The sequence below is a fragment of the Choloepus didactylus genome, chromosome 6 (assembly GCF_015220235.1).
Source record: "Choloepus didactylus isolate mChoDid1 chromosome 6, mChoDid1.pri, whole genome shotgun sequence".
NCBI lineage: Eukaryota > Metazoa > Chordata > Mammalia > Pilosa > Megalonychidae > Choloepus > Choloepus didactylus.
This window is the reverse complement of record NC_051312.1, coordinates 5,771,728-5,841,718: the sequence shown is the minus strand read 5'-3', so window position 1 is coordinate 5,841,718 and position 69,991 is coordinate 5,771,728. Positions and strand designations below refer to the sequence as shown.

Sequence of the window (69,991 nt, the reverse complement as noted above, 5' to 3'; positions counted from 1 at the left end):
CAACTTGACTTTAAGTGGCCGGCTGGTTGCCCAAGGAATGGGACCTTGTTGAAGTTTCGCTGTTGGTCTCAGTGGATGACAAGTTGAGCACCCAGCGTGGGTCTTGGCGAGGTCCGCTGTGATAAGAGGGAGGCCCTGCTGTTAGCCGCATTCGATAACCTCCGTCTCTACCACCCTAACAACTCTTCATGGGCCCAACGTGCTCGTATTAGGGTGGCTGAAGAAAGACGGGCTGTCACCCACAGGACAGGCCAGCCACTCACCTGGTTGTCCAGAACCTGCTCTGCGGCCGATGCCCTCTGGTGGCCACACACCTCTGCCCACTCCCACAGGTCCAGCCGCGTGCCTCTTCTCCAGACTAACTCGTCCCTGATCTTCTGATTCTGTCCTGTCAAGGGCTCTGTGTGTATTCGTACTTTATTACTTCTCTCTCTGCACGAAATTGAGGACCAACTGTGCTACCTGGAGATGATTTCCCACCCCACTCTTTTCCCAGGCTATGCCTAAGTGGGGTTCTAATGTAAAAGCGTCAACGGATCGTGACTCTTTGATCCATTCGTTGCAGAGAATACCCTCATAGCATCCTCGATGCCAGTGGAGGCAGAACGCCTGCATCAGAGGTAGGTGCCCTGGGGAGCTAGGACCCGTTCATGCCATTTACTCACGCCTTCTAGACCTGCTTAAACCTGCTTCTCAGATGCACCATGCCCTTCCTGTACCGTATCATTGCTGTGCGGGCTGGAATGTACGGCATGGGGAGCTCCAGCTAGCTACTCACGATGGGCGGCTCCAGGGACAGGGTCATTTGGCATTGCATCACCGGGTACTTGACCGCTACTGCAGTCCAACAGCATGCCAGGAGCGGGTTTCCAAATAGCTGACGTGAAAAGTGTGGCATTCCTCTAGAAGTCCGCAGGTTCCTGTTAAGTCTCCTAGGCAGGGTTTCTGCATCAGCCACCCAGGGAGACCCTAAGCACCACCATGTCTGCTGGACCATGTGTCCTGAGTGGCAGAGAAGCTTCCCAGCAGCCTGGACCTGCTGCAGAGCCCTCATGCCCTGGGATCCACTTGAAACTGAAAGCCTTTTGCATCACTCAACAAGTTGGTTAAAGCAGTGTTGCCAACTATAGTGTATGTTGCCTTCAAAATCTAAAGACACCCACTAAGTGTTGCACTCTTTCTTAGTAGAAGGAGAGACAAGATGGGCAACAAATTGTGCTTTACCTTAGAGTGGCTGTCCCAGCATGCTACAGACACTGCCACAAATGGCTATAAAATTGGGGGAAAATACAAAGCAACTGATTTCAGACATGGGGCAACAGGCAGCAAAGACTGAGATCCCTGAGAGAAGGAAAACTCATGGGGCAAGCCCCCTAATTGCCCTGGCTCTCTGCCTAGGGAGGGTTCCTGGCTGTGGGACAAGGAGCCGGAGCAGAAGCCGGGTCCGGCTGCCCTGCTGAGCTGGAGAGGCAAGCACGGCTGTCGGACTCACTGGAATCGGCGGGTCGGGGCAGCTGGGAGTGGGGAGCTGTACGAAGCAAGGGCACCTCAGGACCTGGTGTGGAGTTTACCCGGAGGTCCTTGGCCAAGGGCGGGGCTGTGCAAATGCAGGGAGTGACAATGAAGACACCCCCAGAAAGCAGTTCCTGTGGGGTCGGGAGGTCAAGCGGTGCTGAGACATTGGCATGCCAGCCTGGCATTGCCAGGGCATCTGCTCGACTTTTCCTGCCCAGTGGCTCTTTCTCCACAGGTCAGGGAACCTGGGAAGGGGTCCAGCCACCTCTGCAGTGGACCCACTCCAATGACACAGTAACAGACCAGCGAAGCGACCAAGGGTGACTCCTTGGAGCCGCTGGTCCACTATGAGGTGGACTCGGGCAGGGAGTCCATTCGTCACCCGGCCCCCATCGGCCCCCGCCACAACCAGAGGACAATGGGGAGAGTTTCGGGGTCTCATGATCTCAGACCTGCATCCTTGAAAGCTTATCCCCCCCTTTCCCCAGTGCACATTTCCCCTGGTAAATAGCCAACATGCCGCTTTGGGAAAGGGTCAGGGACAGAATTGCTGCATAAGTTTGCAGTGGCACCACAGGAGCCTCCTCAAGGGGACCCAGCTTCCCATTTAGTGACTGGCTTCTGGGTCTGTGAACTGAGTGTGTCCCACTCCCATGTAGGTGTCCCTTTGCACTGATCAGCCAGGTCCTGCTCTTTTCACTGTCTAAATTATTTCCTCTTGGAGTAGGGATGTGTATCTCCACCTGGGCTATCCTGAGCCCCAACCTCGGTTATAAGCCTGGAGGTATTGAGGGGTGGAAGGGACCCATATAGAGGGGACTAGTGTATAAGGCATCTGTATCAGGTGAGCTTTTGTGGAATCTCCCGGCAAAGCAGACATCTCTCCTTTGTCAAGGGCAAGGAGATTGCTTCTGCTGATGTGATGAATCTGGGGCTCAGGATTTCCAGGCTCATTCACCTAAAATGTTCCCATCCTGTTTCTCAGAACCTTGCTCACTTCCTAGCGTGACCCTGAACTGGAAAAAGGCAATCTGTCGAGGCTGTGCATTCAATCTCCTTTGCAGCTCTGCCACTCTTCAGATTAGATCCCAGCATGATTTTCAGTACGGTCTGCCAGAGTCTACAGGAAATGACATCTCTAAGAGCTGCCTCTGGCTTCCACAGAGAGACTTGAATCGGCTACTCTGAGCCTATCACTTCCTCTTCCAAGGTTTCAAGTGTCATTTAACAAAAGGCATCCCACTACATACTTTTCAAGTACCACAGCCTCTGCATGACCCAAAGCCTCACCTTCCACATGTATTTGTTCCTAGTTAATATGGGTGAGAGCCTTGGTAGCTGTGTGCCAGTGACAATCACCACCCCATTCACCACCAGGAATGGGGTCCTCATTGCTGTCTGATTAAGAAGTGGTCCAGCTCCAAAATCAGCTCTGCTTTCAGAGACAACTCTTGTACCAACTCTTTTCTTCAGAGACGTCCAGAAAGCAAAGCCTGAAACAAAGTCTTGACTACAATGGCTTTATTGGGAAATGAGAACCAGTGAGCAGGAATGAAAGGAAGGAAAGGGGAAATGAATCAGGGAAGAAGGGAAATAACACATCAGTTCAAGGTGTGTTATTCAGCTGGCTTCCAAGCACCTGCCCCTTTAAATCCATAAACATTTGCCAATTGAATGGATAGCAGTCATACTCTACCCATGAAATGGTGAACTCAGGCAATTGCTTGGCTTTTAAATCCAGGACCAAACTTCAGGCAGATAATGAGGTGAGAGAGTTTGGGATCCTGAATTATTCTCAGCCTCTCCTAAGTTCCCCAACTTTGAGGAAGCTGAGCCCGTGTCAGCATGGCACTGGTTTTACTATCGGATTACATACACAGCCATCCCTCCATAGCACTAAAAACCTTCTTTAAGTAAGGATGGGAAATTAACATCAGACAACATGTTGCCCATGTTATAAATAAAATTACTAAGCTCTAAGGCCATAAAAGCATCCGCTGGAAGTTCTGAAATTCAAACAGCCTCATTCTCCCTAGAAGGAAAATCTGGAGACCATCAGCCCCACACGGACCCTAAATTACCTGAAGAATAATTTGGGTGGGGAAGGTGAGGTGAGGAGTGGTGTAAATCAGTGACTGACTTGAATCTGAAAACACACGAGCCTATGAGAACTACAGTCTGACCTTGAGAGCTAGGGAGATTTCTTTTTCCAAATGGTTGTTTTCTAGAGACTAAACTCTGGGGAATTTTTTTTTCCTGTATTCTGTGGGATTTTCCTCTTTCACTGAACAATTTGCTGAAAATGTACATTTTGATAAGGAAAATATTTGGACATCTGGGGCAGGAGGGAAGTTGTGAATTCCCTCCCCACCATCCCAGAAGGGAATGGAAAGAGTGAGGAGCAGGCTGCATATCCGTGCTCTGTGAGCAAAGCGGCTCCTCTTGGCTCGGCCCGATCTTGCTGACAGGCTCCCAGGCACCAACAGAAAGGGCCTGTCAGCGGCCAGGACATGGCCAAATGGGACCAAATGTCCAGAGCCCCACAAGCAACACTTCTGGGAGGTGGGACGGGGTGCTTCTTGCTGTTTTGGGAAAAGAGACAGAACCACAGTGTAAAAATCAAATCCAATCCATGCTCCAGCCTGGGAGGATCATGAAGACATCATGTTGAGGGAAATGAGTCAGACACAAAAGGACACATATCATGCAAGTCCACTCATATGAAATACCTAGAATAAGCAAATTCATAGAGACGGAAAGTAGAGTACAGGTCACTGAGGGCTGGGGGAAGCGGGATGGGGAGTGTGCCAGTTTGGATGTATTATGTCCCCGGAAACACCATGTTCTTTGATGCAATCTTGTGGGGGCAGACTTATTAGTGTTGATTAGGTTGTGACTCAATCAACTGGGCGAGACTTCTGATTGGATAATTTCCATGGAGTTGTTACCCCACCCATTCAGGGTGTGTCTTAACTGAATCAGTGGAGTCTTATAAAAGTGTTCACAGACAGAAGGAGGAGCTGCAGCTGAGAGACACATTTTGAAGATGGCCGTTGAAAGCTGACACTGACATTTTGGAGAACGCCATTTTGAAACACAACCTGGGAGCAAGCAGACGCCAGCCACATGCCTTCCCAGCTAACAGAGGTTTTCTGGAAGCTACTAGCCTTCCTTTGGTAAAGATATACTTGTGCTAATGCCTTAATTTGGACATTTGCATGGCCATAAGACTGTAACTTTGTAACCAAACAAACCCCTCTATAAAACCCAATCCATTTCTGATATTTTGCATAATGGCATCATTAGCAAACCAGAACAGGGAGTGTTTGCTTAATGGGTGCAGAGTTCCTATTTGGGGTGATAGAAAAGTTTTGGTAATGGATGGTGGTGATAGGAACACACTGTTGTAAATGTGATGGTACAGGGACAAAGGAAGGGACCTGGGCCCAAGAAACTGGGTCTGAATTCCGGCTCTGTCCCTTCGGAGGTATGCCACATCGCCTTCACTTCCAGTAGGACAGGGCTGAGGCCCTTTCCACTACGAAAGAAAAACGAGACATTGGCCATGTCCTCCATACATCATGCACACACACGCAAACACACATGCACTCACAGCCGTCTGGGTGTCAACCTGTTATTTCACAGCTCAGCTTTGCAATCCTCATTCAGTTGGAGTGAAAGGATAACCATGACATGGACCTGTTGGTAGTCTAGTAAATTCCATGGACCCCTTCTTAGAATAATATTTACAACTACAAGAAATACAATGCACAGAATTACAAAGGAGACAAATTACACTGAAATGCATTGACCAAATATTTTGTAAATTGTGATTCAGAAACTGTACCGTTTTACCGATGCGGTAAGTAGACGCAGCAGCTGGGCTGCCCACTACTGTGATTTTGAAGAACGGGGAGCTTGAGCAATATTTCTAGATGCCTGTGGCAGTGGCAACATGATCTGAAAGTCTCCATGGTGTCTACTGGGGGCAAAACCACCCAACTTGCTGCTACGACTGTGGTCTATCACCTGCCTTCGAAACACAAAGTTGCAGTGAAATGCAGGTGAAAATCGCCATGGAAGTTTTCCCATCTGAGTTCTCGGACTGCTGGGCAGGATAGCCTGGCCCCCGGAGAGCGGGCACAGCTCTGGCCGTGTTGCACAGCGGATTCCTGCCACCACATTGGCAGCCTGGGGTGCCCGGCCACCGTCACCAGCCCTGCACCTGCCTCTGTGCCCAGGCTGAATCCCTTCACCAGCAAATTGGAACGGAAAGGAGCACCCACTGCACGTGGCTTTGCTGTAAAAGACCAGGGCCGTGTCCAGCGCCAGGAAAACGGCAGCATGTGATGGAATCAGGTGCCACTGAGTCAGCGGGGCCACCAAAGGCGGTCTCTCCGTACAGAAACAGCACCTCGCCCCCAGTGAATCCACCAGTGCACGAGGAGGTCCAGCTTTAGCTGTTTAAAGGAGAGGGACTGTGCAGCGGGCACCAGTGGGGTAGGGGCGGAGGCAGCCACCCCCGGCTCAGGGGCTCCCACCAGAGTGCCTGCCTCGGGCTCTGCCTGTCCCTTAAAATGCATGCCCTGCGTGAACAGCGTCAGCCTCCAAGTTTCCGAGGTCTGCTCTAAGGGACCCTGTGTGGGCAGCTGAGACGACAGGGATTTATTGTCTCCCAGGTCTGGAGGCCAGAAGTTTGAAATCGGGGCTCCCTCTGAACCCCATGGGTGAGGCTCCTTCCTACTTCCTGCAGCTTTGGGGGGGGCTCCCAGCCATCCTTGGCGTGGCCTGGCTTGTGGCTATGTCACTCTCAGTCTCTGCCTCCACCACCATATGGCCTTCTCCCCCATGCGTCCGTCTTTCTGTCTTCTCCAGTCATTGACTTCAGGGCTCACCCTAACCCAGCATGCCCTCATCTTAACTGAATACATCTGCTAGGATCCTAATTTTCAAAGAAGGCCATATTTGCAGATATTGGGGCTTAGGGTGTGGGCATAGCTTTTGGGGGACACAGCTCACCCACTATAGCATCTCTACAGCATCCAGGAACAAAAACGCAAGCTCCCTGGCTTGGCCGTTCTCCATCCTGGCCCTGCCTGCTTGTTGCAGTCTGTCTCCCTGTTCCCCTCTCCCTCCTCCCTGGGGAGCTGTTTCCCATCCTGCAGGTTCCAGTCCCCCTCCTGGGACATCTGCCCCACACCCCCACAATCCTGACACCCCATCATCCTCTCCTCCATGCCGCCACCTCTGCCTCTCATGCACCCCAAATGTCGCCCATAGTTTCTCGATGGTTTGGGTACAGGGTTGGGTCCCCACCAGGCAGGAAGCTCCTGGCGGCAGGAGGGTGGCACCCAGCCCGGCCCAGTGTGGACCCGCAAAGATGCTCAGTAGCTCTTGGGAGAGTACCTGATGCAGGGAGGCTGACAGAGGGCTTGGGAAATGAGGGAAACAGGTGGGGACATGGGGACACCGAGCAAGGTGGGAGAGAGCAGCTGATACCCCTGCCCTCAGGGGTCTCGGCTAGGGACCTCAAGAATGGACCTTCCCACCTTCAACAGTTCGAAGCCACAAAAAGCATAAGGCACTGCCCCCCTACGGGGGACATGACTCCCAGGATGTGAGTCTCCCGGCAACGTGGGAGATGACTCCAGGGGCTGAGACTGAACCCAACACTGTGGACTGAGAACATCTTCTTGACCAAAAGGGGGAAGAGAAATAGAACAAAATAAAGTTCCAGTGGCTGAGAGATTTCAAATGGAGTCGAGAGGTCACTCTGGAGGGCTTTCTTATGTGCTATATAGATATCCCTCTTTAGTTTTTAGTGTATTGGTATAGCTAGAAGGAAATACCTGAAACTTGAACTGCAGCCTGGTAGCCTTGATTCTTGAAGACAACTGTATAACTATATAGCTCACACTGTGTGACCGTGTGATTGTGAAAACCTTGTGGCTCACACTCCCTTTATCCAGTGTATGGACAGATGAGTAGAAAAATGGGAACAAAAATTAACGAATAATAGGGGGGATGGGGGGATGGGATGTTTTGGGTGTACTTCTTTGCTTGTAATTTATTCTTGTTTTTATTCTTTTTAGAGTAATGAAAATGTTCAAAAATCGATTTTGGTAATGAAGTATAACTGTGAGAGTACTGTAAATGATTATACACTGTGGATGATTGTAGGGTATGTGAATATATCACAATAAAACTGAATTGGAAAAACAAAACAAAAACATAAGATATGATGCAAAAGAAATTTTGTGTATCCACGACCCTCTCCCCGACCGCACACCCACTCCATCAACGAAAACAATTGCCATTTTTACTGCACCTGTTCCAAATGGCAGGGCCAGGGCCCCCAGCAGGCCTGGCTGCTTTGCCAGAGCAAATGGAAACTTTTGCAGAGATGGGATGCTGTGGTCTATTGACCAAAACAAGCCCATTTGCAAACTGGCAGGCAGGATTGGCCCCGTGAAGATAGAAGGCTTGATGTGGGAACTTTTAAAAATATCCCTTAAACGTTTTTATGGAGAGCAAAAACAAGAGAGTGAAAAACTAATTAATAAAAATTTTACTGAATTAAGTTAAAAACAATGGTAGTATTTTACAACAACCACTTCCATTGAGGTTTTTTTTAAAACAGATTTTTATGAGCTGTGTTTTCTTTTTTCTTTTTTTTCTTAAACCTTGCTCAGTGAAAAACTTCCTAAATCACTGTTAACCACGTTATTTTTCAATGGCTGAACCATGAGTTTTTCCCTGCACCTGGGGAGGCTCAATCTCCCAACTTACAGATGGGCTGGCCAGTTTCCCAAAGGGTGGTTTCTGCAATTTGACTCAAAGATTCATTAACGTGAGTCGGATGCAGCCATTTAATGATAACCAAATTCCCAAGGAATCTGGAAGGTCTAAACGAAGAGCTAACATAGTTAGCCCCAAATAATTGTTCCTTGGCCCATCTCCTCATCTCTCCCTGACCCTTAAATCAAAGACAAGGAAATACAATGAGGAAAAAAGACCCATTTGCAGCACTGAGATGTTTGAGAAAAAGAGAATTTTGTGGAGGACTCAATGAAAGATGACAAATACATTGCAAATAAAACAAGGATTGCTATGAACAGACAAGAGGGTAGAGAATACAAGAGTCAGGCTTTTCAGATCTCATACAGAAAACATTCGGTAAATATTGCAAACCACGTACATACTGGCGCCAGCAGAAAGAGCTTACTAACCCGGTCAGTGCAGGGGCATGGCTACTGCCCAAGCAGCCCCCAAACCCTGGGGGCCTCAGCTGCCCACAGGACCCCCTAGAAGCAGACAGACCCAGAAACTGCTGGTCCTTGGCCAGGCACTGTCCCACCTCCGGCCCCCAACCCCCATCCCCCTGGGGTCCAGGGAATTGCAAAAGGAAAAGTGCAGCCAAGTTAGAGCCCTCCTGCCGGGGGTGGGCTGAGGAGGATGAGGGGGACCCAAGAGATCAGACCCCGTCATGAACCCACGCACACAGAGTGTAAGCTCGGAGCAGCCAGTGTCATCTCGCCACCCACAGCGGGGAATGCCTGCTCGTGCCCTTGTGGCCATGAGAACACCCTCTGCCCACCGCAGCACCCCCTTCTTCAGCGTATCCCTGGGACCCCTCCCTCAGCACGTCCCTGGGAACCCCCAGCACTCCCTGGGTCCCCTAACACTCCATGGAAGAAACCCCAGCACTTTTCAGGATCCCCCAGCACGTCCCTGGGATCCCTCAGTACATCCCTGGGAGCCCCAGGACATCCCCAGCTCTCCCTCTCTCAGTCCCAGCCCGTCGAGGGCAGAGCTGAAATGAAGCTGCAGCAGCGGGCGAGAAGGACGTTAGCCCAGGAGGGCTCAGCAGCTGTGGGGCTTTAACAGGCAGGAGCCAAGGCCCCAGAGCAGAGCTCCCGGGACCACCCCTCTACCCGAGTCCCTGACCCGGCCCCACTTCAGCATGCCAACGATGGACACGGCTAGCCTTAGACCCCCCACCCCCAGGCTCCCCATCCCACCCTGCCATTCAGGTGCCGCCTTGTCAGAGGACCTAGTTCTGTGCTGCAGGGGAACAGGGCAAGGTCTTTCGTACCTGCAGGAGCCCCCAGCCCTCACCCACAGATGTGGTCTCCGTCTTGTCCACTGGTGCAGCCACCTCTGCTTTGGCCTCTGATTCCAAGCCCAGTGCAAGCCCTAGAGCCTCCTCCCACCCCAGAGCAACCTCAAGTCTTCTCTAAAGCAGGAGTGTCTTAGCCCTTCCCTGGGGGTCTGCAGCCTCAAGGTCTTGCTCACCCTATGGAAGGAGAAGCAGGGAAGGGACAGAATAGCTCTCATTCCTTTGGATTCTTCGACAACCGCGAGAACGCAGATTGTTATCCCAACGCACTGTCCTTCCACATCCGTTTATCAACACCAGGAATGGAAAGATAGTTGGAAAGATAGCTTGTTTTGTTTTGTTTTGTCACAATGGTAAGTCAATACATATGTTATCATAGGTTAGCAGAAATAATATCACTTGGGTGACTATTGAGGATCGGGCTCAGAAAAAGAGAAATGGAATTCATGGACCTGGATGAAACGTCGCCATCGCCAAGAAACAACGGTCCCACGTTCTGGAAGAGGTTTCCAGCATGCGGGGCCCGAGGGAGCCCAGGTGGGAAAACACAGCAGTCGGCCACGCCTGCGGCCACATCACGGCCCCCAAACGGGTCAGCCAAGAATGCCTGAGCCAGGAAGGGTGGCCCAGGCAGTCACCCCCAAACCTCCAGGCAGGGGGTGATGGACAGGCAGTGTGTGACCGAGTCGTCTGACCCTCCCCAGCGGCCCCAGGCTGAATCCGGGGCGTGCAGAGATGCTTGGGGTCCTCAACCCACCGGGAGAGGGTCCCAGTCTGGGAGGGAGAGGAGGGAAGGGGACAGAACTCAGGGAGAGAATAAGCAGTAAAGGCCAGGCAAGAAGGCACCCCCAGCCCTCGCTTCTTAACACTCGCCCCCACAACGCTCACACTCACATGCTCACACTTGCACACTCACCCACTCGCACCAGCAGCCTGCTGCTCTCCCCTGGCCAGTGGGGGACTGTGCCAGCACCTTCCCCCTCCCCGCCCCCCAGCCGGGTCCCCTCACCCCAGTCCTTCCCAGTTAAAACTCACGTTTGCAGGATCCCATCCTCATGCCTTCAGCAGAGGTGGCCAAGACGGGCGGTTAATCAGGTGATGGGTGGGTTAACTAACCAGCCCTTGTTGGTGGGCCCCTGGCCAGCAGCTTATCCCTCTTGGCAACTTCACCAGGTTAAAATGCACATGTCAGTAGAAAACCATAAAGAAGTGACTGCACACCAAACTAACTTAAAGCACTCTTTTTAAGAGAATGCCTATGTCAGACTGTATATATATTACATAACACATACATATATAATATATATTCTAATAACATGTTTTGGTTTGCTAAAGCTGCCGGAATGCAATATACCAAAAGTAGATCAGCTTGTAAATTAGTAAACAGGGATTTCCTAATTTACGAATTTGCAATTCTAAGGCCATGAAAATGTCCCAGTTAAGGACATTTTCTCTGAAGGAGATACCTTCTCTGAAGAAAGGTCGCTGGCATCCAGGGTCCCTTTGGCAGATAGCAAGGCACACGGCCGGCGTCTGCTGGTCCTTTGCTCCCGGGTTTCGTTGCTTTCAGCTCCTGGCTCCAGTGGCCTCCCCTCTGAGCCTCTGTGGGTTCTCTCTTAGCTCCTCTGCGGCTTTTCTTTCTCAGCTCTCCTGAATTTTCTGCCTTTTATCCTCTCATAAAGGACTCCAGTAGCAGATTAAGATCCTGGACCAGCTGGGTGACATCTCAATTGGAAAAACCTAACCAGAAGGTCCCATCCACAGTAGTTCTGCACCCCCAGGGATGGATTAAAAGAACACGGCCTTTTCTGGGGACATAACAGCTTCAAACAAGCACAACATGAGATATATCACATTGCATTAGATTCCTCTTTTTTAATAAGAGTAATAAAAAGCAGCAGCATTTCCTCTGGAAACAGTTCTGGCTGCATCCTGTCCTTCCTGATGGGTTATATTTAAATTTTCATGCGATTTTATGAAAATAAATAATGTACAAATATAAACATACATTAATATTTATATTTTCGTATGATTTTGTGGAAATAAAATATAAATATAAAACTATTTTTTATAAATATAAAGAATAGAAACTTTCCTCCAAACAATCTTCAGAGGAAACGCTGCTGCTTTTTATTACTATGAATGAGAAAGAGAAGCACACTGAGCCAAATCACAAAAAAAAATTAGAAAAGGGACCAAAGAATAGTTTAAGTCAAATAAAAGAGTAATAAACCAAACAAAGAATTATTGCCTTTAAAAAAATTGTTCCATTGTTGCCCTCCTTCGGGCACTAATTCCTTTGTACTTAATCTCATCGAATCCTCCCAATTTCCCTGTCAGTTACGTTTTAGCACTGTTGTCACTATTCACCGGCAGACATTTTAGTAGTCATCAGTATTCACCGGCGGAAAGGGGCACCAGAGGGCTGTCACTTGTTCACGGTCACTGAGGCAGTCATGAAGAGGACAGGCAGGACTCGAACTCAGAACCCACTGCCCCTCCACTGGCCCCGTCAATCAAGAGCAGTCACATGGACAGACGGAGAGAATTTGGAGTAAGACAGGACATATAGCCACCGGCTGAAAACAATATTATTAAAATCCTTGGGCAGATATTTCTCCTAGCTTTCTGCTTATAAATCTGATGACTGAGACAAAGCATATGACTACTTACCAAAAAAATTAACTAATCTCCCCCAGCGTGAAATATGTCTGCCATTTAGTCAATAACAAAGGAAGAAAGAGGAAAAGCTATCAGAGGTGTCCAGAGACAAGAGCCTTGACCAAATCATGGAATCCTTCCATTAAATCAGCTATTACAAAAATACATAAAAGTGGAGCATAGTATAGAGTTACGGAACAAATAAAAGAGTTTCAAATCAAACCAAAAAGAACAATGAAAACTTACAGGGTAAAAGTGTATAAGGTAAACATAGACTCAAAAATCCAAACAAAATCCAACTAGAGTCCAGAGTTGAGTTAGTAACGTCCCAAGGTTAGTTTCTTTGACAAATGTGGCATGGGGACTGTGAGAAATTAACAGTAAGAAAAACTGGGTGGTAGGTATTTAGGAACTCTCAGAACTATCAAAAATTATTCCAAAATAAAACGTTTTTCAAAAGTTCCAAATACAAGCAGAGACTCTTAGCAATTAAAAAAAAAAAAAAAAAAGTGTCCATAGCAACCAAGGAGGGTTTACTCCAATAATACAATGGCATTAAAGCTGAAAAATGATTAGCCTAATTTATCATATCAGCAAGAGAAATTATAAAAGGTCATCGAATTATCTCAGTAGATATCAAGAGGCATTTGTGGAAAAAAAAAATCACTATCTAAAAATTGGTAAGACAGGTTTCATTCCAAACACAGTAATGATTGTGGGTTTAAAACCAAAATTCAGTATTACTTAATGCTGAAGTTCTAGAAAGTCTGAATTACCCTGGAGTGCTTGCCCTGCCCAGTTCCCACTGTTATTTAATGCAAAGGTAGAAATATTGGAGAATGTTGTCTAATAAGAAAATGAAAGGATATAAACATAGGAATAGAAGAAATAAAAATATCAATTTTGCTGTAGTTGTGATTATAAACCTAGGAAAGCAACCAACAGTGAGTTATTTCAGGAAGGTATAGCACTTAAGAAAAAAATGTTTAATCAGCTGTGATTAATAGAAATATGCAACTAGAGGATGCAAGTAAAATAAAAGATTTCAGTAGCACGAGGTGAAAATCAAATAACTGAGTATCTGCAAAGCTTATTTAAAGACAATTATAAAACCCTAACAGGAGCAATAAAGGAAGACATAAATGAAAACGCAGATCTTTACCCTGCTTCTCTTAGGGACAGAAATAGGATGAAGATAGAGAGTCAGCTCTACCAGCTGGGAAGAGCCAATGGTTAAATATTCAGAAATTTGGGGAGCCATTTGTCAAGGCACAGGCAGCTTTGGAATCCTAAACTGGCCATGCTGGGAGTATTTACACCTCAGAAATCAGCAAATGTCATGAAGCAGGACTTTCCTGTCCAGCCATCTGGTTTTCCTGCACACCATCAAATTTCATAAAGGTCCAAAGGTCCTTGGTACTTTTAGGGATGTGATTTTGATAGTGGCATTTCAAAATTCCTCTCGAAATAAGAAGAAAGCACCATAGAGGGAAAAAATGTGTGTGCACCCATGTGTGAGCATACCTGTGTGTTCACGTACACGTGTGCACGTTTGTGTTGAAGAAATGAGAATCCACTCACCTCATTAGCCTTTAGGACAGTACCACAATTACCAAAGCATATGGTTTAGGATTTTAAGGACGAAAAGCCAGCTGGGAACAAATTCACGTATGACACACTTATAAAATAATGGGGCGGATAATCAGGTGAAGTGTTGCAGAGCACGATGCTTTCCCTCTCTGGCTTCAGGGTTCCCCCTGTTAAATGGGAACAATAATAAGGAAAAAAAAATCACTGTCTAAAAATTTGCCAGACAAGTGGGAAAAGCTCAGCAACTGTTACACGCTGCAGCCATCGTCATGGGATTTCAGTACAAGGAGGAGCTGCATTCCAGAAAATTCTAGACTAGTTACAAAATTAAGCATAAACTTTCAAAATACTGTTATAGTAATAGTAGTCACTATAATTTAATTTTCCTACAAGATTTTTCTTATGTTTTAAAAAAAAATTTAACTGGTTGCCTATGGACATTTAAAGAAGTCTGAAAAGATCTACAAAAAATATTAGCAGTGGGTTGGTGGCAAGATTGCCTGTCCTTATTTTTTTGTTTACTTCCTCTTGCTTATTTTTATTTTCTTTAATAAACGTGCATTACTTGTATGATGAGGAGACAAGCTTTTAAGTTTCAAATCTTATTTTAATTAGTTGGAAGAAAATAGAATAGTGCTTTTGCCCCATCTGGGTGAAGGAAACAAATTCTGGCTAAAGAAATGGAGAAACCTCATCTGAGACAATATGGAGGGATTTGAATATGTTTTTTAAAAAAATTAAGCCTCTAATAAAATCATATGTGTGATAAAATATGAAAAGAGCAGCAAAGTTGAGAAAACATGTACTAAACATAAGTAGGGAGCTCACTATCCACATCTCCGAAGTATCACTATAAAATGTAGAAGATCAATATCCAGTCTCAAGTATAATAAATGATCAGAAGAGAAGAAAGTACAATTTTTATCTCCCACCCCCAAAAATTCAGGTAACAAGTCAACACATGGAAAAATGCAAAGCCTCAGTTACAATTTAAAAGATAAAACTGAAAATTCCAAAGAGTCATTGCCCCTTGTAAATCCAAGTGAAAGAAACAAAATGCTGCCACCCCTTTGAGTGGAGCTGAGGTACTGTTTGCCAGAACTGGGTTCCATCTACGTGGGTTTTTTTGTTTGGTTTGGTTTGGTTGTGTTTGTTTTTTAGAAAAGTTGCGGGTTTACAGAACAATCGTGCATAAATATCTTTGTTTCTGGGGGGTGTTCTTGATAGTCCTTTTTGTCTCGCTGAGGAAAATAAAAACTATTTGTACTCTTTTATACGGCTTTGGAAAATTTGTCCCCGGAAGGTGTTTTCCAAGAAACCCAGTATTTGGAACGCTTTCAAAGGATATCAATAGAGAGTGCATGAAAAAGTTTTCTGCTCACCAACAAGCATTCTTCTTTACTGCAGGACTTTTCAGAGCCTTGGACATGAGACGTGTGTTGGGAATCTCTGAGAGAGTGAAACATGTATCCCACTCATTTGACTTCAGAATGTTTTTTAGGGTAACTATATTAACATCCCCCAGAACTTGGGACTGCTGAAAACCAGGCTGAGAATAAGAAAAATATTTTGTATTAAAGACGCCGTTTATAACCGTGAAAACTTTGTAAGAGCCTAGATTTCCCGGAGCAGAGGAAAGCTCTCCGATTCAGTTGTATTTAGTGGAAACCTTTTCTGAGTGCAAGCTCCTCTCTCTGGCAAGTTAGATAAGCAGGCTCTTCAGGCGTCTTTATTGCAGTCATTGAGGAAAGAGTTGATACCCTGAGAGGAAAGGGCTGTGAGACCCTACTTCCGAGGTTTGCTGCTGTTCAGTGGTCTCTTTAATTGGGAAAACTCACTGGACTCCATTATCAACTAGTCCAGAGATATTATCAAAAATCACATGTTCTGCTGAGGACAAACCGGAAAGTATACTTGGGGCTAGATGCTCGAGTATCTTTGTCAACCTTTAGAAAGAGGAAGAACCCGGAGCTTGGCTCCCCATCACTGGTGTCAGCTCAGCCAACTGAACCCTGATTAGATCTCAGTTAAACTTGGGACCAGAAATTTGCACTGTATAAACTCATTCATGTTTTATTTGTTTTTATACTCTGCTGGCTTGTTGGCTGTCAGTTTCCTAGGAAGCATTCCAACTTGAGACCACCGTAAGGAGAAGCCCAGGCTAGCCCACTGGATGCTGGGACTGGGTGGAGCAGAGAAAAGCTGTCCCAGCCGAGGCCCCCAATAGCCTACCAATGGCCAGACAGGTGAGCGGGGCCATCTTAGCAGCCAAGCTGCCAACTGACCGTAGAGATGCACCAAACCCACCCAGACCAGAAAAAGAACCCACCAAATTGTGAGAGATAATTGTGGGGTCTGTCACCCAGCAAATGTGCAATGCCCCATAACCCATGTCCTGTCAGAACCAGCCACCGGCTCTTCCTTCCAAAACCCACTACTCTTTCTAACTTGTACGTCTGCACAAGTGCTTCCTTAGCCTCGAAGACCGCCCCGTTTCGTCAGGCTGGTATGGGAGCCGGCCTCCAAGATGCCCGAGGGGTTTGGCTTCCGTGGTCATTCACATTCTCCCACATTGCACTAGGATTGGTTCATGTAGCCAACAGTGAGCGGCAGGAGTTAGGACCTGTCACTTTTGAGATCAGGTTATAAAAAAGACTGTGGCTTTCTCTGACAGCCATCTCCCACATTGTGTGAGCATGGAGAAGGAATTAAAGCCTTCTGCGTGAGATTAGAAGCACGTGACTTCAGTCCCGACAGACAACCTGACTGCTGTCTCAGGAGAGGCTGAGCTGGAGTCTGTTCCCAGATTCCTGACCCCCAGAAACTGCGTGAGATGATATGTGCTCATTATTTTATGCTGTCGAGTCTGGGGATAATTTGTTATGCGGACAAGATAGCTGATACACCTATAAACCCCACCCCCAGGCAGATTTGGGATGTTTCTTCCTTCCTGCTCCTAATTTTCACCAGATTAGGGACATGGGGGCTGCGTGGGATGCAGTTCCAAAATCACCTGAGATTTAAGGACTTCTGTGGCCTTCCTGTGCCAGTGGTTCCAGTTTATTCCTGCCTGCTCTGGGGCAGCAGTGGGCCAAGTCAGAGAACAGGAGGTATATCCAAGGGCCACGGGAGGAGTAGACAGTGTAAGAGCTCTGCCGCCAGCCAAGGTGGAGTGGTGGACACAGCTGGCCTGGGTCTCTGCAGTCCCAGGCAGAGAGACCTGGGAGAAGGGAAGTGGTAAACAATCTGGAGACACATCTAAGATTATTTTCTTCATTTTATAGACGGAATCCCCTGGGTTACTCTTAGAGATGCTAACGGCGTAGGTTTATTGGGTGAAAATCTGAGACACGGTCATCGGAGGTGACGCATCGCGGCTTCCCAGGTGGGGGCTGCTGGGTGTGCTGGTGAAACGCCCACCCTTTCCGCCAGGTCCACAGCGCTGTGAACTGTCGTCACTAACGGGGCCAATACATCAGCCCTATCGTGACCTCAGTGTCGGAGCCGTGAGCCATGTCTTAGGCAGAGCTGCTTATGTCCCCAGACTTTCCAACCACCCCGTGGGAGGAGCAGGAGAAAAGAGGAAAGAGAAAGAAAAAGAGGACGGAGAGCAAAGACGAGCCAAGCAGGAGGTGCTCGAACGGCTGGGAGGTCCTGTTTGGAAGCGCAAAGACCTCCCCCAGATATGAGCCCAGAGAGCTGAGAGCCCCCCAATCCAAGACACACACCCCCAACTTGAACACACACTAGGCAAGAAAGTGCACAGACATGTACACAGGTGTTCACCACAGGTAAGCCACAATAGCCAGAAGGTGGAAACAACCCAAGTGTCCGTCAACAGATGGAGAAACATATGTGCTACATCCACACGATGGATTCAACCATAATATTATTCAACCATAATAAGGAATGATTTTCTGATATACGCTACAACATGGAACCCCCTTGGAAACACTAGGCTGAGTGAAAGAAGCCAGACATATCTTGTATTCCATTTCTATGACATATCCAGAATGGGCAAATCCACAGACGAGTGGCTGCCCGGGACTGGTGGGGATAAGGCTGGGAAAGGGGGAGTGACTGACTGCTAACTGGGTGTGACAAAATGTTCTAACATTAAATTGCGGAGATAGTTGCACAAGTCTGTCAATATATGAAAAGTCATTGAATTGTATACTTTAAATGGATGAACTTCATGCTGTGTCAGTTAGAGCTCAATAAAGCTGTGAAAGACAACAAAAAGATGAAGCCTGCAATTTTTAGGTGCTTCTTATGAGTCAGGCCGAGCTTGTGTGAGAGTGTGGGCTCTGATTTCCCCATCTGTAAAATGGATTCCCATTTTGGAGGTGGTTGTAGAGATCAGATACCATCTTAGGCAGGTGGGAGGGCTGGGTTGACTGCACTCTTATCCACCATCAGTATTTGTCATCTTTGCTCTTGGAGCAGCATAGAGATAGAAGGAGGGGGGCTGCTGCTTGCCAGCATGACCTCCTCACTTTCTCTGCCCCCCCCGGCCCTGCCCCCACCCCCACCCCACACTGCAGTGACGCCATCTTCCTTCCCATCCTTATCTCTCATCTCTTCTTTCCAAACAGCCTCTTTTTTACCCGCAGGCTTGCATGGGAGCTCGCTGGTGGGTGGATTCGAGTTTGGCCTCATCAGCCAGTAATCAAAGGGCAGAGCGGAGAGGTGGGGGGAGACTGAGTTGGGGGCAGGGAAACACCAAAGGGGCTCCTGGGTCTCCCTTTGGAAGAGCTGTGAGCTCCCGCCCCACTCCTTCGCCTCAATAACCTCTAGGGACGCCCTCTGACAGCTGAATTCCTGGCGCAGGACGCAGGAAAAGGGACCCGGAGACTTATTTTCTCAATAACTCAAAAAGCAGACGAGGAAGAGTATATTTACCCAGGACAAGACAGCACAACAAAAACCTCAAGGTATTTTTGCCTTTGGCTGGAATTTAATCAACCTGGTATACAGCTCTGATGATCTCATGTGGATCTTATTGGCAGCAAGAGAAGTCATGTATTAAAATGGGGAGATGAGTTGGTTATCACTTAATGAAGATGCTCCATTGCTACACAGTTTTGGGGGTGTGGGATTCTTGGTGGGAAGAATGAAGGGGCTTGGCTAAGAATGAAGGAGGACCCCTGCCTTATACACTATACGAAAATTGATTCAGCACGGATCACAGATCTCAACGTGAGAGACTCCACCATAAAGCTCCTGCAAGATCATGGAGGGAAACATCTTCAAGACCTAGTTTTAGGAGGTTGCTTCTTAGACCTTATACCTAAAGCACAAGCAACGAAAGAAAAAAATAGATAAAAGGGAACTCCTCAAAATCAAAAGCTTCTGTACCTCAAAGGAATTTGTCAAAAACTTGTGAAGAGGCAGCCAACTCAATGGGAGAAAATTTTTAGAAACCATCTATCTGATAAGAGACTGATATCTTGTATATATAAAGAACTCTTACAACTCAATAATAGTACAAATAGCCCAATTACAAAATGGGCAAAAGAGACGAAAAGACATTTCTCCAAAGAGGAAATACAAATGGCTAAAAAACATGAAAAAATTTTTTATCTTTGCTAACTACTCAGGAGATGCAAATCAAGACCACAGTGAGGTATCATCTCACACCAATAAGAATGGCTGCCATTAAACAAACAGGAAACTACAAATGCTGGAGGGGATGTGGAGAAATTGGAACTCTTATTCATTGCTGGTGGGACTGTATAATGGTACAGCCACTCTGGAAGACAATCTGGTGGTTCCTTAGAAAACTAGGTATTGAGTTACCCTACGATCCAGCAATTCACTTCTTGGTATTTACCCAGAGGACCTGAAAGCAGTGACAAGAGCAGATATTTGCACACCAATGTTCCTAGCAGCATTGTTCACAATCACCATGAGATGGAAACAACCTACTGTCCCACATCAGATAAATGGATAAAATGTGGTACATACATATGATGGAATATTACACAGCAGTGAAAAGGAACAAGGTCGTGAAGCATATGACAACATGGATAAACCTTGAGGACATAATGTTAAGTGAAAAAAGTCATACACAAAAGGAAAGACATTGTATGTTACTACTAATGTGAACTCTTATTGTAGAATATAGGGGAACCAAAGATAGATAGCAGTTAGTGAAGAGGGAACAATAATCGAATAAGAGCAGATAAGATACTGGGGGTAATCTTAATGTTGTGAGAATGTTCAGCAATGTCTATGGTTTGTTAATTTTCTTGTGGTATGGTAGGAGCATACTGGAAGCAATTAAGTTAATTCAGGATATTTGTTTTCCCTATTTCTTTGTTTTATTTTTCCCAGAAATGTTTTTTTTATTTTTTGATAAAGTTAATTTAAAAAAAAGAGGAGGCTTGGCTAAGAATGACACTGAGCGCTGGCATGGCACACACAGTGTGCCCACATTTCCCAACATGCACTCGTTTAATCAGTGAGGTCAGTGCTCTCAGCACACCAGGGTGGGCTCTGAGCTCTGTGCATGCCCCCTGTAGGTGCCCAGCGTTTCTTGCTAAGGGTCTACTGTGTGCCAAGTCCTGAGCTGGGGGGTGGGGGGGTGGCAGGACTGTCTTCCCCCACCCCCGGAGCTCATGGCAGGTGAGGGGTCTTCCAAGCCAAGGGCACCATTGTCGCCCTCCCTGGAAACCCCCACTGCAGAGGGGCAAGGGAGATGAAGGCCTGGAGTCCTGGGGGCAGAGGACTTCCCTCCAGGCCACCAGGTCCTGGAGCCCTGTCTCCCCAAGACGGTCCAACTGGAGCTAAATGTTGAAACCCACTTGATGCCTGCTTGACAGTTGGGCCTCATTGCTTCCAGCAGTGTCACCACCTACAACGCCACTTGCGATTGCACACCCCTTCAGCTAAAGCAGAGAGTGGCCCCATCACACAGTGGGGAGCAGACAATCCGGAGACCAGGCAATGGCCCTCTCCACCCAGCAGAGAACAGCCCTTTCATTCCTGCCCTTTGTTCATGCATTGCCACCCAGGCCCGGCATACTTGTGTTGCTTCTTTTCAACCGACTTTTTTATGACTTTTGCGGGGTGAGGAGGCAGCGGCAGGGAAGAAGGAAGATGAACGTGGATAAGCATTTTTAGAAGTACAGCCCATGATTTACATCCATCCATGACTCAGAAGTCGACGAATAAAAGCAAGTTTATAGATTAGAAAGTCATTTGAAAAATCCTTTCTGAATGTAACTGAGATGTCTAATTAATTCCATGCTCAGCACCCATCACGTGGCCACCATGCTGCAAAAGGACAAATCCATGAATGAATAAATTTAGCAGACGCTGTGCTAAATGCTGTGCCTGTGTTACCTTAATGACCCCTGGCCGTGCCTGGGGATGCTATTACACCCCGTTTTACAGATGGGGACAGAGACCCACCTAAGATTACACAGCTGCTGGAGGACACGGGTCTGGGTGGGACAGCCTGGTGCTGTTTCATAAAGAGTGGTGCAAATTTCTAGGCATCTCAGAAAAGAAGTGGCTTGGTTTTGCATGAATTCTTGAAAAAGTGGATTATCGTGATTCACTTCTAAGGAACCTAGGTTTGTTCTGACAGTGTCATGGCACAGAGGGGGTACTTAAGAGTGTGGGTGCCGGCAGGCAGGCCATCCCCTTTGTCAATTGTGCCAGCCTGGGTGAGTCACCTGTCCTCCTCCTGCCTCAGTTTCCCCACCCACTAAATGGGTTTCCTGAGTGCTTGTTCCAAAGACTGTCAAAGTGGCTTCCCCAGGGTCAACACCTCATCAAAGTGAGAAGCGAGGCCTCCGTGAGGGTGGGAGCTTTTTCTCCCAACTCCACAGGACACAGGCTTCCGAGAGGCTGGACATGCGTCCCTGCCACTGGCGAAGTGGTGCCCAGCCAGGCCTGCCATGTATCCAGGGAGCCACTCCAGGCCCAGGAGCAGCCTTCCCTCCCCAGACCCTTTGCCTCCCCGTGATTGCAGAGGCAGCCCCCTGTCCAAGCAGGGAACAGAGAGATACCTTCCAGAAAGTCCTCAGACTTTCTCCCACCTGCCCAAGCCTGGGGCATCACAGCCTAGCCAGGGTCCCAGTGGGTGCCAACCTCACCCCCCCACATACACCCTGACCTGATGAGGCAGAGGGATCCATCCATAAGCTCAATGCTTTAACTTAAACTGACACTGGAAGAGAAGGGATAGGAAGAAGAAGGGAAGGACATTTTAAAAAATACTTAGTCATCTTATGGCTTTTTTTTTCCCTATTTGACTAGTATTCTGCTTCCTAGTTGCCAGGTACATTGGCCTGAGCCACCGAATGATTTTGAATGACAAGGAAAAGAAGAAAACTGTCAGACAGCTGAAGCTCTTCCGCATTTCTGTCGCTTCTGGGAGGGTGTAGTGGTCACCTGTCCGGGCCTGCTACCGTCCTCAGGTGGACAGTCAGCCTGCTACAGGTATCAGCCAAGCCCGGAGTGCCTTCCACCTGCCAATCTTCACAAATAAACATGTTATTACGCCAGCAGCACAACTCTACTTAGTACGTAAAAAAGCAATCCCTCCGGCCGGGAGGGGGCTGGCTCAGCGCGGATGCTGGACCTGAGCGTCCGCGGTCAGGAACCGGGGAGGTCCGCCAGAGCGCGCAACCGGCGAGTGCGCGCCTTCTCGAAGCCTTACGGTAGGCGCGGCGCGCAGGGCAACCACGTGGCTGGGGAACCCGGGCCCGGCGGGAATGCGCGGAATGCAAGGCGCGTCCCCGCCCGCTCCCGAGTCCCTGCCAGGGTTAGAGCGGCGCGCGCTCTCGCCTCCCGCGACGCCCCGGCTCGGCAGCCCCGCGCTTGCAGCGGACAGGTTGAGCCCCGCGTGGGCCCCGAGACGGGTTTGGGAGGCGGAGCGCGGTCCACCCACCCCTCAGACCCCGCGCGCCCAGGACTCCCCCATGGGTCCTGGACCCCTTCCCCACCACCAGCTCTCGACGGCGTGGGCCTGCGGGACTCCGGGGGAGGGGTGCAAGGTCTTAGCTTTGCAACTCCCTTGCCCCCGCGCTCCCTCCCCATCCCCGCCCGAGGCTAGTGTCGCAAGCCGCTGAAGCCGTAGGCGCTCCCTAATAACGACCTGGCCGCCCCCCACCCCCCACCCCCGGGGTCAGGGCAAAGGATGGAAGCGCTTTTGGGCCAGATCCGGGGGCAGGAGGAAAAAGTCTGGAAGGGCGCGGGGTGCGGGGCAGGGGTGTCCTGGAGCAGACGTCCGTATCCGCGAGGTTCCCCCGCCTGGAAAGCCCCGCTCCCGCGAGCCGCCGCAGGTTTCCGAGGCCCTGCGAGTCCCCGAGCTCGCTCGAAGTGGGGGTGCACCGAGGCCATTATCCCATCCCCCACCCGATTTCTTTGCCTTGGTTGCAGATAGTTTACTTCTCGAACTGGGCGCCCACTCCCCGCCCCCTTTGTCAGGAACGGGCCAGGGGCCTGAGCTGGGAGGCCAGAGAGTTCCTAGCGGGCTTTGGGGTTCTTCCTGTTCAGGGCACCGGGCGTGGAGTTTTGAGGCCCAGGGGGTGTGGAGTTAGAATCGTCTTTCACGCCTGAGTTTGCACCTTTTCCCTCCGGATCCCAAAGGCGTCGTTGGGCCCCAGGTCCCCTCTGTGACTATAGGGGTTCGCTTTAACTTGCGCACTCCTCGACCGCGGCCTTTAGAGCTGGGGGAGAGGGGCGGGGGCTTGTGTGTGGCTGCAATTGAGGCTGAAACGTACCTCCGCGGCTCGCGGCAGTGGGGTGGGGGTAGGGGTGGGGGTGGGGGGCGGCTGGCCAGGTTCCCAGCGGATGGCTACCCCGTCCCGCAGCTTCGGGGCTCCCGGGGATCGGCGCCGCGTAGGCCTTGCTGAGCGGTTGCAGCACGTGGCCCACCTCAAGCGAGCAGCTTGGGGGAAGGGGAGCCCAAGAGCCCCCGGAACCCCGCGACCTGCATTCGGAAGCGTTCTACTGCGCGACTTAAGGGCTTAACAATGGAAAACTCGCGGGGCGGGAGCCAAGTCCTTTCAAGTCGCCGCCAGGTATGCGGCTGCAGGTGACCCCACCTGGGTGCGCCCGCCAGCCCGCCTGCCGCCCCAGGCCTCCCGGGGGAGGGCGAGTACCCCTCCCCTTGGCCCCTCACCCCTCTCCCCAAAGTCCCCCGCGGAGTCGGCGCGCAGCCGCGGTGCGTCCCAGGGTCAGTCCCGTGGTGCGCCGGTTCCTGAATGAACGGGCTCCCTTCCCCCGCCTTGAATGAAGGTTCCCACAGCCAGGGACGGTGGCAAACACGTGCCTGCAGCGGAATTCGCCCTCTCGGGGCCGGCGATTCGCCCCAGCCGCGGCCACCGGGGTGGGGGGCCCGGGGACGAGGAGAGCGGGAGGTGATTTAAGTTACTTTTGGATTTTCTTTCAAACCAACGTGGTTTTCCTCCCGATTGGGCCATCTTTGTCTCCAAATGGTCACCATGAAGTAAGCGCAGAGCACTTTAAATGAGTTCAGAGTTCGCAGTTCCTACTTCATGGTAGGTTTTAAAAACACAGTGAAAAGTTAAAACTGCAGCAGAAAAGTTTTTTGAAAAGTTACTTTTTGCTCTTTGAAAAAATAATCAAAATCAAAACGCGTCCTCGGCTATCCTCGAAGCGATCGCACCCCCACCCCAGGGCCTGGGGCTGTTGGTTCCTTTGGGGGACTGGGGGGCCGCTGAGCAGGGCTTCCTAGGGTGGGTGCTGGGCGGCTGGCGCTCCCCGCAGGGCCCCAAATTCCAGCGCCTCCCCCGCCGGTTCCTGGACGGCTCTTCACGCTCGCTGGCGGGGCTTGCACTTTTGCGCCCGTCCCTGCACGAGGAACTCAACGAAGAGATCTGCCCGGTCCGCCTAGTAACAGCGCCGCACCCCCATTGGCTCATGCTAATTCCCGTTTCCTCTGCCTCTTTCCCGGGTTGGGGGGGAAAGCTCCCTCCTGCACCCGGAGCCCGTATGGCCGGAGTGGGCGATCCCCTTTCTGCGCCGCTGCCCCTCGCCGACGCCGGCTCGCCTTGCGCCTCGGGCCGGCCGGGGCGCACGCGGGGGCTCCGGCGCGCGAGCCCTTGGAGACCGGCGCTGCCGGGCTAGAGCGCACAGCCCCATAAATCATCGCGGCGGCCGCCGGGTCGGGATTTTATGAATGAAAAAGCAGTCTTGCCGCCCTCGTGCGCGGGCAGATGCTCCCGAGGCTCCGCGGTGCCCCGGGCGGGGGGGACGGCAGTAGGTGCCCATGGCTGAGTCCACGCTCCGTTTGAAGGCGTGAGCCCGGATAAATTGCCCTCCTAGACCCGACATACTAGTCATGACCCCTGATTCCCGGAGGGGGAGGGGGCGCGGGAGGAATCTGTCCCGAAAGGTGGTATCTTATCTCGCCGCATGCATCCTTTTATCCATTTTCTTCTGAGCCTTTACTGCTACGGGTTACGGTGGCCTTACGGCACTGAACTATATTCAGAGCGGAGTAAATGAACAATTTTCTTAATTTGAGGCACATAGAGTAAAAACTGAAAAAAAAAAATTGAGACTAGATAAATGTCTTTTTTTTAAAAAGCGACAGAATATTTAATAAAAACTTTGTTTTATTGTGTGTACATCTTTCTTAAGTTTGAGATTATATTGGGGGCCCTATCTTATAACCACGGACACGTATAGATTTGGTTTAAAATCATCAGATCAATCCACCCATTTCTTTAACTCAAATTGCCCTGGTTTTGCCAGCCCCGGCCACCCACTCACCCCCTTGGGCTCACGAAGGCAGCCCCAGGGCAAATTCTAAAGGTGCGGAGACGTCCACTTCCCCTTCGAACCCGATTAATAAGTTCCGGTGGTCTTGTCCCGGGAGGAGAGGCGACTGATATTTCCAGCTATTTAATTATTTTTCAATTAAAAAAAATGAAGCAAGACCGCGTCCACTGTTTCGCAGCCTTCCCATTCAGAGGAAATTCTCTCGCTGTTCCAATGCCGGGATTGGGGTGGGGAGGGGGCGTCTGGAGACCCCGCGAGGATGGGCTTGCCAAGGTGGGAGGACGGCCCGCACACGCCCCGGCCAGGACAGCATGAAGGACATACTGGCCACCATCTTGGGCTGCTGCTGGAATTTTCGGGAATTTATTTTATTTTTTGAGCCCAGGAGAAGCTGCGATCCCTTTAACTTTTCCGGTACCCTCTCCGGCATTTTCACCCGCCTCCCGGTGCGCGGGTATGAAACCTCTACTGGGGCTCTGCGCCCTGCCCGGCGTCCTTGCATGTAAAAGAGTTCCTGAAATTTACACGTGTTAATGAAAATGAAAGAAAATGCATTAGCTGAGATTGCTTGGTCGTCCCTCCGCCCGTGGGTGCCCTCGTGGCGCTCTCCCGGCTCGGATACAGGGTGTCGCCCGGCCCCAAAGACCATCCTCCACGCGGTCTCCCCCGACTGCGTGTGGCCTGCCCGCCCTCCTAGTTGCCCCACTCGGCAGAGCCACCTCCACCCCAACCGCCAAATCCCAGGGACCCCACATTGGGAAGACGGGCGCCCCCTGCACCCCTTTGGCCGGGCGGGGAGAAAGGCAGCAGCGGGGCGACTTGCATTTCTATGAAATCCCGGCTTCGGGGGAAAGTCTGCCGCGGGGCAGGCGCGGCGCCTCCGGGATGGCTTTTGGGCTCTGCAACTCGCTTCTCCCCGGCGCTCGGCGCCCGCGCCCCCTCCCCCTGCGCCCGCCCCCACCCCCCTCCCGCTCCCATTCTCTGCCCGGCTTTGATCTCTGCTTAACAACAGTAACGTCACAGGGACTACAGGGGAGTTTTGTTGGAAGTTGCAAAGTCCTGGAGCCTCCAGAGGGCTGTCGGCGCAGTAGCAGCGAGAAGCTACGTCCGCGGTGCTCCTGCTCCGGGCAGAAGAGGGCGAGGGAGCGCGCGCGCCGATCCCGGAGCCCACCGCGTCCCAGGCCGCCGAGGAGAGCCGGCAGCATGGAACACCAGCTCCTGTGCTGCGAGGTGGAGGCCATCCGCCGGGCTTACCCCGATGCCAACCTCCTCAACGACCGAGTGCTGCAGGCCATGCTCAAGGCCGAGGAGACCTGCGCGCCCTCCGTGTCCTACTTCAAGTGCGTGCAAAAGGAGGTCCTGCCGTCGATGCGCAAGATCGTGGCCACCTGGATGCTGGAGGTGCGTGGCTGCTCCGAGGAGCGGCTTTTTTTGAGACTTCTCTGCAACGTGTTGCCCAGATTTCTTTGCCTCTCCTCTGTTCCCCTCGACTCGCCGTCCTCAACTTTGAAGTTTGCCGGGGTGTTGCTAGGAGTCGGTATTTTCCAAATAAATCGATAGCGTGGGTAGTTTTGGGACGAGGAAGAAATGGGGGAGGGGGCGTTAGAAATCCCCTTTCCTCCCGGAGTGGGGTCGGGCCAAGGGTGCCTCCGAGAGGAGTCAGTACCCGGGGCACCCCCATGAGCCCGAAGGTGCGGGTGGGCAGGCCGGGCGCCTTTTGTGGTCCCCTTCCGGGCCGCCACCGCGCAGCCCCCGCCTGCGCCCGCGTCTCCCTGCGCCTCCTCGCCGGGCCGCGGAGGTCCGGAGCCGCTGGCTCCGCGGAGAAGGGGGATAGATTTGATTTTTAAATTAATATCCGTGTACACGTATGCAAGGGCCGCCCGTGCCAGTATTATGCGCCATCTTTGTTCTTTTATTGCAAAGCAAAAGTGTTTATTAATAATTGGGGGGAGGGTGGGGGCGGGGAGCGGCCGGCACCGCGCTGGGGCCACCGCGAGGGGCCGCGCAGCGGGCGGGAGGGGCGCGGGGACTGGGTGAGGGCAGCTTTGGGGAGACCCCGCTCGCAAAGGGGTCCCCTTTTGTTCAGCCGGCGAGCCCCGGGGCGCCCCACACGGCCCGCCTGGGCCAGAGAGCACGCCGGGCTGCAAGGTCGCGTGGCCCCCAAGACGCCCGGCATTGACCCCCGTCTGTATGGGTGTCGGCTTGGGATGCTGTCCAGAGCGAGTCTGGGGTCTGGAGCACATTTTCAGGCCTCCGGGAGGCGTCTCTGGGGGCTACAAGTATTTTTAAATAATTTTTGAAAGTGCGGCGTGCTGCCCTCGCGAGAGGGAAGCGGCGCCCGCGCTTAGGGGGAGGGGGGCCCCCTGAATTTGAATTCCTGGGGCTCTCGGTGGAGCCTGCGACGAGCTCCCAAAGCCTGATCTGGGTAAAGGATCGCCCGAGGGTCATTTTCAGGTGATTTTTATGTGGCCAGTTATTTTTTTTATATTTTTAAATATTTTTTGAAAAGATGACGTCTGGGGAAATGCGGCGCGGCGGCCTGGGACGCCACCTTTGTGTCTCGCCGGCGCTGCGAGCGCGGCGCCCAGCTCCGCGGCCTCGCACCCCATTTAGTGGCGGACCCCGGGCTGGGCGCGCTCCCGGACCCCCACGCGGGCCGGGGTCGCCGGGGCCGGGCAGACCGCGCCACCGCGCGCGCCGCAGCCGTGCCCACTCCTGTCCCCACCATGCCAACCTCGGAGGGACTTTCCCTTTCAGTTTCGGGGTGGGTGGGTACCGGGGACACGCGGGGGGGAGGGCGCGTCTTCGGGAGCTTCTGCCACCCCCTGCCCCGGCCCTCTGCGCGCTCGGGAACCGGCCGTCCTGGGCGAGCGGAGTGGGGGTGCAGTGTCGCCGTGAAGGGGTCCTGCGCGCCCCGACGCCGGCGGCGGTCACGACCCGCTCCCCCGCGTGCCCCGGCAGGTCTGCGAGGAGCAGAAGTGCGAAGAGGAGGTCTTCCCTTTGGCCATGAACTATCTGGACCGCTTCCTGTCGCTGGAGCCCGTGAAAAAGAGCCGCCTGCAGCTGCTGGGGGCCACCTGCATGTTCGTGGCTTCCAAGATGAAGGAGACCATCCCCCTGACGGCCGAGAAGCTGTGCATCTACACTGACAACTCCATCCGGCCCGACGAGCTACTGGTACCCGTGGGGTCCCCCACGCACCCACCCACCCACCGACAGACATCCCATGAACTGCAGGGTTCCCAGCCCAGTACTGACAGGCCCTCTTTCCCGAGGGAGGGCGGCCACACTGTCCCGGGGCTCCTTTTGGAAGAGGAGACGGTGGGGTCCCAGGCGCCCCCACCCCACCTCCCATCCCACTTTCCCTGGGGCTGGGACCGCGTTTGCGCCCCGCGGCGTGGCCGGAAAGTGGGCGGCGCGCGCCCTCTAGCGGTGTCGGCGCGCACTGACTCCCCGAGCTAATTAATAAGGGTTTTTCCGTTCCAGATGGTGGGAGATCTTTTTGTGTCGACTTGCAAACAGTTGGCTTAATGAGAATGAGAACAGGAGCCTTTTCACGCGGCACCTTCTCTCTTTGATCTGAGATTGCTAGTTGTCTCCCAGACCACTCGACACCCCCCACCCCCAAGGTGCTGGCTTGGGCTCTCCATGATCTTTGCGCCCCTTTCTGTCTTGCTCTCCTTCACCCCGCGTCTGCAGCAAATGGAGCTGCTCCTGGTGAACAAACTCAAGTGGAACCTGGCCGCGATGACTCCGCACGATTTCATTGAACACTTCCTCTCCAAAATGCCCGTGGCCGAGGAGAACAAACAGATCATTCGCAAACACGCCCAGACCTTCGTCGCTCTGTGTGCCACAGGTAGGGGCGGGCCGCGCCCACCGGGCCCTCCCCCGAGAGCCGCCCCTCCTGCCCTCTGCACAGCCCCTGTTCCTCGGCCCTACTGAGCAGGGGGGTGGGGGGTGGGTGCTTTGTTTGCCTGGGAGGGCTGGACTGAGAGGGAGGTGTCGCCCTGTCTTGGGGTCACGCCACTGGGATTGGCCGCGGCCACCGTCCTGTGCCTTGGTGCCCGGGCCCAGCTGCTCTCCCCGGGCTGGGCAGGCCTGGCTGCAGCCGCTCCACACTGGAAGGGGTTTACCTTGGCTGTCGGGCTGGTCTCCTCCCCCAGCGCCAGCCCTTCCCGTGTCCTCAAGGAGCCCAAGCTGCACGGCCCCCTCCCGGCCTCTCCTGGCTGGGCCACCTGCCAGGGGCGCCTACCCGGGCGGGGAGCCCCAGCGGCCGGCAGGGCCTGCACCACGTGCTCAGGGCCGCGTGCGGGGGCGGCCGCGGAGGAGCCCTGCCGCCCGAGGCCCTGCCAACGTCCCTGTGGAGCAGCCCCGGCCTGGGCGGCGGCCCTTGGCCACACAGAGCCTGCCCTCCCTTCCTCCAGCAGGCTCCCCACTGACCCCCGAGGCCCTTCCCGGGCACCACCTTGGCCCCAGACCTGTGCCACCCGCCTTCCGGAACTGGTGCAGACGCACACACAGCTGGCCCCCTCTGGTTCTCAACGACCTCTTTCCTTCTGCTCACCTCGGGTCACGTGAACTGACCCCTTGGTGGAGGGAAGCCCCCATCCCAGCTCTGCGGTGGCCCGCCTCTTCCCAGTCAGGCACGTTTCCACAGCAGTTTTGGGGGCCCACTCTGTGACTTGAGGGCCAGGAAAGGGGGTGGCATCAGACGGGGTGCAGCCGGAGTCCTCTGCCTCCTCCAAAGGCTGAACGCCCCAGCCCTGGCATCCGGATGGCATCCTCCTGGCGTCTGGGGCCGTCCCCGTGGTTGGTATTCCAGAACGGTTTTTGGTTCAGAGGAGAGCTGGGGAGATTCTCACCCACTCTCCGAGCTCCTCCAGGCGAGGGGTGTGGGAAAGTGGATGGAGAAGCCAAGGACCTCCTTGGGCCGGATGGATCTCGGCGGGGGGGGGGGGGGGGGGGGCGGGATGCCCTCCTCCCGGGCGTGCCTGGCCCTCAGGCGGGAGTGGGGGAGCCTCCTGCCGGCCGTCTCCACGGCCTCCAGGGACAAGCCCTGTACTGGGCAGGGAGGCGTTCTCTGGCTGGGGCGCCTCTGAGGAGAGAGGCCTCCGGAGACTTCCAGGCAGCCTTTTATGGAGCTGAAAGTGGTTTCAGAGGAACGGCGGAGTTCCTGGAGATGGAGCCAGGAGCGGTGCTTGCTCGCCCTTCCTGCCTGGGATGGCAGTGTGGGGCCTGGAGCTCCCTCCCAGGACCCCAGGGGGCTCAGCTGTCAGTCCGGCAGCTGCATCTCTTGGCCATTTGTCCAAGACTGTGGTGTCCTGCAAGCAGCCCCCGACCCAGATGGGGTGCAGGCACAGCTGCAGACACTCGGTCCATCAGGGGTGAAGTTGAGGGTGGGATGGGCAGGCCTGAGGAGGGGGCCACTCCAAAGCCTCTCTGTGCTTGTGCTGCCTGAAGGTGACAGACAGAACCCGCTCCTGCGGTCACAGGGGACCTCTGTTGAGGCGACAGTGATGTCATGAGTGAGGTGGAGGTGTGGGAACACACAGAGAGACGTCTGTCTCCTCCATCTCAGGGTAATTTGAGGCAGAACTGGGGTGCTCCCTGTACCACCCACCCCACAGACCAGGGGTTCTTAGCCTCTGCACATGTGTGTGATGTTGCACACAGGGCTGGATTTGTCTTACGTGTGCAGAGAGCCCATCATTCTGCAATAGCTTAGGCAAGGGAATTGCCAGTGTTGTTGGAAGGGGGCACATGACTGAGTTGAAGTCCTCGGCGACGGTCAGCAGCGTCCCTAACTCCGGTGAGCCACCTGCCCCATGGCCGCGGCCCATGGACCCCGCACCGCACAACCCGATGTTGAGTAAGACCCGGTGGCAGCGTGCCCAGCAGGGCCTCCCCAACCACTGTGCACTCCAGTGGGGACACGCTAGCCCCAGGGACACCATTCTGCGTGTGCCCCCTGAGAAGACGCCGCCCCCTCTGGCCCCTGCAGATGGGATTTCCATGTGTGGTTTTGATTTGTCTCAATGGAGAGATTTTCATTCACAGCCCCCAGTTTTCAGACAGGGTGGAATTGCTCCTGTTCGAAGAGGGGAGGGGGTGCACCCCGTTAGGGACGGCCTTTCTGAGTCTCCCAGGGCCCAGCAGCCAGCTTTGTCTCCCTTTCGGGGTGGCTGCCTTCCCCCCAGCCCCCCTCGCTGCTGCCCCGCTCACGCTTTAAAGACACGGAGGTTGATTACACTCGGGGCTGAAGCCTCAGGTGGGGGTTTGTGATGGGGCCCCTCACCCTTTATGCCCATCCGTGCCCATTCAGCTAAGCCGAGCCTTCTTGTCCCCGGGCTCTCGATGGCATCAGGTGAGGTGATGGGGCTGACAAAGGTGCCACACTGCTCCATCATGGGTGTCTTGCTGCAGCCCAGAGGGGCCCCCCAATATGCTGAAATCTGTAGCCCCCACCACCAAAAATATCTCACTGAGGGGACATAAAGGTAGCCCACAGCGCTTGTCTGGGGTGGTGGGCCATGGCATCGCCATTTGAAGGTCATCGCCACCCGTCCCCCTCCAGAACCAGGGCATGAAGGTGGCCGTGGGTCTTTTGTTGCCCTTAGGGGAAGAGCAGGCACTCCAGGCCCCACAGCCAGGGTTCTGGGGCAGACACACGGGGGCCCCCGTGGGAAGCACTGCTGTGCTGGCAGATAGAAGTGAGCCCCAGGTTTGGCATCTGGAAGCAGGCCCAGGTGGGTGGGTGCCAGAGGGTCCCCAAGAAGCCAACAGGGAGGGGAAAGGCTTCCTGAGGGAGGCACCCCAGCTGGCCTGGGGGGGCAGAGCCAGGCCTCAGCTGGGGGTGGAGCAGGGGCTGTGCCCCCATCGGCCCTGGTTCATGGGAAGGCAGAACATGGAGCCCCCTTTTCTGGTTGGCCGTGATCCCTGCCTATCCGGGCCTCCAGAGGTTTCTGTACAGTAACCATTGCTGTTCACCGAGCACTCGTCCCTGATTTGGGGGACGTGGTCGGTTGCTAGAATTGTCATGCAGTGTCACAGAGAAGGCCTCGCTCCAGCCCGGGCGATAGCAGCACGAGCAGAAGGCCTGGCGTGGAGCTGGGTTCTCCTCGGTCGTCCTCCAGGTCATTGTGAAAGTCCCCTGGAGGGACAGGGGAGTGGGCTGCCGAGAAGGGCTGTCCCTTCTGGCGGGAGCTGCACGGTTCTTTCCAGTGCCTGTCCCTGGCCAGGGGTGTGGGCTCAGGTGCCTCCTGGCAAAGGACCAAGACAGACGACACCCACGGAGCTGTGGGTTTGCATTGGCTTCTGTTTTTAAGGCCTTTATTTTACTTTTAGGACCAAATGATACGTTCAGTGTGAAGTCCCCTCTGGCCAGCCCCCCAGTCTCCCAGGGCCCCTCCCCAGGACCCACTTCTTGTTCTGATGTTTTAATTTGCTGAAGCTGACGGGTTTTTTGCTCCATTTTCCCGTTAGCTGTAGATTCCCGAGCCCCCAGCCATGGCCCTTCCTAGCATCGAGGGCAGGAGTGTGCAGAGGACCTCAGACAGCCACGCAGCTGGCGCGTGTGCCCCCCATCCCACCGAGCTGCTATCCCAGGCCTGGCCATCACTGGGAGGGGACGCTTGGGGGGTGCCCCCACCCCATGAGGCCTCAGGGGCCCTGTGCTGACCCAAGTGCACGGTGTCAGCCCACACACACCCCCTGCCCCTCTCCTGTCCGCAGACGTGAAGTTCATTTCAAACCCGCCCTCCATGGTGGCGGCGGGCAGCGTGGTGGCCGCTGTGCAGGGCCTGCATCTGGGAAGCACCAGTGGCTCTCTCTCCTACCACCGCCTCACTCGCTTCCTCTCCAGGGTGATCAAGTGTGACCCGGTGAGTGGCCGTCCCTGGGGGTCCAGGACGGGGGGCTTCCTGGTGCCGCCGTAACCGGGCGGCCGGGCTTCAGCCGCCTGCATGGGGGGCGCCGCTGGGAACCGGATTCCCACGTCCCCCTGGGGCTGCCGGAGCGGGCAGGGGCCGCAGCCCCTCGTCTGGGTCAGTGATCTGTGGAGTTGGGGCCCGGCTGAGCTTTGTTTGGGTAACAATGTGGATGGTCAGTAAATGGAGGCTTCAAAAGGGCTCCTGTGAGGTCGAAAGAGACAAGGAGTCAAATGGAGACAACCTCGTTTTTTTACTGCCCCCCTTTGAGAGGCTACTGCCCTTAAACCCCCAGCCCACTGTCTCTTTCTTCTTAAAGATGCCAGTTGTTTTATCCCCAATTCTTTCCTTTTTTAAAAGGCAGAATTAAAATAACAATTACAGGGGTCTGTGGCATTTACCAAATTATCCCAGAGAAGTTGGGGGGTCAGAGGTCAGCCTCAGGACCAACCTCACCCCAGGGCTCAGGCCAGGTGGGCCTGCCCGGGCTGCCCTGTGGTGGTCGACCCCGGCACACGTGGGGGGCCCAGCTGGAGCCCCATCTGCCCGTGGGGTGCAGGGAAGGGAGAGCTTTGGCGGAGGGTGACCACTCGGCTGCTCGGGGTTCCTAGAGCCGGGGGGCCCTCCTCGCCATGCCTAGTCCCGGAGCTCACGTCACGCTTACCGGGGAGAGGGTGGCCCGAGTGGGTGCCGACCCAGGGGTGGGGGGGTGCCGGGGGGAAGGAAACGGGGCCTTGCTCAGAGACACCACTGAGGCTTGGCAAAGCCCAGCAACAAAATGGCCCAAAAGACAGGCCTCACTCCCCGTGATATCCTTTGTGGTGATCAGATCTAAAGTCAGATGACAGGGAAGTTAACTGAGGCTGAACTGGGCTATTGAGTTATCCTGTCAGGACGGAGCTGCACCCAGGCCGGTGGCAGTGGAGGCTTCAGTGAGTTTTTGCCTTGTGACTGCATCGTCCCTTCCATAGGATGGGTGGGTTTTGCCTGCTGGGAGCCACTGATCCCCAGCTGGGTGGGCTGCAGCTGCCTCCCCTGCTCCTGGGCTCGGGCCCCAACTCTCGGCGGCCTCCACCCGTGTGCACTGCCAGGCAGCCCGGGGTGGGCTCTCCACTAGGAGGGCAGCTGGGGCTCATCCATGGTGGCTGTCTCTGGTGGAGAGAGTGGGCATGTGTCTACACCCCGGGACACACTGGTAACTGCCTGTCTCTCTTCACCCAGAGGCCCGGCCGGGTGATCTTGGGAGAGAGGGGCCCAGCACTAGGGTTCACCAGGGGCTTTCCTGGTCAGACGGGGCAGATGGACACAGGAATCTGGCCCACCAGTGGGCAAGGCCTGCAGCCTGTGGGGTTGTGGAGTTGCGCAGAGGTGGAAATGGGGGCCCTGGAGCTCAAGAACAAGCTGGGCCGTAGCAGCAGTTCAGGCCTCAGGACTGGAATGAGGGGTTCCTGGAATTGGGGGTTGAAGGCTGAGCTCAGCATCTGCAGATCCAGGCCTCAGTTTCCTCACCTGTAAAACGGGGCTTATCAAACCTGCCCTGCTGCCTTCCTCGCGCTCCCCGTAAAGGCAAAGAGCTCTAGGAACACAGGCAGCTCCAAGGACTCGCTTACCTGACACCCTGGCCTGGGCCCGTGTCTGGTGGGCAGCAGCCTGGGGGTGGCTGAGCCCTGTTCTTGGTGGGGAAGGCACAGGTCTGTGTTTTCCAGGTTCTGCTGGGTTCTAGAAGCCCTGAGGGGGAGGCCTCCTGGGAACCTTGAGGCCACCGAGGGGCAAGTGCCGCCCCTAGTGGACACGGGCAGAGGCCGCTGGGTGCTGAGACCCTGGTGGAAATGCAGGATGGTCTTGACTGAGGGGAAACCTTACCCTGGGGCTTGAGCTTGGCAGAGTTGCCGGTTTCCAGCACTTTCTGCCTCCATGCTGGCCCCCCAGTGGTGGGTGTGGGCATTACAGCCGTGGGCGGGTTGAGGGGCTGCTGCGTCCTGCAGGAGAGAGGAGAGGACGGAGGGGGCGGTAAAGGGGGCCGGGTCCCCAGGCCACCCAGCATTCGCCCTCAGTCGCCCTGACGCTTTTGATGGTGGTTGAACAGGGGAGGCTGGGCCGGCCGCAGTGCCCGCACACAGCGGAGGTCAGGTCGAAAAAGGCTCAGCTCCAGGAGCTTCCGGGCCTGGTCTGATGGGGCTGGAGACCAGGGCCCTCTTGGGGACTGTGGGACAGGGTAGGCGGCCGTCTGGGGTCTGCATTCAGGGGGTCAGGCGGAAGACGGTCACTCGGTCCCGGTGCGGGCTCCTCGGGCTGGGGGCCCCCTACCTTGCGTTCCCAGGGTTTGGGGCCACAGCTCCCACGTCCCTCTGCGGTGGGCACGGGGTCCGGAAACGCTAGCATCTGGGAGGGGGCCAGGACGGGCTGCCCCTGAAGCCGCGCCGTCTCGCCCAGGACTGCCTGCGGGCCTGCCAGGAGCAGATCGAGGCCCTGCTCGAGTCGAGCCTGCGCCAGGCACGCCAGAACCTGGACCCCAAGGCGGCCGAGGAAGAGGCGGAGACTGAAGAGGAGCTGGACTTGTCCTGCACGCCCACCGACGTGCGCGACGTGAGCATCTGAGGGCGCACCCCGACGGCCTGGGAGGTACCCCCGCCCCGGGAAGGCGTCCTGGCCTGGGTGCTCCCCAGCCGGACCAGCTTCGTCGCCGGGGGACACGTCGCGACCAGAAGGGAAAGTATCGTTCTCCTTGTTGGTTGTTTTTTTTTCCTGTGTTCTCTCTTCCCTTCCATCTATGACTTGAGCGAATGAGAAAAATTACCCCAAAAACTGTCTTTTAAAAAAAAAAAAAAAGGAAAAATAGTATTTGCATAACCCTGAGTGGCGGTGGCAGCGGGGGGGAGGGTCGTGCTACAAAAATAGAGGATTCCATGCCCCAATAATCGATTAGTTCTTATATTAATATTTGTGTCTCTGTATTATTAGAATAGAAAAGGCATTAACAGAAAGGAACCATTTCCAGGGGAGGGTTAAATTAGACTTGATTATGTGTTTTTAAAAAAAAAAGCATAAAAACATTAAAAAAAAATTAGAAAAATCCAAGAAACCATTTTTAAAGTAGAAGAGGGTTTTAGATAGAAAAACATACTCTTGTGCTTTTCCTAAAAAGCATAGCTTTACCGCTGTGGTAGACATCTGTGTAATCTCGCTTGCTCGTGCATGTAGTCACTTTATAATTCGTTTGTTCGTGTTTATTTGATTTCGTAGGTAGACGTGTAACCTCTTCACCTTATCAATGGTTGCTGTGACAGCCCCCCCCCCCCCAGGTTAGAGTGGCGTAGGGGTCGGCATCGTCACGAACCCTCCTAAAATTTTTAGGCCTGCGGGTTGACCGTTCTCGATCAGTCTCCCTGCCGAGGCCTGTCGGTGCCAACTGGAATGGCGGAATTGGGAAAGGCCAGCTCGACTCCCACCGTGCGCTAATAGAAAGAGAAAGCAGAATAGCCACATAATATATTCTATTTTTATAATCTTCCTATTTTTGTAGTTAACCTGTTTATGAAACGCTGGTTTTTTCACCCAAACGGACTCGCAGTCTGCCCACATCTAGGTTAATTCCATAGCTTTTTTTTTTTCCCCCCTCCATATTCTAAAACCATTCCATTTTCAAAGCACTTTCAGTCCAGTAGTTCTAGGAAATCTTTGTTTATATCATGGGGGGGGCAACTTTTTTTTCAATGGAATGGTTTGGGAATAGTCACGTACTTGTGTGCAAAGAGGATTGCAAAGCAAGTGCACGTCAGGGTGGTGTTAGTGAAGGGATAATTTTGAAAGAAAAATTTGCATTTTCATATTGCCAGGTTATGTTCCTTTCCTTTTCTGTAGAGAAGCTGAAGTTTAGAAATCCTTTTGGTGCCAACTGGTGTTTGAAAGTAGGGCCTTAAAGGTTTGCCTAGAGAACACATAGCTTAAGGATTACCTTTAGATGTTTTACAACTGAAGGTTTTAAACACTAAAAATATATAATTTATAGTTAAGGCTAAAAAGAATATTTATTGCAGAAGATGTTCGTAAGGCCAGTATGATTTATAAAGTAATGCAGTCTCCCCTTGATTTAAAAACACCCACAAACTTTTCTGCCTTTGATGTTGCAGATTTGACATGGTTGGGAAAAGATAGGTCTTTCTTACAGACGCAGAAAAAAAAATCAGGAAAACCAAACCAAGAAATGGATTTGGCCCTGTTTGGCATTTTCCAAAGACATCAGCTAACGTGGAAAAATCAGTGTGGTTAAAACAAGTTCAGTTCTGAAGTTCTTATCCCATCCCATCCTTTTTAAGAGAAATTTAGCAACAGATAGGACAATTTGCACATCGTGGTCTGTACGTTTTTGTGATTATTCTTTAGAAGTGTTGAAGGGAAGTGACAAGAACGTTGAGGCTGATGGTTGGAGAGAGCATGTGAGGGTGGGCATGCGCGGAGAGGGGTCCTTGCAGACAGGCTGCAGCTTTGTGTTTTTTTATTGCGCTGCTATCGACGACTTCCCAGCATGGTTTGGAAACAATTTCACACGCTTCTCTGTATCTCTTTCACGACATTTTGCTGCTATCGAGAATCAGTTTTTTGTTTTATGATGTCATGTACTGCCATGTGCTAGAATTTTAATTTTCTCAGAGAAAATTGTATTACGGATACCAATTTTTTTTTTGTAGATTTTTTTTTTTTAATGTGATCAATTTTGACTTAATGTGATTACTGCTCTATTCCAAAAAGGTTCCTGTTTCACAATACCTCATGCTTCACCTAGTCGTGCGTGTGTAGGTCCACGGGGTCAGGTTCGGCCTGACCCCGGCCTCCTGCTTCAGCAGACAGACCCACAGACGGATCCCCTGTTACCCAGGCAGGCGTTACCGGAGACCGGGCCTCGGCGTGTCCTTTTCTCCGCCTGTTACGCTGATTCTTCACTGGGTCCTAGATTTCTCATCCTACTAATTGTTAAAGCTGTATTGTTCTTTGCATTTAGCTATGAGAGTTGCATTGATATTTTAAGACTTGGCGTCCTGCATGCCGCCTTAGTGCTGTATCCTCAGGACTCTGTCATTCGGGACGATTGGAATCTTCTGGAATTTGTTAAATTGGGGGCGTTACCATCTGCTGTGATGTCCCAGTGGTCAGTCTGTTGTTTTGTTCATCACCGTGTCATGCTTTTAAAGAGACTCCACATCCCCACGAAGCCACCCACGGCCCTGTGTGCCCGGGTCTGCTGGCACACACGGCCAAACCCAAAGGATGTGCCCACGTCCCAAGTGCCTGGAGGCTGTTGGCAGCCTGGGACCCCGCGCCCCCGCCCCACCCCCAGGAACACTGCTTACACTTACCTCAGAACCATTCCAGCTGCGGCATCTGTGTCCGAACCAAGCGGGCTCCGTGCGGGGCGGTCTGTCCAGAGAGATGAGGTGAGGCTGGAGTGGACGGCTCGAGGAACGTGTGTGTTGAAGGCCAAAGGCGGCGGCAGGTCCATGGGGCACTGCCAGCTCCCCTGCCCGGGGCCCGCCGTCTGCAGAGGCCGTGGGTGGGCAGCTGGGTCCGGGCTTGTGCACCCCCGTGGGCACTTGCTTCCTGCCCCTAGATGGGTCACCAGCACGTTTCCAGCAGAAAACAAAAGATGAACGTGGAAAGGCTAGAAATAAAATTGGTAAAACCCCAGTGCAGTAGCCTGTTTGTTTCCGTGGGGCCTGGGTCGTGTTGGGCAGGGTTCCCAGCCTCCACCCTGCATGCCAGGGTCACCCTCCCCCAGGGTGACAGCTGGAATGTCTCCAGCCATCACCACTGTCCCCTGGAGGCACAATCACCCTGGTGGAGAAGCATATACTAGTGCTGCTTATGATCTGAAAGCACCTGATACCCAGCTGGGACTGGCTCCAGACTTGGGGTGGGGGGACACTTGGACCCCTATGGGTCCTCAGAAGAGGGGAGCAGGACGGCCGGGTGGGCCCACCTCACCACAGAAGACAACAGCTCTGGCCTCCGTGACGCCAGCGGCCCCCCCGGCCCACCCACACCTCTGCCGGTTGCGTTCCCAGGTATTTGCAGATAGAAGAATAAATAGAGCGAGCGTTGGCACACCCCTTCTGGCGTAAACTACTGTTTGCTCTGGGTGAATCACAGCCCTGGTGCAGGGCCAAGTCAGTGAGGGCCGCAGGAGACGGGGCTGGCAACCCAGGAGGCCTCGTGTCACACCTGTGACTAACCTGTGATGTCAGATGCACGTGGCCAGGCTGGTGTCCGAGCCCCAGGGTGGAGGGCAGTGGTCAGCACTCTGGGAAAGAGGCTGTAGACCAGGGACCCAGGTCTTGCCCTCTTCTAGAGCCTCGGGCCCTCCTGTGTGGAGCAGGAGACTGGTTTGCCCTCACCATGCAGGTGAGTCCAGGGTGCAGGGGACAGAGCACGCCAGCCTTTCTGAAGCACCTACTGTGGCGAACCTGCCTTGTTCTGGAATGATCCCCGGAGACCATCCTTGGGAAAGACCAGGTTCTCCAGGGGTGCCAGCACTTCCCGGAGGCTGGAGTGTGGAGGAGGGCACCTCTGGCCTCCCTGGTCACTCCAGGCTCATGTGAGGGGGCTGTGAGGGAGGGTCCTGCCCCCAGGGACCCAGCAGGTGCTCGGAGAGGCAGCCAGAGCCCTGAAATAGCCTTGCTGGCTGGTGAGTATTCCCTGCCGCAGGCTGGACTCTGCATCCCAGCCGGAGCCCGGGAAGCCTCTGCTGAGTCTGGCAGAAGAGCCAGGGCTGGGGATCAGGACAATGGGACATGGTCCCTGCCCTCTGCCCATCATCGGGTGCCAGTGGTCACGATTGCAGGGCGCTGGGACAATGAGACAAGAACTCCAACGTACCCCCCAACCCAGACACAGAGATCCAACAATTTTCACACTGAGCCACATTTGTTATACCATTCTACCTATTTTCTAAACATTTGCGAGTAGGTTACAGACGTCGTACTCCTTGAACACTTTGTAGTGCCACGTGTATTTCCAAAGAAAGGATATTCACTTACGCAGCCCCCTGAAGTAAAGTTATCAAGTTCAGGAAATTGAACACTGACATAAAGATTAGAGCGTGTATTCCAATTTTTTCAGCTTTCCCAATAAGGTCCATTTGGGCGTTTTCTCTTCCATTGTAAGATTCAGTGTAGGATCGTGTATTTAATTGAGTCTTCAGTCCTCTCTTTTTCCTACAGTGGACACATCTGTACAACATAAGCATTCCCATTTGAGCCTCTCCAAAGCATCCAGTTCAGTGGGATGAATCACGTTCAGTGTCCTGCTGCCCTTTCCACCGTTCATTACCCCAAACGGAAGCTCTGTACCCCTTATGCATCAGCTCCCCACCCCACCCCCAGGGACCCGCCCTGCATGACCCTGCATCTTCTAGGTGGTTCATTGAAGGGGACTCATACAGTGTCTGTCCTTTTGTGCCTGACTTATTTCACTCACAGTGTCTTCAAGGTTCATCTGTGTTGTCACATGCTTCAGAGCGTCATCCTTTTTTATAGCTGAATAATATTCCATTTTTGGATGTACCACCTTTTGTTTATCCAGTCGTCTGTTGATGGACACTTGGGTTGCTGCCACCTTTTGGCTATCGTGAATAAATGCTGCTGTGAACAGCCAGGTGCAGATATCTGTCCGAGTCCCTGCTTCCAGCTCTTCTGGATATATACCTAGGGGTGGGACTGCCGGGTCATATGGTAATTCTATTTATGGTAATACATAGGGCATGTGGTAATTTAACTTTCTGAGGAACTGCCAAACTTTTCCACGGTGGCTGCACCATTTTACATTCCCACCAGCAAAGCAAGGGGCTTGTTGTCTTCCATTTTTCTAGCAGTAGCCATCTCGGTGGGTGTGGGGTTAATCTCTTATGGTGGAAGACACGGTTTATTTGCAGGCTAACGGGATGGCACCGTTGAAAGGCGAAGATGTACTGATGAGGAGGCAGAGCGTGATAGGTGGAGGCAGAGTGGGGGGTTCGGAGGCAGGGGGAGCAGGGACGGGAGGGCAGAGCCTACGGGCACGGAGGGCAGGGCAGGCTGCCGGAGGGGGCTGGCCCGGATGCAGGTGGGCTTCACAACCACAGGTGCTCAAGAGGATTCAGGACGAGGAGGGAGCAGGGGCTGGGAATTCCCTCGAGGGCCAGTTTCTCCATCCGTGACCCGAGATGGCCTGTGGGCTGCTCCAGAGCTAGGCCCCTCTCCGTCTGGGCAGTGAGACCCAAGACCATGCTGGGTCCTGCAGCCACCTCTCAGGCCAGCTGATGTCCCCTCAGGGTGATGGGGAAGGCCCTGGAAGGTGCCGACGTGCAAGGCCCCGTTCCCCGTTCCCCGGTAGGGAGTCTGGCTCCTGCATCCGAGCGGTAAGGAAAGCCTCAAGCAGTCCCCTCTCCCTGCTGCCACCCTCCCACTCCACCCCATTGCTGCTCAGGGGATCGGGGCCCCAGCCCCCGCCTCCAGGCCGCCCACCTGCCCTCCGCTCCCTGCCCAGAACCCTCCTGGGCTGTGCCTCTGCTTTCGGCTGGGGCCCAGGGTCCCTCCTCCAGCGTCCCTCCCAGCCTCGCCTCCCCTTGGGGCTGGGCGACTCATAACCATGTCAAGCTTTACGTTTGTTCACCCACTGCACCCTCAAAGCCCCTCTCCGCCGCCTGCCCAGCTGTGAGCGCCCTGAGGATGGAAGTCTCTGCTCCCCGCCCCCGACTATTCCCACCCTGGCCAACAGTGGGTGCTGAGGAAGTAGGAGCCCTCTGGTGGGCTCCACAGGCCTAGCTTGGCTGAGTGGCGGAGAGGCAGCCCTGTCTGACCTGGGGGTGACAATGCTGTGCTGAGAATTGGGGGTGCAGCAGCAGGTGCCAGGCAGAGTTGGCCTGTGCTGAGTTCGGGAGAATGAGCAGGAGCTGGTCAGAGAGCACGGACCTGGACACTGAGGTGAGCCCAGGAAGAACAGGCAAGCGGTGCCCACCCAAGACCCTCCTGGAAGCAGCGCCTCAGGAGACCACAGGAAGCAGAGCCAGGGCCTCGCTGGGGGCCACCATCACCCACAGCCTCGCTGCCCTACGTCCGAGGCCAGGGAGGTCCCATATCTGCCAGGGCCCAGCTCTCAGGCTCCTCCTGCCTATGGCGACAGAGGTCACCCCACACCCCAAACACCTTCTTGGCAAAACCAGTCCCCAAAGCAGGTTGGCTGCGACGTTGCTCACTTGGGGGCACGTCTGCGTGGGAGGGTGCGGCGGGGGGCACGTCTGTGTACAGACCGGAGGCAGGGGACACGTCTGTGCACAGAACGGGGTGGGGAACACATCTGTGCACGGGTCAGGGACAGGGACACGTCTGTGCGTGGGGGTCGTGTTTGTGCGCAGGATGGGAGGGGACACATCTGAGTGCGGGATGGGGTGGGGGCACGTATGTGTGCAGGATGCGGTGGGGGATGCATCTGTGCTCGGGACGGGGTGGGGCACGTCTGTGCGCAGGGGTCACCTCTGTGCATGGGGGTGGCGGAGGCAAGGCTGTGCATCCCGCACGCTGGGCAGGCCCCTGCACATGCAGAGCTCTGTCATCCCAGGAATGTCTTTGATCAAGAGTTTGTGGGAGCGGAGGAAAGAAAGCCCAGGAACTCTAATCCGTTCCCACAGTCCTGCCTGCCGGGTCCCCACAGCGGCGAGCACGCTGGCCGGGCAGACAATGGCAGGAGGACGGGTAAGTGGGCGGGTGGCTTCCAGGGCCGCTGGCCTTGAGGCCCAGCACCCGGGGGCATTGTCACCACCACTCACAAGGGGCCATGGGGTGGGGGGGTGTCAAGGCCAAAGACCGCAGGTCCTTTATTCCTTTCACTGTGTCTTCATCTAAGGCAGTTGGTATGGTCACAGCAGGAGGGCCCCTCGGTGCCCTGGAACCCCCCCCCCAAGCAGGGCAGGGGCGCCTCTCCTTCCCCTCATTTCATAGGGGATGGTGACAGTCAAGGTTACCAAGCACTCGCCGTGCACCAGGCATTGTGCTAAATGCTGAACAAGCAGCTTCTCCCTAATCCTGGAGACAAGCCCATGGGGTGGGCGGCAGGCTGGGTTCCAGGCCGATGATCTGCTGACAGACCCTGCGCTGCCCTCCTGGAGCCTCCATTCTCAAAGGGATAATTATTGCCTTCTTCTAGGTCAGGGCCAGCCAACTTTTTCCTTAAAGGGCCAACTAGTAAATATCTCTTAGGCTCTGCAGCCATATGGCTTCTCTTGCAGCTACTCAGTTCGGCCTTCATAGCAGAAAGTGGCCATGGACCGCGGTTAAATAAACACGTGTGACTGTGCCAATAAAACTTTATTTACAAAAACAAGCGGTGGGCCAGACCTGGGCTGCCAACCTTTGGCCGTCTGCTGACACCTGTTGTAGATGAGTAAACTGAGGCCCAGAAGGAACCGAGCCAGGATGCCACAGTGAGGATGTGGCCCAGCCAGGACCGAGGCCAGGTTTGGGACTCCCGAGCCTGCACTCCTGCTGTTGGGCTCGGCTGCCTCACAGAGGAGAAAGGGCACAAGGTCTTCAAGAATGAGCTTGAAACAGGAAAGGCACAAGGCCTTCACTTGGCTGTTTTCACGCAAAGGCCAGAGCACACAGCTCTGAGCCCTGCCTTGTCCAGGGGGCCCAGGGCCAAAGCCAAGCCTGCCTGAGTCCAAGGCTTCCAGCCGGCGGCCCCTGCAGTCAGGCTGGCAGAGGATGTCAGGGTGACTGTGATCGCTGCGGTGTGAGGAGACAGCTCCCAGGCGTCCCCGCACACGCCCAGCACACATTTGGGAGTAAAAGGCCTCGGGTGGGGCTCAGCTCTGCAGCTTTTGAGCTGTGGGACCTCTCTGAGCCTGGGTTCTCATTTCTAAAATGGGGGTAATTGTGCCCACAGGAATGTAAGGTGTCTATCTTGCTCGCTGACGAATCTTTAGTGTCTGCAGTAACACCCAGCAGGGAACAGGGGCTCAGTAAATCTCTTCAGTGACTGGATTCCCTCTGGCTCCACATGTGGGAAGCACGTAGTCCAGCACCCGGCACACAGTAACTGCTCGGTAAAGGCTGTCAGCACTGGAAGGTCCTTCTCCTCTCATCAATATAACCATCGTCATCCCTACGTGCTTGGCCCGAGTCTGGGGGCAGAGGCGCCCGAATGCCACTGGCCATGCTTGTTTTCTTCCTTAGGCTTATAAAATGTGCAGGTTTTGGTTTGCCTTCTGATCCCCCCTCCTAGTGTCAACAGCAGCCAGATCAGCTCAAACCCAACAGCATATCCCAAGCTCCCAACAAGTGTGGCGGGTTCAAGGATAGGGTGAAATCTAATCAGAGCCAACAAGCCTCAAGGATATGTTTGCTGGGGCTTCTGGAAGGGACAGTGTTCCACTCTCTTCCTTAGGACCACTGGGCAGAGGAGTCTGAGAGTGGGGACTGGCCAGTCGTCCTGCTGCCCTGAGTGGGGTGGGGGGCAGCCTGAGCATAAGGCCAATCTGGCGGGAGGACAGCCTCGGGATAAGCTGCTGGATCAATCCTCTCCTGAAGTTGACTGTCAATTGTCCCACAAGCCAATCACTGTTCTTTATGGTTAAGTTTGATAGGGGTTTTCTGTCACCTGCTTTTCAAAGATTCTTAACTGTTGGAGCGCACGTGCTTCCTAACTTTTCAAGATTTAACACATATTACCAATATAAATAGTGGGAGCAAATCAAACTTGCAATGAGATATCATCTCATACCTATAAGAATGGCTGCATTAAACAAACAGGAAACTATAAATGTTGGAGAGAATGTGGAGAAATAGGAACACTTATTCATTGCTGGTGGGAATGTAAAATGGTGCAGCCGCTGTGGAAGACAGTTTGGTGGTTCCTGAGAAAATGAAATATTGAGTTGCCCTACGACCCAGCAATTCCGCTACTCGGTATATACCCAGATCTGAAAGCAGGGACACCAACAGATATTTGCATGCTGAGATTCACAGCACCATCATTCACAACTGCCAAAAGATGGAAACAATCCAAGAGTCCATCAGCAGATGAGGGGATAAACAAAACGTGGTCTATACATACGATGGAATATTATGCAATGGTAAAAAGGAATGAAGTCCTACAGCTTGCAACAACATGGATGAAACTTGAGGATATAGTACTGAGGGAAATAGGCCAAACACAAAAGGACAGATATTGTATGATTTCACTAATATGAACTAACCAGAACATATAAGCTCAAAGAGTCTTAAAATGTAGAATACAGGGTACCTAGAGATAGCCAGAAGCCAGAGAAGGGGGAGTGGTTACAGAATATGTACAGAATTGTTCACAAGGTTGAACCGAAATGTTTGAGAATGGATAGAGCTGTTGGTAGTTCATTATTGGGTTTATAAGTAATAGTGCCATATTATAGGCGAAAGTGGTTGTTAAAGTCATATATGTAAATAAGTTCTTGCATGAACTACTACAGATGTTAAAAAAAATTATAGATAGGCATCTGGGGAAAAACATAGCTATTGCAAACTATGGACTACAGTTAACAGTGATATTTTAACATTCTTTCATCAACAGTAACAAATTTACTACCCCAATACTATGGGTCAACAATGGGGGGAATGAGGGATGCGGGAGGATTTGGGTTTTCTTTTTTATCCTTATTTCTGTTCTGGAGTAATGAAAGTGTTCTAAGATTGATCATGGGGATGTGTGCATGGCTATGTGATGATGCTGTGAGCCAGCAATTGTATACCATGGGTAGACTGTGTGGCGTGTGAATATATCTCAATAAAATCGAAAACAAAATGGTGGGAGCTATTGGCAAAGTCACTGATGGATGATTTTTAACACACCCATCTTTCTCAGTGGGGAGACCCCACGGGGCCAACGTGTGACTCTCCCTGGCCCCGCGCACCCGCAGAGAATGTGTGTGGAGCTGCTCTGCTCCGGGGTGAAGCCCGTGGCACTCCTGGGCCAGGCCTTTTCCAAGGCACACTCTGGGAAGCAGTGTGGCCATTGGATGTGACCAGACGGATGTGGAGAAGCTGCCTGGCCCACCCATCTTCCCGGTCCTGAGTCGCAAGGGCGACAGCACCCGCAGGCAGTGGCTCCCAGAAGACAACTGCGCTGGCTGACCTTTGCCAACAGACCCAGTCTCTGTGCCCTGTATGGAGCCAGCCGGCCCCCTCAGAAGGCAGCAGCCTTTCAAGGTGGGGAGGTGCTACCTGGGCCACTTGTGTCTTGAGATAACAGCATCTTTCTGAGGTGCACATGCCTTACCACCTGTCCTCTGCAGTGGCCAAGGAAGCCCCCCGCCCGCCATGCCCAGGGGGTCTAGACCATAGGCACATGACGGCCCAGAGAAAGGGGCCTGTCCAAGCTCTCAAAGAGCATGTCCTGCTCTTCTGGGGGAGCACACACACTGGAAACAGGTGTTCAATAAACCCCGTCAGAAGAACAGACACAGTGCCCACTGGCTCCCCCTGGAGGACCACACTCAGCGGCAGAAACCAGAGGAAACACGGATCACACTCTCTCAGGTATCAGCCAAGGCAGCGACTCTGGCACCTGAGCCCCCTCGCCCGGCCTGGCTGGTAAAAGGCAACAGCGAGATGCAGCCAAAGCCCCGTCTGGATGGGGCCACCAAGGGACAGCCGGGCAGTGCTGGGGGCAGCCACAAAGAACGAGTTCTGGAAAGTTTACGAACAAGGAGTGACTTTTGCTCTTGGAAAACAGATCTAACTGGCCGAGAGGAACCCCTCACTGTGTGGTGGAGACAAGTTACCTAACTTGTGGGGCTAGGAGGGGTTCCCCGTTATGAACAAACATAGGCAGCACCCTGTTTCCTCTGACCAGTCACTCACAGCTCAGGGCCCTGTCTCCTGGGTCACCTCCTTCATTAATGACCAGGATAACGGGGGGAATTAGGGGCCCATCTGTTTAGGACAGCAGAGCGGTGACACCAGCAGAGTCCATCAGTGCCTTCGGGAGGGGTGGAAGACAAATTCACTGCAGCATGTGGGGATCAGTGTTGGCTGGGAGTGGGGTGCAGGGGAGGTCAGTTAGAGCTGCTCTTTTGTGGCTGGGGCCAGGCCAGCAGGAACCGACCGTGTCCCAAACATCACGGGGAACCATTCTCCATATGTGAGGATTTGGACACTATGTCAATGAGTCACGTGGGCAAAAATGTGACAGAAAGCGTGACAGTGGCTGACAGGATGCCCCCCTCTGGACACCTGTGTTCAGGAATGAGACGGTGGCTGGCAGGATGCCCTCCTCTGGACACCTGTGTTCAGGAATGAGGTGGCTGGATACAGCGTCATAATGAACAGTCCCTGGCAGCCTTTCGTTTTAAAATACATTATTTATTTTGTCCTCCAATTACAAAAAGAAGACATTACCATTGCAAATAACTTAGAAAACATAAAATCCACCAAGGAAAATATGAGCCAAACCCCTATGCTCCCACCATCTAAAGGTCGCGACCTCTGTGAGTCACTTCACCTCCCACGAGCCAGACGTCAGGGAGGCAGGACAGGGCAGCAGGCCAGGCCCCCGGGCCTTGGCTGAGGAGCAGACAACAGCGAGGCACACGCTAGAGGACAGCGCCGCAGTCGTGTCCTTCAGGAAACAGAAGCGTCTGCATCCCTGACTTCCACGGCACCTGGCAAGGTCAACCGAAGGCGATGCAAGAAGAGGCCCACGGCTCCGACTGGGCTCGCAATCAGTTCTTCTGGTGCTGACTGGGGCGCTTCACAGTCCACAATCCGCCCACAGTGGCACTCCAGGACAATTACAAAACATAAATTGGAGTGGATTTGAGGTGATTCCTTCAGTCATCTCTCACAGCCGTCAGACCTGCCTCCTGAACAGGAGTGGGGGCAGTGCAGTGTGCCAGGAGCCGCCCGTCACCCTGGGCATGCCCACGGGAGGGGCATCACATGTGACCGAGAACCCAGAGAACCCTGGAACTCAGCGAGGACCAGCTGACCCTCTGCTGACCTGGCCCTCCCTGTGGACATGTGTGCCTCGTACGTGCCGACAGATGACAGAACTCATGTGAAAAGGAAGACGGCTATGTCCCAAATACCAGCCCCCAAAAGCTTTTGCCCGTGTACCAGGAGCCCAACACTGAGCCTTTGGTTCCAAACATTCTCCCTCTGAGCCAAGTTTTTAATGCCGCAGAATCCAGACCCCAATTCGGAGGACAAGTGTGAAGCACATTTCGAGGCTTCCCGGGATTAGGCCAGCCCCGCTTCCTCTTGACCAGACACCTCTGTAATCCCACCACAGCGAACGCCCCAGAGCACCACAAAGCACGGCAGGAACCAGATTCTACCTATGTAAACCAGAACCCAGGGCACGGAGCCCCAACTCTGTGCCGTGCCAACCTGTGTGTTCGCAGTGGTGGCACATTGTGGGGGCTAGAGACATGGGCGTGGGGGTTGCAGAACCCACCTCTGTGACTGGGGCCTTTCAGCCAGTCAGTGCCTCTGGGTCTCACTTTTTCATCTGTAAAATGGGGATAATACCCACCACAATGCTACCAAAGAGATTAAATCAAACCTGGGGAGCACTTAGCACAATGCCTGCCAAAGAGTAAGGCTCCATAAATGTCAAAGCAATTGTCACTACTTCCCATTAACTTACTTCATGTCAGCACATCTCTCTCATTTCTGAAAAAAATGTTCCTCTGCATGCTAAGTCCAGCTTGGGTGGTGAGCTTTTCCAGAACCTTCCCCAGTCTAGAACCAGCCAGGCCTGCCCTGCTGGAGAGGGCCAGGAAGCCAACAGAGTGCGGACCAGCAGTGCCTGGCCTCATAAGGCTCTGCCAGGACCATTCAGCCGGCAGAGCAGACAGAGCGTGACAAAGGATGGGCTTGTGGCAAGAGGCCCCCAGGGGGACGGGGGCAACACAGGCCAAAAACCTCACGGGCAGGAAGTCCTCCCCACAGGACATGAATGCCCCATCACTGTGTTGCCTTTAATCACATTTTTAAACCCTTAACGTACGGACATCTGTTTCGTCTTTGTTCATCCGTCAACCTCAGAATGACAGTCCAGAACCTTCCGCACTAATTTTAAAGTCCGGCTGAACATTAAGTAATGAACAAAGCTAAAAACACAAAAGAAAAAAAAAGAGGGAGACGGCATTTTAAAATCTTGCATCTTTTTACTCACAAATTAGAACATAACTTAAGCAGCTGCTTTTCCTGTCTAGGTTTCCAGCCCTTTATCAAGTTTGAACACCTGTTCTTGGGACTGTTTTCAGTTTGCCTACACTGAGACACAAACATTATTTGCCACTATTGCCTATTCACGTGGTGCATGCAGCCCAGAGGGGACCCAAAGGAGCAGGCCAGCTCGGTCTCAGGAGGCCCACAGTCAGGCACTCCTGCCAGAAAGAAACAACACACATTCCACAAACCTGTTTAAATTTTCCTCTAATTTTGTCTAAGTCTTCATGAAGTTTATCGTAAGTAGGGTCGCCGTAAGGGAACTTCTGAATCATCCCAATCAAGGATTCTAAGACCTTCATCTTTTTGCTGTAAGCACAGAAATAAAGACTTCAGTCCTCTGTACACAATGGATCAACTCATGTAACAACAACGCCGACCACTTACTGAAAAGCAATGGGTGTGCTGAGAATACCTTAGTTCCTAAGCTGGATGATTCATTTTTTTCATTGCACTAAATAATATTTATTTCCTAGCAACGTGCATTTGTCCACACCCAGGGCCCCAACCTCAGATGCTCAGACAGGCCCCATCCACAGCCCCAGAGCTGAGCAGCTGTGACAACCCAGAGAGAGAACTCCAGCCACCAGCTCTCCAAGTCGCCAATGAGGAAACTGACAAATGAGGCAAGAGGGAGCGTAGCTGGAGCAGAACAAGCTTCCTCTGGATTTAAGGGTTTTCCAGGATTTAGACACCTCATACTCTCAGCCTTTGGGAGTTAAGCTGCAGGGAAGCCAAAGCCCTTCCCTCTCAAGGGCAGGAGTCAGCCCACAGTGTGGCACTTGGGTCCCCTGCCAAGGAAGACACAGCTTCATGCTGGTGGGGGGAACATGGATCAGCAAAAAGGACCCATGCTCGGGAGCCAGGCACCTGGAGTAAGGCCACTGGCAAGGCCTCAAACTACTTAACTTCTCTGAGCCTCAGTGTCCTCACCTATAAAAAGGGGAGAATAGCAGCTACCTACAGGATTGCAGAAGACAAAACAAGCCAGGTAAATCCCGGACCTAGGACAGAATAGGTGCTCTTACCAGTGGTCTGTAAACAACCCATGCATGTACACACCTGGGTAGGATGGGGTCTTTTTAGTAACACACAAGTGGTCCCAATGACTCCCCTCACCCACATCTGACCATCCGAAAGGAATGTTCTAGATATGTGATTAATGGGAATTTTACTTTTTTAGTTCGGGAAGTTGTGGGCTTACAGAAAAACCATGTGTAAAATACATGCCACCCAATGCCCCCCAATTAACACAATGTATGAGTGTGGTGTGGTTAATGGCAACTGTGAAGAACTTACACCTAGGATGAATCAACACTAATACGAATCAACTAAGACTTTCCGAGTCTGTGCTCACACTTGGTACCTGGGGCCCCCAGAGGCACACGGTTTCCAGTGGCAGACCAGCGCGCACCAGGAGCGCGAAGGCTACGTCAAGGAAGGCATACAAAATCGTGAGGGGTCAAAACAGGTTAATTACAGCATCAAAGCACCACGGTTTCCAGGGAGACTGGTGGCAGATGCCAAACTGTGGGAAATGCCTACACGTTTGTGTGATCTGAAGAATATCACCCATTTTCAACTTAGCAAGTAGCAACTTATTCTTTGCTTACTCATCGGTGAAGCTACTCCAAACACACCCGGTTGGCTCGACCAGCACACTGAGCACATGCAGCGGGTGTGACGGCCTCCCACTGACGGGGCAAAAATGAGGCCACCAGACCCCCAGGGCTGGCCCTGGCCAGAGGCGGGTCTGCCGTAGGTTTCCACCAGGCTGCTGAGAAAGGGAAAAAGCAGTGCCTCATAGAGTTTAGCAAAAAGCTAAACCTACTCAATTGAAAATACCATCCTTTAGTCTCAGCTGTGGCTCTCCAGGGTTTCTTTGGGTTTCAAATGTCCATTATTTTACTGAATGATAATGTAGAAGATAGGGGTTTTTTTAACATCCTCACTTGGGAAAGTAAAAAAGCAGATCTTCTATCAGTCCTCCACCATTAAAAAAAATTGCACTCACTTAAAAAGCACAAAACTCTTATGGGCCATTGCTTCAAGATAAAGGCGTTCAAGCTGTGGTCCAAGGAGGGTGGGAGTGGGGGTGCAAGGTGGGTCTTGACCAGTCCTTTGTCAACCAAAGCACTTGCCCCTCTAGCTGCTTTAAGAAGTTTGAAAACCCCAGCTCTGGGGCAAGGGCTAGCCAGATTCTGGGTGCAGGGCCATTCACACCCACAGGCAGCACTTCTCTGCGTGCTGGCAGGCTCTGGAGTGAGGGGAAACACTGATGGATGTGGTTTCTCCTTCTCCTTTAGCTGACCAGGGACAAGAGCCAAGCTCGGCTCTGCCTGCCACCCAGTGGCAGTACAGGCTACTCACCACTAACCCACCGTCACAACAGGCTCTCGAGTTTCCGGGCTGCACCCTCTGAGTCCTCAGGGAAATCCCACCCTCTGAGTCCTCAGGGAAATCCTCCAAAGTGCCCCTCTGCACCAAGAGAATAAGGTCAACTCCCAACTGCTCATACAGAGGGAGTAGACCAATAACACGGACAGGCCAGAAGAGCAGGCAATCTCAAAATCACCCACACTCAGCTGCAAAAGCACCCTTGTGGGGTATATAGGGAAAAATCTACCTATTGCAAACTATGTACTATAGTTAGTAGTATTTTAACATTCTTTTGTCAACAGTAACAAATGTACTACAGCAATACTATGAGTTAATAATGGAGGGGCGGGTGGTTAGGGGTATGGGAGGATTTGAGTTTTCTTTTTTGTTTTTCTTTTCTGGAATAACGGATGCACAGCTGTATGATGGTACCGTGGGCAATCGATGGTGCACTTTGGATGACTGGTACGTGAACAATCTCAATTAACACTAAATTAAGAAAAAAAAAAAAAAGCACCCTTGTGCTTACATGTGAATGGAGGTACAGTCCATATTCTAGAAATTCAAAATATTTCAAAGAAAACGGTGAGTCACATGGACAGGGAAATACCACCTCCCCTGCTCGGTTATCTGCAGTAACTCACACCCCACCGTACCCACTCCCCATGGTTGGCAAAGCCACCAGGCATCAGAAGGATGGGGAGCAGCAGCCTAAGAAGAGTAGTTCCAGCTCCCACAAGCAGCAGAGAGAGGGTCCAGACCACATGAGCCTTTTATTTTAAGATCTTCATTTCCAGCTTAAGAAGGAAGGTGGATGAAGCAGGGCCGCGAGGGGCTTAAGAGGATAGTGCACAGTAAGAAGAGTATAAAAAGGTTAAAAGAGAAATAATTCAAATAACAGCTAACAGTTACTGAGCATTTACAAGTTCAAGCACATTAAATGCATTATCTCACTAGCAAACTTAGTTGATATTAAAAAAAGCGGTGACGGAATCGACATTTCTGAAGCTCAGCCACACTAAGAATATCGTCATCTGTTCATCATCAATTTAGAAGAAAGATGAGCGAGAAGATACAAGCAAATTTAGTATCACTTTATTATCAGGGTATCGCAAAGTCACTTGGGCCCCTGATGCCCCCAGTGAAGAGGCTGGGGCAGTGGAGAACTCTTCTGAGAAGTAATAATAACCAGTGTTCACCGAGCACCTAAAATGTGCCCTGGCACTTTCTATGTATCAGTTCCTTTAAATCTAATGGCATTCAAGCTTGGCAATATTATCATCTCCATTTTACATATGAGGAAATGGAGATTCAGCCAGATTAATGACCCTAGGTCCCAGTAAACTGGGGAGCAGAAATCCTGGACTACACACTGAAAAAGAAAGTCTCCAACTCTACCTGTCTTTCTCAGTGGCGCAAGTGCAGAGGAGACATTTCCATGCAGAAGCAAAGCCTTGGTAGCACCCAATCTGTGAAATGAAAAAATATTGAAGAGTGAAATTAGTAAGCAACTAGCTACATTTTTAGTTACTATGCTCCCAAAACAAAAGGTGGGGATGAAGGGCAAGGGTACTTCTTGTTGTTGTTCCGGAAGCACCTTCTGAGCATCAGGCAGTGGAAATTAGGAGGTTAAGTCATCAGTGGGGTGGTTGGGCTCCGAGATGGCCCCAGGGATCCTCACCCCCTGGGTTTGCACACTTGCCTCATTCCCTCCCACACCACAAAAGAGAGGTTTGCATAACCAAGAAAATTTGGAGGAAGGGATGGCGTATGACTTCTGAGGCTAGGTTGTAAAAGATACAATCGCTTCCTCTTTGCTCTCTTGGATCTCTCAGCGGGAAACCAGTCATGTCGTGAGAATGCTCAAGCAGCCCTGTGGAGCCATCCACGTGGTGAGGAACAGCGGCCTCATGCCAACAGCCACGTAAATGAGCTGTCTTTGAAGCTGGTCCCCTAGCCTCACTCGGGCCTTCAGATGATGCAGCCCCTGCTGACCTCTCATCTGCACCCTCACGAGACCGTGAGCCAGAACCACCCAGCTCAGCCACTCCAGGATTCCTGACCCTCAGAAACTGTTATAAGCCCACATATTCTGTGGTGGTTTGTTTCACTGCAATAGATACCTGATAGTCATGACTGCCTCAGACTTTGCCAGTGGGAACCAATAATCTGTAAATGAAGGCCAATCTAAGACAGTGAGCAGAACAAAAGAAAAATTATGGATTTCATGGAATTTCAATGTAAACATAGACGGAATATTTTCACATCACATGGGCACTCATTCTTCAGGTTGAGGATTCAGCTGGCTTAAGACACAAGACAGCCTCGTGACACGCCAAGTGTGATTTAAGGTTCCTGAAGGCTTCTTTTATCATTCTTCAGCCTGTAGGATTTCATTATGCCCATACAGCAAATGCTTTGCCGGTTCTGTACTAAGGGTACTTTTCCATCAACATCCTATCTTGTCTATTAACTCCAAACAACGGTCTTGCAATTTTAAGAGGCCTGAAGTTCTGGCTCAATCAAACTGAACATCAAAGCAAAGCATAAACTCCAAGTGAAACAGATTCATTTACACAGGGGGTTCTCACTTACCTCAGATCCAATTTTGGCTCCATGTAAAGTGCCATATTGTCTTCCTTCAGTTATCCCCAAACTACTGCCTTCTTCATAGCCTTCCTGGTAGCCCTCCCCATGAAATCTATGACAGAAAAGAAATATACTCACATAAAAAGCAAAGAGTATTTTTTCTGGAAAACCTTTTCTCTCTCATATTACCGAGAGCCATCAAGACAAGGCAAGGTATAGTAGAAAGAGCAGAGAATTCAAGAATTGGAAGACATGGGTTCCTATCCAGCTCTACCACTAAGTCTCTTCTCTAGCAAGTCACTACACCTCTTAACACTAAATTCTCCTTTTCTACAATGAGAAGCATGGGTTAAATCAGTGATTCCCAATCTGGTGGAGTACCAGAACAGGAAATTTTAAAGATAGAAATTTAGGAGCCTTGTTCTCTAGAGCAAGGTCTCAGAATCTACTTTTCAGAACTTCCTAGGTATCAGGTATGCAGCCCAGTTTGGGAGCCAACATTCTGAGTCTGTAAGTAACATTAAAGCAATCAAATGGTTCAAAAACTCTGCCATATATACAGGGTATTGCATTAGAGAGAAACAACATTAGATCACCAGCACAAAACAAAGGATGACTGTGGTGCACCAAGTCTAATAAACACACTGACTTTGGAGCTCAACAGCAATTGGCACCATTTTAACCCACAGGTACCAAAGATGGGAGCTTCTTGGAGCAACTTATGAGGCAGGGTGTATAACCTCCATTTATTAATTGTGTGACCCTGGGGAGTGACTTTGCCTCCCCATCTCTAAAATATGGAAAATAATGGGATCTACCTCATAAGTAGGGCTGACACAGGCAACTGAGGTAGAACATTTAGCTCAGTGTCTGATTCACAGTAAGTGCTAAGTAAATGTCAGCGACTGTTGAATCAGTCGCTTTCTTAAGTGACATTTATTGATTGTCTCCTGTGGGCGGGGCACTGGAAGACAGGCACAAAGCAACTCGCAACTCCCCCCTTTCACTGCCCTAAACGCTCCCCAGGGCTCTGGAGAGAAAGGGACGACGCCTGACACATTTATCGGCATGCCCATGAATACTGCCGTATGTCCTACGATTAGAGAACAAGGAGAAACGGCAGCTCCCAGATGGCAAAGGTCTGTCTCACCCGACGACGGGGCGTCCCTGGAGGAAGGGAGGCATCGGGCCGAGCAGATGCTCGGGGCCGCCCCTGACCCCGGGAGGCGGGCCCGGAGGAGCAGCTGGGCACGTGGCGCCCGACTGTGCGGTGTGAAGGGCCTGGCCCCCGCGGCGAGGAGGAAAGGAGAACAATAGTTTCCCTGCCCCACACATGCCCACTGCCTCCAGGGCCACAGAGCGCTCTCGTGCACGCGCGCCGCCCCGAACGGATCCGACCAGCTGAGAGGAAACAGGACGGTAGATAAAAAACCTTACAGCCCAGTCGACCGCCCCACCACCCACCTCTCATCCGCCATTACGATGGCGTCGAACATGTCCTGGCTCCCGGCCATGGCGGCAGCCCAGTTCACCCCTGCTTCTCGGGCCGGGCCGCGCCACGGTTGCCAAGACCCGAGTTTCAGACCCAGCCGCCCCGCTTCGGAGCAGGGGAAGCCCACTTCCGGGAGCGGCCGCGCGGGGGCAGGCCGGGGTAAGGACGGCAGGCGGGAGGGTCCAGCAGGGGCCGGCGCGGGGCCAGGGCGCAGGCGCAGCTGCGGCGTCGGGGGACTCTGGCCTCCCCGTGTGTTCCCGCGGTGGGTCGGGGGCGCCCGGGAGACCCGGAGGCCGGGTTATCATTTTTCAGAAATCAGCATATGGAACCAGGTTACCAAAAGTGACTCGGAAAAAAATCACGGAGACATTGGACAAGTTATCCAGGAACCAGGAGGCTGCCCCCGTGCGATTGGGGTGGTGGATGGGGGTTCAAGGAGGAGGAGCTCTGGGTCTGGGGTCCTGGTCTGGAGACCGAGGGGGAGAGTGCGTCGCGGCCCCCCCGGCGCCCGCAGGACTCTGACCCCGCGGGAAGCGGCGAACGGAAAACCGGGACCTGATCCAGGATGAACTGACCCGGGTTCGCTGCCAGCGTCCGGTGTAAAATGCCGGGGTGCGAATGCCGGCGACAGTCACTTAACAGAGTGACCCAGCAGGACTGCGGGGCTTCTCCGAGAAATGAAAGTCCGATTTGACATTAGGAAATACGAAACATCGGCCTGTGACAGGAGAAACTATCTTACCATCTTAATCCTCGCTGAAAAATGCAAATAATAGATGTGGGCATCGATTCTTTGAAATTTTCAAATGACTTGAAAACTAGGAATAAAAATGGCTTTTTGTTGTTGTTGTTGTTTGTTTTTTAAGCACAAGCAGAGTAATAGTCAAGAATCAAACAGTATAGAACGGTTTACAATTAAGAACAAATGGTCCCTGCCCCAAGGGCTTTTTCACCCCCACTGCAGACCTTGAGACACTCACTTTTTTTTTTTCTTAAACAGGATCTGGTTAGTTTCCCGCATTTATCATTTCCATGGGAGATACTTTCTGACACGATTGTTAATAAATGATTTCAAACAATCAGCTGCACTGATTGTTTGAAATCAAAAAGTGAAACACTAGAAGCATTCCCATTAAAATCAAAACTAAAACGAGAGTGTCTTTATCACCATGCCGTTTAACATTTTTCTAGAAGACCTAGTCAAAGTAATAAAACTTGAAACGGAAATAAGAGGTGTAAGTATCAAATACAAGAGACAAAAGTATCACTATTTGCAAGTGTGCTGGCTCACCTAGAAAAAAAACTAAAATCTCTGAATTCGTAATACAGTTCAGCAAGTAACTAAAAACATTAGGAAGAGGAAAAAAAAGTTACTTGCTTTCTGTTATTTTAACAATTACTAACAGCCTGGGCAGGGACCGTGGTGGTGAAATCTACTTTAAGATAGTCATAATAAACTTCTTGGAAGCAACAAGATTTGAACAGGACCTTCGGGTACCCCAGAAAAACATGTTCTTAAATCTAATCCATTCCTGTGGGCGTGAGCTCATTATAAGTAGGACCTTTTGATGAGGCTACTTCAGGTTAAGATGTGGCCCACCTCGTTCAGGATAGGTCTTAATCCTATTGCTGGAGTCCTTTATAAGAGAATGAAATTCAGACAGAGAGAAAGCCATGGAAGCAAGAAGCCAAGAAACCCAGAAGGGCAGGGAGAGACCAGCAGATGCTGCCATGTGCCTTGCCATGTGGCAGAAGAGCCAAGGATCGCTGGCAGCCGGTCTTCGGGAAGAAAGCATCACCTTGATGATGTCTTGATTTGTACATTTCTCAGCCTCAACCATCAGCAAATAAATTCCCATTGTTTAAGCTGAACCATTTCATGGTTTTTGCTTTAAGCAGCCTAGAAACTAAAACAGACCTAAATGAAGAAAACCACAGATGTACCATGATCCTGGATGAGAAAATTGAACAAAAGCAGTACCAATCAAAATTCCATGAGATCTGAGGGAAATGTGTTAAAATTCTAAATTCCACCTGGATGTTGAGTTGATAAGAATAACTTAGAAGTTCTTGAAAATGAGAATGATATGGAGAATTTGCCACAGCAGATATGAAAAGATAAAGTCTCTGTAAAAATACTGTGGAATATTGGTTCAGGAATACACAGAGCAAAGAAATAGAATCGAATTGAGTAGCCCAGAAGTAGACTCTAGTAGATGTAAAACCTTCTCACGTGATAAAAGAAGAATCACAAATTAGTGGGGGAAGGAGATATTAATTAACGGCTATCATGGAAAAATTGGCTGTTTGGGAAAAAAAATCAAATTCCACTTACATCTCACACCATTCATCAAAATAATTCCAGCTGAATTAAAAGTTAACGGTAAAAAAAAAGTAAATGAACAGTAAAAAATCTAGGTGGAATGTTTAGGTGAGTTTGGAGTTGGCCTTTTAACACATAAAAGCAATGGAAAAAATCACAAAGGGAAAAAACGTGTATTTTACAACATGAAAATGTAAACTTGTGCATGGCAACAGTGGTAATAAGCAAAATTAAAAACCAAAGAAACAATTTGGGAAAATATTTGTCACAAATATTATAACTTAAGGGATAACATTTCTGGTTTATAAGAATTTATTAAACTGGATAAGAAACGAATGCATCCGAACAGGGGAGCAGAAATGGGCCAAGGATTGAATACAAAATTTACAGAAGAGAATGACAGCTGGCCGCCCAGGAAAGAAAAGCAGGGCCTAACTGGTAATCACAGGAGTGCTAATTGAAAGCACCAGATGCAGGGTTTTTTGCCTACAAAGTAGAAAACAATTTTTCTTCTTTTATAAATTTTTAAAATTAAAAGATAATTTTCATTGTCCAGGGATGCATAAATTGAAACTACCTTTTGGTTTAGGCCAATCAGAAAGATACAAAGGACTTTATAAATGCTGTTAACTTTTTCACCTTGTAATTTCCTTCTAGAAATTCCTCTCAAGGAAGTTAATCAGAGGGCAGTAATGTTCAGTGCAGCGTTATTTGTAAAAGTCAAAAAGAGAAAGTAGTTCAAATGGGCAAAACGGTAGAACAATAACCTCTATCATAGACTATTCTTACTGAGGACTTCCGAAGGAACCATAAAAATAATATTTAAAAAAAAAGGAATGTCACTAAAAGTGCTCATGTTTATGGAAAAAGAAAAAAAAAAATTCCACATATAGCTGAATACCAATTACATTAAACAATTATGCATTTCAAAAGAGTGAATGTAAGTCTCCCCTAATTTTTAAAGTGACTATAACGACGTTTTGAAATGACATGCAACCATTTTTTATTTCCCCTTTTAATATATTCTTTTCTGAGTAGTCCATGTTTCCAGAATGAACACAAACAAAATAAAATAAAATATTTTTTCGGCAGAAAAATGATATTAGATAAATTATATATTATTTTGTCCTTAAATATCTTTTAATTTTAAGTTTTTTCTTACTTCATCAGCAAATGAAAATCACAAAACATTTCAATGTAGGGAAAAAGGAAAAGCCAAGCAAACAAAAAACCCGCTCTCCCCACCACCCTGGCCACCAATTACTTTGCTAATTTTGTCACATTTTTTTCCTTAAAGTTTTACATAAACATAGTCTTAATATAGGTACAATTTTATATCCTTTACCCTGCCTACTTTACATTACATTACAAACATTTCCCAAATAAGATACTAACTGCTTTCTTATTATTACATATTTAAAATACATTTTCTGAGCATGAACTTATCAAGTGAAAGAAAATAAAATAGACTATGTCTTTTGGCATAAGAAAACAGATGTATGGTAAGGAAAATAAAAGACCAATTTCCAGACAAAACCTATGGATATAAAGATTTGTATAGAAGAGTGTGGAGTCAGTTTCAAACTTTAAAAGGTTTGCAAAGCTTTAAAAGATTATATGCTACAAAAATAAACACTATTGACTCAAACTATTAATTTTAAAATAAAGCTTGAAGAGATTTTTGACCCCATTTGTTCTTTGGTTTTGTTCCTAAAATACTTTTTCAACCAAGACACTCTTAAAATAAGGGGGTAAGAGTCTTGGAATTTTGATTTTGTAATCACATATTGCTTTATTTTTAAATAAGACCAGACTTAAAATAGGGCCGTTGGAAGTCAAAAAAAGCAGAGTTTTAAGGAGCAAATATTATTTTATTTCAAAACCCTTAAATGAGATTCAAATTTAGTTCTGTTTTAGCAATTAGCAAATGAACACATAAAAAGTGGGTAAGAAAAATAGGAACAAATATCACTCCTTGTGGATAGGGATATTTGCTTGTGTATACATTACAAATTGAAATTTCCCACTCACTGAAAATGAAATAAAATAAGAAACAATAAATTTGTATAAGAACAGAGAAAACTAATGACTTTTTTTTAAGTATAACTTTCTAATCTTCAATTTTCAGTTTTCCCCAAAACTGCATTAATTTTATTGATACCAGTGGTTGAAAAATCTCTATTACTAAATATTTAATTGATTACAAAAAATATAAAGGATGATATAATGAACTCCCAAGAATTCCCTACACTAAGAAATAAAGCATTTTTAAAAAGAGGACTGCTCCATATATTTGTCTTGTTCACCATGTCACTCAAGTGAAAAAAACAAAGTTTAATATTAAAAAGTGTTCACTAATAGGTGTTGGTTAAAAAAAAAAATTATACCTCTGCAACAAAATCCTAGGCAGTCTCTAAACCAAACCAAACAAAACCTGATAATGTAGATTTAAAATTGTTAACCTGGTAGCACATCCATTTTTATTAGCACCAAAAAAAGCAAGTTAGAAACAAATGCATCATTTATTCCTATTTTGTTTAAAGAACTCCTGCACCCTGCAAGCATATAAACATGTTTTTATATGTCTGTAGTTAAATAATCTGCAAGGACAGGGTCCCAAGTGTTAAACAGTGGACATCTTGGAGAGCGGGACTATAGGGGGACTATAGGTGTGCTGGTTTGTATCTATTATGTACCCCCAGAAAGCCATGTTCTTTTAATCCAATCTTGTGGGGGCAGACCTATTGTGGGTGGGTCCTTTTGATTAAGTTGTTTCCATGGAGATGTGACCCCGCCCACTCAAGGTGGGGTCTTAATTAGTTTACTAGTGTCCTCTATGAGAGGATAAAAGGCAGAGACATTTTGAAGATAGCACAGAGATGCTTAGAGAGAAAATGTTCAGATACATTTTGGAGACAGTCATTGAAACCAGAACCAGGAAAGAATCTAAGAAATGAAGCCCAGAGTTTGCCCCAGAGAAGCTAAGAAAGGACCCCCAGATGATTAAAGAGAAACGCCCAGGGAGAAGCAAGCAAGGATGCACGGGAGCTGAGAGAGAGAAGCTAGGACAGAAGCCCAGAGACATTGTGGAGAAAGCAACAGAAACAAGAAGCTAACCCCGGAGAGGCTCAGCGGACTCTGGCCACGTGCCTTCCCATGTGACAGAGGAGCCCCAGATGCCATCGGCCTTATTGGGACATTTTCACCACTTTAGAACTGTATATTTGTGAACTAATAAACCCCCATTGTAAAAGCCAATCCGTTTCTGGTATTTTCCATCCTGGCAGCTTTAGCAAACCAGAACAATAATTTTCTGTATTTTGTGATTTAAGGTGTTTTGCATTTTTTTTTAAAGCATGCAGCATCTATGCCTTTCATAATCAGAAAAATAAGAGAAGCTATTTCAAATTCTTAAAAACATGTCATCAAATAGCAATTCACTTCAAGGCAAAAAAAAAAAATCCTTCTCATTCTACATTAATTATAAAGAAATGAAAACACAATTGAAGAGGCATTTTCCAGGCTTTAATTCCACTGGGCACCTTGGGGCAGGAGGAGGAAAATCAAAGGGCTGAGCCCCTCTTAGGCTTTCAGGCTGAGCTTCCACTCTTTCCCTGAAGGAGGCGCTGCTGCTAGACCTGGGGAGCCCTTGGGCCACTGCAAGGGAGACATGGAGTGGGGGTGGGGCGCCTGGTACAACCACAAACAGCCCCTCTGAGCAACTGCCAGTGGCAGAAAGGCCCCGGCCAGCAGGAGCCAGTGTCCACCCTGCCCACCCCCAAGGCAACAAGGGGTTCCCAGGCACCCAAGCTGAATAGAATAGGCTAGGACCACATCTGGGACAAGATGGGAAATCTGGGCTAGACACATGAATCCCCTCCAATCCCCCAGCTCCTATTTGATCCACAGGGACAGAGCCACTGCTTCAAAATGCAGAATGACAAAAGGCAGTGATACCCCCCCCCCCCCCGCCTTTCTGAAAGGAGAGGCTAGGAAGGTAGGGGTCCCGGCTCAGTTTCTTAAACCTGGGCTGGCCCCATGGAGCCTGCAGAGAGTCTTATATATGTTTTTGTCAGCAGAGACTATTTCTGGAAGGTGACACAAAGATGTGGCAGCAGGGGGGCTGGAGTTCTGAGAGACTTCTTGTATTAGTCAGGTTGAGCTGTGCTGTGCTGCAGTAACAAACACTCCCTGGCATCTTGGTGGCTGACTGCAGGAAGGACTGTTTCCCACCCTCCCACAGTCCAATTCGGGCAGGGCAGCCTTCTGCCATCTCACAGAAACAAGGGCCTCCGAGTCGCCCCAGACAGAGACAACAGAGCGGGGAAAGCACACAAGCTCCTAATTGCCTTGTCCCAGAAGCGAATGCATTGCTTCTGCTTACATCCAATGGCCAAAAGGAGCCACATGCCACCCTCCACAATTAAAGGGAGGCTGGAAAAGGTCGGAGAGCATGTGGATATTTGGAGACCTCTGTCTTGACCACAATACGTGAGTGGTGGTTGCATTTTTTTCCCTACCTTTATGGCTTTTCCAATTTTAAAAGAAAAGAAAGAGTAAGTTGTCATATAGAGAGATATAACACATGGGATATATTAATCACCTCTCCCCACACAACTGAGCAAAATGTGACAGACGCTACTGAAATGGTGTCATAACCACATCGCTACTAAAAATATTGAAGAATCATTTCCTCCAAAACCATGATTTTTGAAGTCAATGAAGATTTAAAAGAACATATAAAAGCTTGAATATTAACAATACCAAAACTCACAGGACTTACTTTGCACAGGACCTAGCATCTAGAGTTGCTCAAGAAAAGTTTGTTGAATGAATAAGGAAAGTGTGGCAGGTGGCTTGGGAGGGAGGGTGGGCCAGAGACCACCGCTGCTGTGCTGGCCCTTGACTCGGAAACCACGGCCCATGGGCGCATCCAAACAGGGAGGGCGACCCGGTAAAGGGGTTTCCTTCCAGAGCCCTTTGGCCCAAACCAGACCCGGCCCTTCCGGACCCATCTCCCTAAGTTTGTCGTGGGGGAAGTGGCGGTCAAAGGAGAACCGGCGAGCCCCGCCTGGGCCGGAGGAGCACGCGGCGGCTAAGGGCAGGACCCCACTCTTAGGTCCATGGAGGTTCTAGGAGGGCACCCGCACGTGGCCCACCACCCCTCAGTTCTTCAAAGGGGTCTCAGTTCAGGGCCTCCCGTGTCTGCCCTCCCTTGGCTGCGGCCTCCCTCTGACAGGCAGGCTGCAGCCCTTCTCCCACATGCATCCCACCCGCAATCCAGGAGGAGCTCCTCCTTTCCCACCCCATGGGGCAGAAATTCCTGGCTCAGCCCCTGGCTCCCAGTCCAGGAGAGCTCGAAGGGGACGGCTTTGCCATTTCCCTCTCCTGCTATAAGTAATCCAGATGGTAACATCTGGAAGGTGGGGTCATGGGTCCGAAATCCAGTGCCCCTAACTATGCCCAGTGCGGGGTCAGGCAGAGTAAAGGGTGGGCAGCGTCTTCATTTTTCCGGTGTGTGGGCTGTGCTGCCCCAGGAAAGCAGCTTCTTGGAGTGGGAAACTCAGTCTCTCCAAATGAGCATGTTTCCTAAGAGCATCAGGGGGATTAACCTCACTGTGCCTCAGTTTCATTATCCATGAAATGGGAGTGGTACTGGCATGCAGGCAGGAAACAGAATACTTATATTAATCAATATAACATATGTATAAATATGATAAATTCTTGGTACGTTTTCTCACATCAGGTTGCAGAAGGGATTCCGGGTTCCAGGCACACAGGAGGGGCTTTGTCCATGTTCCTGCGTGTCTGATATTCCTTGACCTCCTGGAGGGAGCTCTTCTGCAAGAGTGGGCGCTGGTGGGGGTGGGGGGCGGCCGATGGGCCATCAGACCTGCAGCTGCTGGGTTCGCTCGCGTCAACCCTTCCTCCAAGTCCGGGACCCCGCGAGGGTACAGGTGCGGCGGTCGGAGGCCCAGGGATCCGGGGGGCGTCGGGGCCTGACGGGTGCGCCCGCCTCCCGGCCACGCGCGGGGTGCATTTCTCGCACTCACCACCGGGGGCGCCATTGCGCTGCGGACGAGTTCCCGCCCCGCGGGGGACGCAGCCGCGCGGGTGCCAGCTCCAGGCCCGCACGGGGCAGCCAGGCCTCGGGCTCCCCCTCCGCGCTGCCCGTCTATGGGTGACAGCTCTAGCTGCTAGAAAATTCTCCCAAACCTCCGCTTGCCCGCCCTGGACTCAGTGATTGCAGAAAGGACCCTTTCCTCGGGTCGTCACTGATAATTTTCAATCATGGGCCTTGGACATGGAGATTATCAGCATCACTAAACAGAGGCGTCTGCCAGGGGGATGTCACAGCCAGGGCTGGGACACCCTAGGCACTGACGTCCACCCTCAGCCCCCAGTGAGCCAAGTCTCACCGGGGGCCCTGGCCCAGCTCTGTCCAGCTCAGAGCTCTCAAATCACGGATGGAGAGTAGGAAACTTCTGTGACAGTTCTGCTGTAGGATCCTGCCTTCACCCAGGGAGGACAGAGCCACACTTCTCCCAGGCACCTGCCTGGGTCTCCCCCGGCTGCCACTGGCTCAGAGGCCTCCTCCAGGGCATCCGTCACTCCAGCCGGGCCCTTGGGGGCCACAGAGCCAGCTGGCAAGAAAGGAAGTGTCACCCCAAGCCCCCAGCCTGCCTCCAGCCTCCCCTACCAGCCAGTGTCCTGGGGAAGGGAGGGCTCCCCACCCAGGGGCTCCCAGCCTTGGCTGTGCTGGGTGGGCAAAACCCCAGGGCCTGGCCCCCTCGCAGCCCCTTCTCAGTCTTCCAGAAATCAGTTTGAGTTTTGATGGAGCCAAAGAACCTGACTCTGCTAAACAGGGTGTTAAAATTGCCCCTGGCTAAGGCTGTTGGAGAAGGCTATTCGGTGGCATCTGGAAAGACTTTAAATGTGCGGACCCTTTTCGACCTAAATAGCTCACTCTTGTCTATCCACCCTTAGGGGGTTCAATGGTGGGCCCCTAAAATATGTCCACGTCCTAACCCCAGCACCTGGGAGTGTGACCTTACTTGGAGATGGGGTCCTTGCAGGTGTGGTTAAGTTAAGGATTTTGAGATGAGAAGACGATCCTGGATTATCTGGGTGGGTCCCAAATCCAATGAGAAGTTTCCTTCTAAGAGGCCCTCATGGGGGATCTGACAGGCACGGAGGAGGCTGTGGCAAGACGGAGGCAGGGATTGGGGGGAAGCCGCGATGAGAGGCACTTGGTGACGGCAAACGCTCAGATATTTGCTCATGTGTGCAGATACGGGTTCCAGATGTGTTCACCGTGGTGGCAGGTGGGGGGTGGGCTGCAGAGGCTCCCCCCCGCCTCAGGGACAGGTGCCAACTATGCCACCCCCCTCGGGGGACAGGGAGCCGGGAACTGGACGTCCGGGTTCAACAGTGTTCAGTTCAGCCCTCAGGGAGCTTGCCTTCTTGTGGGGGGAGCAGACAGCAAACAAGCAAATATGCATAGCATTAGGTGGGACGGGGCTGGGAAGAGAAACTGAGCAGGTTGAGGGGGCCCCTCTATGGGGGTGGTGTGGGAGGGTAGAGGTGGCCCGGAGAGAGGGATCTCTGTCTATCCACAGAAAGGTCTTTTTGCAAGTCCCCTAACTCCTACGCGGTTATTAACACAACTCACTTTTAGAAGGCCCGGGTCCCACGTGGAATCAGAGGACCCAAAGCTGACCCGTCATTTCATGGTGCTGGAAAGGGCATGGGGTCTGCCGAGGGTCTCTGCAGGCTGGTGTCAGGGCTGCAGCTGGCGAGGGCGCCCCTCCGATGCCTGGCGGAGGTGGGGGTTCAGTGGGCCGGACACCTGCAGTGACACACCCCTCGTTATATCCTGCACCCCGAGGCCGAGGGAGCTCCCCAAGGCCCCACATGGAGCAGCTAAGCGGGCCCTCCTGGCTCCCAGGCTCAGAAACCTTCCAGGCCCTCAGGAAGAAGTGAAAACCTGTCATCTGGGCACAAGCAGCCTGCTCACCTGGGTTTCACTCCAGCCCTCAACATGTGGCCACTTCCCGGGTCCAGACACAGGATGCCCAGCCAGGCTGGTCCCCGCCCCCAGGGGCTCAGGCACGTGGGCCCTGCACCTTCACTGTAGAGTGGCACAGAAGAGCATTCATTCATTCCATTCGTGACTCCTGCTGCGTGTTCTGGGGCTGGGGTACAGCAGGAAAGGAGACCTTAAACCTGCCCTCAAGGAGCTTACGTTCAGGAAAGATGGGTACGTATAAATTAAAATCCCCTCATCCATTCTTCACTCCCTGCAAAACTGACAAACACTTTCATACGGTTTTTTAAAAAGGAGCTCAAACCATACAAAAGGGTTATGGTGAAAAGGTCTTTCTCCCATGCTGTCCCAGTCCTCCAGCCTCTTTCTTTTTCAGCTTCAATGAGGAGAATTGCACGGGGTGAAATATAAGGCAGAAGGTATAAAATGGACCAACTCAGACCGTGGGAAGCAGAGACGACGCGGGAGAGTTGGCGACACTAGCCTTCAGCCATGAATGGCGAGTGGAGACAGCAAGCAGCAAGCTGAGCGGTAGCAGGGGGTTAGGAGAGAGGACAGAAGGATGCGAGGGAGGGAGGGGGATCCTTAGGGACTGGGCTGATTTTTTTTGTTTTTAACTTTTAATTTTGAAACAATTTTAGTCTTAAGCCTCTCTTTTATAAAGAAGCCCTTTCCCTCATCAGTTGTTTCCTTATCCTGAAATGCAGTCCCTACAGGAAACACAATAAATGTTTGATTCCTTCCTTTTATCAAAATGTTGAGCTGGTGTCCTGCCAAATTCCAAGGGGGGACCAATAGTTTTTCCTTTTTTAGGGGGAAGAGAGCATTATAGAGTCGTGGATGTTTAATATACTTGATGGCTTTGACTCTTTTGCAATCACCCTTCTTTTTGAGGCTTAAATTGTCCCATCTTTGGCTAGTGCCAGCTCCTTCCAGGTTGCTGCTTGGTCCTTTTCATTTGACTCTAGTAATATTTTATAATCTTGTATATTTCCTGATCCAGCCTTGGAATCAGCCACTTCTCCAAGAAGCCTTGGTTCTTCTGAGTAGGAAATGGTAGGGAAATAGGGCCCTGGGGCTCTTCATTGCTACAGTTATCATGACTCTTGGCCTTTTCATTAAGCAGAACCAGGAAATAACTATTTTGTGGGAAGAGAAAATTAAATCTGAGTTCACATTGATATGTCCGATTAGGATTATGGGGTTTTCACTTAGGTTATTTTGTTTTATACTTATTTTGCTTTTCTCATATGCTGAAAATCTTCCTCTCTGCAGACACTAGCACACTTGCTTATTGATGAGTATTTATATATAACAGGGTGGGACTAGGGTATGGCTGTAAGGGGGTTCTTCCTCGGTTTGTGCAAAGTATTACATTATTTGACGTATAATAATTTCAAAATAACAACTCCAACTGCATAACTCTCACTATGCCACTGAATCAAATTTCAGTTTTCTTTGGGATTTGGGGGACCTTAGATATAGCCCACTAGAGAGACACAGACAAAATACTGTGCTTTAAAATCCCTTGAAATGATTCTCCTCTGCATGGCCGTGCAACCAATGTGATGCACAATTAGGTTCATTGTTTCCATTTGCTTGGATTTTTAGGAAATGCTTTATTAGTTTTCTTTTTGACCTGTTTTTTATTGCATAACGTATTTTTACATAGTTCCGAAGTGGAAACTATACAACAACGTGCATCAAAACAGTTGCTTTATCCCCGTCTCCTTCTCTTGTTCTCTCTCAGCCCCAGAGGCAATTTCCCTGCGTTGGCTTTATTCTCCCATTGCTTGTCTTGGAAAATTCAAGCTTATACGATGTGCACTCATACGTGCCCCCTCTTTCTTCTGCGCCTCGCTCTTTTCACTCAACGATACATCCAGAGAGTCGCCCAGCTGCAGAAGGGAGGGCCCCCCACCCCTGTCTGCTGTCACAGGTACTCCATGGCGAGAGCCGGCACCGTTTACTCAACCCGTGCCCTGTGGACGGACGCTTGAGAGTGGCAGTTGTTTTGCTTCCACAAACAGCCATGTGCAAAGGCAATGTTTTGTATTTTTGCTGGAGTGCCTTCGGGATCCATTCCTGCAAGTGGGTGGCTGGTCACATCTGCTCTCAATTGCTTCTGACCACACGTCCCTGGGCCCACAGCCGAGTGTCCACGGCTAGGGGTGCAGCTCCCCTGACTGCCAGGCGCTGGGGAGTGTGGGCCAGCCCCCGAGATTGGTGCACACGGCTGCACAGGGAGCTGCTCGTCCTTTTTTTTTCTTTGAAGTTTATTAACTTTTATTTACAAACAATCCATACCAACTGAGCAAAAACTCCCTTCTCCTCTCCCCCTTCCATGCCCTGGTAACCTCTAGTCTACTCTCTATCTCTGTAAATTTGCTGATTCTAGAGATCTTATAGACGTGACATCATATAATGCTTGTCCCTGTGTGCCTTGCTTATGTCACTTGGCATAATGTTCTCAAGTTTCTTCCAGGTTGCAGCACGTCTCAGAATTTCATTCCTTCTTAGGGCTGAATAATATTCCATTGGGTGTATATGTCATATTTTTGTTTAACCATTCATCTGTTGATGGACACTGGGTGTGCCGGTTTGTATATATTATGTCCCCCAGGAAAAGCCATGTTCTTTAATGCAATCTTGTGGGAGCAGATGCATTAGTGTTGATTAGGTTGGAGCCTTCTGACTGTTTCCATGGAGATGTGACCCACCCAACTGTGAGTGACACCTTTGGTTAGGATGTGAACTCTTGATTGAATGTTTCCATGGAAATATGGCCCCGCCCATTCAGGGTGGGTCTGGATTAGTTCACTGGAGTCCTATAAAAAGAGCTCACAAACAGAGGGACCTCAGAGCAACTGAGAGTGACATTTTGCAGAGGAGCTGCAGCTAAGAAAGGACAAAACGCCCCGAGAGCAACATTTTGGAGAATGCCATTTTGAAATGCAACATACGAGCAAGCAGATGCCAGCCACTTGCCTTCCCAGCTAACAGAGGTTTTCCGGAAGCCATTGACCATCCTCCAGTGAAGGTATCCTATTGTTGATGCTTTACCTTCGACACTTTATGGCCTTAAGACTGCAACTTTATAACCAAATAAACCCCCTTTATAAAAGCCAATCCATTTCTGGTGTTTTGCAAAAGGGCAGCATTAGCAAACCAGAACACTGGGATTGTTCCCAGCTTTTGGCTATCGTGAATAAGGCTGCTATGAACGACGGTGTATAAGTGCCTATCTAGTCCCTGCTTTCGCTTTCTGCCACTCGTCCTTTTTAACGGCGACTTGACATTTCCTTATATGGCTATACCATTTTAAATTTAGCTGTCCCTTTCTTGAAGGA

At 51.3% G+C, this 69,991-nt stretch overlaps 2 protein-coding genes and 1 long non-coding RNA gene across 4 annotated transcripts; 1 reads left to right on the top strand and 2 right to left on the bottom strand.

Annotated features, from left to right (window-relative positions):
• Positions 1-26,709: 26,709 nt before the first annotated feature.
• CCND1 (cyclin D1) lies at positions 26,710-39,258 on the top strand. Its single transcript, XM_037838454.1, has 5 exons — positions 26,710-27,049; positions 28,610-28,825; positions 29,348-29,507; positions 33,383-33,531; positions 36,010-39,258. Exons 1-5 carry the CDS (start codon positions 26,852-26,854, stop codon positions 36,172-36,174), a joined length of 888 nt encoding a protein of 295 aa, XP_037694382.1. The 5' UTR covers positions 26,710-26,851; the 3' UTR covers positions 36,175-39,258.
• LOC119536009 lies at positions 33,071-36,055 on the bottom strand. The gene is made up of 3 exons (XR_005217339.1): positions 35,884-36,055; positions 35,440-35,555; positions 33,071-33,780 (listed from the first exon to the last, which is right to left on the bottom strand). It is a non-coding gene; the product is annotated as an uncharacterized LOC119536009 (long non-coding RNA).
• Positions 38,926-56,412, bottom strand: LTO1 (LTO1 maturation factor of ABCE1). 2 transcript variants are annotated; one of them, XM_037838455.1, is made up of 5 exons: positions 56,244-56,412; positions 54,786-54,891; positions 53,589-53,659; positions 50,003-50,120; positions 38,926-39,232 (listed from the first exon to the last, which is right to left on the bottom strand). In XM_037838455.1, exons 1-5 carry the CDS (start codon positions 56,291-56,293, stop codon positions 38,927-38,929), a joined length of 651 nt encoding a protein of 216 aa, XP_037694383.1. In that variant the 5' UTR covers positions 56,294-56,412; the 3' UTR covers position 38,926. The 2 variants fall into 2 exon arrangements, with proteins under 2 accessions (XP_037694383.1, XP_037694384.1); XM_037838456.1 differs by lacking the exon at positions 38,926-39,232 and adding an exon at positions 47,919-49,690.
• Between the last annotated feature and the right edge of the window lie 13,579 nt (positions 56,413-69,991).

What these genes read in the sequence shown, in the direction of transcription:
- CCND1 (XM_037838454.1), top strand. Translation starts at nt 26,852, where the DNA reads ATGGAACACCAGCTCCTGTGCTGCGAGGTGGAGGCCATCCGCCGGGCT. An exon ending in TGGCCACCTGGATGCTGGAG is followed by an intron (nt 27,050 to 28,609) that starts GTGCGTGGCTGC and finishes GTGCCCCGGCAG; the next exon opens with GTCTGCGAGGAGCAGAAGTG. An exon ending in TCCGGCCCGACGAGCTACTG is followed by an intron (nt 28,826 to 29,347) that starts GTACCCGTGGGG and finishes CCGCGTCTGCAG; the next exon opens with CAAATGGAGCTGCTCCTGGT.
- LTO1 (XM_037838455.1), bottom strand. Translation starts at nt 56,293, where the DNA reads ATGGCCGGGAGCCAGGACATGTTCGACGCCATCGTAATGGCGGATGAG. An exon ending in TGCGCCACTGAGAAAGACAG is followed by an intron (nt 50,121 to 53,588) that starts GTAGAGTTGGAG and finishes CTGTGCTTACAG; the next exon opens with CAAAAAGATGAAGGTCTTAG. An exon ending in TTAGAGGAAAATTTAAACAG is followed by an intron (nt 39,233 to 50,002) that starts GTTTGTGGAATG and finishes TTTTATTTCTAG; the next exon opens with CCTTTCCACGTTCATCTTTT.